The sequence below is a fragment of the Trachurus trachurus genome (genome assembly GCF_905171665.1).
Source record: "Trachurus trachurus genome assembly, chromosome: 21".
In the NCBI taxonomy this organism is placed as follows: Eukaryota; Metazoa; Chordata; class Actinopteri; order Carangiformes; family Carangidae; genus Trachurus; species Trachurus trachurus.
The window spans coordinates 12,178,193-12,250,281 of NC_139899.1; the positions used below are offsets into that span (position 1 = coordinate 12,178,193).

A 72,089-nucleotide genomic window follows, 5' to 3' on the forward strand; every position below is an offset into this window, starting at 1 on the left:
GTATAGACGATTGCCATCGGGAGCCTGATGATATGAAGCCCAGAAACGTCCCACTGTATGATTAGGTCTGTCATTTCCTGCCTTTAACTATACTGCCTCTTATTTACAGCGCACTTTCCCGGCTAAATGAATAAATATTGTTTAATTCTGTATGATGGTACTGTTGTGGGCTATTACTGCAAATCTTAAAAGGTTGTTGTGGGGGTCTGGATGGTGACATCAGTAGTCTGTGGGCTGGAGGCTCCTCTTTGTCTTAATACATACATGCTTTTTCGAAGACTTTTTATTTTACAAGCAGCTCCACACACAAAGACAAAATAATTCATGAGCAACATTTCTCCCAGAGGTGTAGCATCCTATGTTCAGTTTGTTCTCCAAAACCAGCTGAAGTTGTGTTGTCAGCAGTAAGGCAGCCAGGTATAGGACCAGGAGTGCTTACGTCTGCTGATGCAAGTCCACTCGGCTAAAAGCTCCCCTCTTGCACGAAACAAACGCTCCCCCACATCTCTGTACATCATCACAAATATCTCTCCATCACAAGAATGGGTGGCACATCATGGGCTGCTTGAGTTATGGCCTAACGGGTGTATAGAGAAGTGTGTACACTGCGATGGATATTCAGTGGAAAGAAATAATAAAGTGGAAACTATTTTGCTGACACATCTGCAGCGGGTTACTACAGCATGCTGCCAACTGGCAGCTATGACGATGAGGACATATTGACAGAGGCTCCACAGGGATACTCCCAGCTCCATCGCTTTGTGGGGTTGGGGGCAAGACATCTTTGCTATGGGGATTCGTCGGGGGAAATCTAGACGGGGTTGATGACGCCTGTGGGCCTTTTGGATGAGGATGGATGAGGACATTTGGCTGTCAGTGGTGAGGAGGCCTATCTGGCTCTGTCAGAAGTCCACAAGGGAATGAGAAGACACAAGGGGCTTGGTCTCAATAGGCAAATGCAGCCTTCCTTACATGCTTTGCTCATCATCCATCTTTCACAGACTGAAATTTGTGGTATTTGCGAATGCCTCTCTAATGCCAGGATGCCTTTATTTTTGAGAGAATGGATCTTTCTTCAGTCATCGATTGCTGCTTTAGTGCAGGAGGTGGTTTCCAACCCTCCCTGAACTCTAGTATCTTTAACAAATAATGCTATTTTTTCAGTGGAGGTAGGAGCCAAGGGAGCCACTTTAGATGATTGGGAAGAACCCAAAAGACCCCTGTGTGAGGCAATCATTGATTTCACTGTCTTTCTCTGCTCGTCCGTGTTGCATAGGGCCTTCAGGCGGCAGTCTGGTAACCCAGAAAAAAACATTCTATGGGGGCTGAGTAACCCACGGCCCAATCCACAGGGTGCTTTATCAATCAATATGACCTTCTCGAGCACGTACCCTTCTGTTTGCCTTCGCCCTCCAGCATCTTCAGGCTCTGCCGTGCCCACTGGGTAATGTAAACTTCTAGCACCTACACAGCTGATGCAGTCTGTGTTCATTACCTGAATGTTCATTAAAAAGATAACATAAAGTTAATGTAATGATGTGAGGGGCTTTGGCTTGTCAGCAGGATTGAGCGCAGCCAGGAGTACAGAACATTTCTAACTCAATGGCATGACATTGAATTGTTGAGTCACTCCTTGGTGAACCATTAAAATCAGGCCTAGAAAATCTCAGGAAGAGGGTGAAACAAGCGGTGGATTTAATAAATGAATACAGCCGTCTTGGGAGTTCGCGTCCGCAGTGTTTTCATTTTCTCCGACTGAGGACTGGTTCGTTAATTGGGTTACGTGGGTTCAGAAAGGAAGTTGTCAAGCTTCAGGGGTTTTTATTTGTGCCTGGCCGTCAAATCACAGCCCAGGGTAGTGACCCTTGGGGTGACGCCCCCGTGAGGGCCTTTAAGGTACAGCTGTCTGATGAGTCAGTCCACAAGCCTCCCTTTCCCAGAAAATCCCAGGTTCTGAGGTGATAGGTTGACAGAGGCAAGAGGCCACACAGCTTGGTATTACAACGGGGTTTTACTGCTCCTTAGGTCGGCTTAGTAGCTGCTGAGGAGGAGTAGCAGCACTTGGTACATCACTCTCAACTTTAAAGGACTAAAAAGCTACAAGCTGATGATAGTACTGTGGGTGATAAATACTTTCTGCACACATGTCGGTATAAACACACTCACACACACACACTAGGCAGCCATACACTTTAAAACTGACTGTAATGTGTTATTATAGCTCTAGGGCTAGAGCTCCTGAAAACACTCACAGTATTTTCATGTTTGTTCATTGAGAACAGAATTTAAAATCTCTGATGGTATTCAGTGGTACTTTCACTAAGCTGTTGTACCTCATCTAATTATGTTGCATTTGCTGTGTGGAAATGTTTGCGTATGAGCTCGAAAATTTAATGACTCAAAGTTAATAATATGGCCTGACATTGATTTTTCCTACCAATTGTGAACAAAGTCTCTAGGACAGCTATAATTACGAGGCCACCCTGCCGGCCCAGATGTTGGGATTTTACCAGATGTGGTCCACCTGCTGGGATGAGGACACTGACTTATGACCAGCAGGTCAGGGCAACTTTCTTCTTGTCCCCTGTTTTACAAAAACAGAACCACTAGGGTAGGAACAGACACAGACCACAGCTGCTAATGACATACATATGGCCAGACACTGATGACACAGGGGATAGTGTGTTGGCATCTGTGCCATATGATACATGACAAACTAGTTTGTTTTATTCAAGATGAGAGATTTGGAGTAAACACACCTTCTCCGCTCACTTCTTCCTGTAGCTGTCCTATGGCAACCTGCCCCTTATTTGGAACCATAATGGCAGCATTATTATATGTGCCAAATGAGTACAATATGCCCAGACAAAAGTCATCAATTTATGCAGTGTTGAATATTTCACAGCGTACGTGAAAATGCAAGACTGTGTCCTGAACAATATGCATTTATGCCTGTCAATGCATGTTTGTGTACCATATGTGTGTGTGTGTGTGTGTGGCTGTCTAAAGGCAGCTACGGTGGTGGTGGCTTCCTGGGGAATTGAAATTAATGAGTGTAATCAGAAGCAAACAGCGAGCCAAGCAAGGGCAATTAATACAAGCAAGGCGAGCAGAGCTGCTGGTTTGCTCGGCCAGGCATGGCTGGGGCAGAAGAGATGGAGGATTAAGATGCAACCACAGGCAAACTCCACAGCTTTTCCACACACAGCAGATGTCCACTGAGGGAAGGCACTGTGAGCCTGGCATCGACACGCATCCGCCAACCGGCCACTCGGTCAGCTTGGGCCCAATACGAGCTGACAACCTCCTGGCAGCGTTCAGATAACACCATCTTCTCTGTTTAGTTCAAGAGCCAAGGGAAGGCCCTCACCGGGGGCCCCTGCGCTGCATACGAAAGGGACGCGGGGCAAAGCTGCACAGTAGGGCTACTATATGTGAGAGAGACAGAGGAACGTAAAGAGATAAACAGAGAGAGATGGGGGGAGGGTATTGTGTGCTCAAGTACATCTCAATGTGAAGGACATTTTTGTAGCTCGTGTTCCCTCCATGTTTTTCTGATTGAAACATCTATGGAGCCATGCATTCCTTCAAGCATACATATTTGCTTCAGTATAAATAAACACATTGGACCCAGCTGCGTTCAGAAACGGCTCTGCTTGTTGTGTTCTTTAATTGATGCTAAACGAGAGTGTCACCGCCCAGGATCTTTTCACTCAGCCCTGGCTTTGTTGCTTTGAATGGCGTTCGTTCCCCCGGCGGTCTCGCATTTCCACTGTTTACGTGAGATAATGATGCATGTGTAAGGATACACCACCAGGCCAAGAGAGGGGCTGATATGAACTGTGACGGCTGCCTCGTCGGTCCAAACCAATTTGCACTGAAACGGAGCAATGATGTCAGCTCAGACATCGGGGGAAATAATACAGAGAGATGCTATAGGGGCGATCTGTGATGCACACAGATAATAAGAGCTTAGGCCCACTCCCAGTAGGGCATTAAAGGTCATGTAAGGTCAAACTAACATGAGTCCAAACCTGATTGTATACATAGCACAATGTTTGTGAACTCGTTCCCTTTGTGTAATGTCCTTAAAATGTAAATGTTAGTGCTTAACTTGCATTTAGAGTCTAAGTAGGCCTTTCCAGGAAATTGCTTTGTGGCAAGGAGTGACTGTTTGAGATGCTGTGATGTAATGTCTTTCCCCTCTTAGGTATTTAGGGGGGGTAGATGTTTTAACTCTCAAAACATCACAGTTTTTGTTCAGTTCGCCTTAACATGTAAGATAATTAAGTTGTTTATGTAGAAGTACAGCAGGGTTCAATTCAAATCCCAGTATGACAAAAACATTAACTAAATAGAGACCAAAAATTTAACCCCCACCCCTTCTCAGCAAGGGATAAAGTAAAAGGTTGGAGGATTGTGGATTGTGGCTTCAACACCAATGCCAAACACTGTTGACCTCATTCCCTCCACCACGAGTTATGTGGTTGTTTCAGCAAAGTTTTAGTGTGTACTGGTTTATGAAACACCACTGGGTTGGAGGGCAAGTCCAACAAAATGCCAAGACAACTCTGTCAAACTTTGATTGAATTCTCCACCTAACATGTTTTGTCAGTGGGAGAAATATCATTGCCTATTGATTGATTCTCTTCCCATTCATAAATCCTGCTCTTTATTGTCCGGAGAGTGCAGACTGCACAGAGTTGTGTTGAAGCGGTCTCTGACACCATCACAGGTACCAATAAATTACTGACACCTCAATAACTTGTGAAATACGTGCTCTTGTGCCTGTGAAAGGCAACAGTTTAACGTGTCTCTCTCTTAGAACCCCATTACTTTAATGGAGGACAATTCAAACTGAAAAAATTTACAGTTTTCCTCATGGCTGTGGCCAGATAGAAATTGCCCGTAACATCAGCTCACTCATATTGCTCTTAGGAATTGATGAGTTTCCTCACGTAATAGTGTTAAAAGCATTCCTTTTCCCTTCTTCTTTTCTTGGCTGGGGATCAAAGTCTTTCCCTTCTCTGGTGTAGCTTGTCTGCCCTCTTCTGGCCTGATGTTGTCATGAGGTCAAGTCTCATTGACTTTTCACCAACCAAATAGAAAGCATTAGCATTTTTATGTAATATAAATATGTGTCATTGTAAAATATCAAGATGAAATTATTCATCATCGCATCAAATGCCTGGAACCACTTCAAGGACTCCTTCAAATCCCAGAGAAACCCAAAGGTGTCCCAAAGACCCACTTTTAGAGTCCCTGCTAAGTAGAAAAAAAAAAAAAAATACAGTATGGCATTAATGGATCTGAAAAACCATCATATTGTCAGAGAGTGAAAAATGGCTGTAGCATGAAGCGTTTAATAAAGTAATCTTTGATAACTAATGAGGCTTTTTCACAGAGCAAAACTAACATCCAATCAGTCACAATCAAAGTAAGAGGTAGAAAAAAGGACTGATAATTAAAGCAGCAGTCTCCATGGTTCACCACCCATAAGCTATTTCAAAGAGCCATGGATTTAGGTTTTAGCATGTTTCTTTATGAGAAACACACTTCCCTATTAGAGGGGGGGAAGAAAGGAGAAAAAAAGGCTCTTCGGAGTCAAAACCATCACCAGACGCCACTGCAGCGGTATTCTTTAACCCGTGCGTCAGCGCTGCACCCGTGGCCAAACCGCTTATTAAAACACAGAGAAGCCAAGTGCCATAAAGACAGAAGGCGAGCAGCTTGTTATTATTCTTTCTGAGAGGTGAACAGGCTGAGATCAATGGCTGCAGTGGTTTCCTCTCACCACAACTATGGCCCAGTAAAGCACAAAGGGCCGTGCGGCTCCGACCCATACAGTCACAGATATTAACTATTCCAGGAGCCTTTGAAAGCGGCTGCCAAGAATAATTTCCCACATGTAACATTTCCCACCAAAGCCACAGAGTCATACTGGCATATTCTGTGCCCCACCAGACCCCATGTGCCCTGACTAGGATGACAGAGTAGAATCAATGGAAAACCAGAGCCATTTCATTAATAAGGAGTCCATTTGAAGCTTGTGGAGTGTATTGTAGATAAATGATTTAGTTTTGTCGCTTTAATAGGGCCATATAGCATATCAGTTAAAATGCTGTATTGTGCAGCTGAGATATAGCTAAAAATACCATCTAGCAAAGGAAGGTATAGGGTTGCTTTGGGGATAAATCTTGCACTTTCAAAACTAATGGAGTCAGTGGAGGCTTCTCTGTGATTATTGTTCAGCTGTGTTACAGCATGCTGAGGTTCTGGGTTAATGATGAAGCAGCAAGATCTTCCCCCGACTCCTGAATCTTACCCGCATCACCCTGAGATTTCTGAAAGTAGAGTAAATGAGCCTGGACCTCCTGTGCTGCACTGGACACTGAACTCTGCACTGAGGTGAGGAAACCTGCTGTTGTCTTCACTCTAAACAACAAGATGCACTCTGAAAGTGCATGGTGGAGAGGGATCCATACATGATAAGAAACAAAAATCTGATGGTTGCATCATATATTTTCCTTACCGCTACCAAACATGTTTATTTGTATACGAGATGTCTGAAGGCTGTCAGTCAGAATGACACCTGTAATAAAGCCTGTCTGAATGGAACGGCAATAACCAATGCATGGATATTGAAGACTGGCACAAAATAACAGCTGTTGCCCTGAGCAAGTGCAATCATATATTTTGAATATATGCGGGCTGGCAGGCCACTGTTCCCTGTGATAACTATACCTAATTCTAACCTATGTTTCTGTGAGTCCTGAAGATGGAGGAAATGTGGGACTGGGACATGTATAAAAAAACATATAAAAGATACAATTACTCAAAGAATACTCCAATAAGAGAGGTCAATTTTACATACACATGTAACAAAAATTGCGCAAGTTGAGCCCTTAAAATATACACTTTACACATGCATATACATGCCCCCATTTAAATATATAACAAAAACAAACAGGCACAGAGTGACTTCAGTTTAAGATACATAAAGGAAAGATGTACACAAGTGTTAATATAATCTTTATATTTATAAGATACTTATTTACAACAAGAGCATTACTGAATACAAAAAGGCACAGGCCACCAAAACAAATGTGTATTTCGTCAAGGTCCAGAATATTATGAGCAGAATGTTTCCCCAACAAGAAGCAGCAGAGGTTTAAATCATCTGTGTAATAATGAGGAAGCTTTTTTTTCTCCACATTTTATCATGCGTTTATATGAAATAACCAATAAACCGCCAAAGTGGATTTAAATGTAACAGTGTACAACAGTGCAAAACCAGTCATGGCTGCTATATACGTTGGGAGGGGGTTTGTGCAAGTAAAGCCACTAGTCCCAGTCTCTCAGAGCAAATGTCTTTGGGCATGTTAAATGGATGACGCAAAAAAGTAAAATAAAGAGTGTCATCAACTGCAAAGAAGCTGCAGTTCACTGGAGTTATAACTCAAAGAAGGTGCTGTCACATCTGTCCCGTCCAGAGCATCCTGCCCTCGGATCTTCAGATTAATAAATTTTATTTTCCAACTGTTATTTTCCATTGGGGAACGGATGAGGCCAAATATTTGCTCAAAGATGCCCAGACAGGCTGCATCTCTGTGGATGGTCCCGGCAACTGCCACCAGCACCAAGCCGTGAGGGGAGACAAGGGTCCTGAGGCCGTGGGGCTGCAGGTTGGGGCTGAGAAGGAGGCGTTCTTCCTTGGTCAATGCCAGGAGACGAAGGCTGACCAGCTCGGCACCCTGGAACTCTTCCATCTGTTCACAGCCAGCTCTGAGAAAGAGAGATGTCGTTTAAATGTAATTAAAATGAAAATGCAAAATTGCTTCAAATTAATACAATAAATACAAATCCTTCAGTTTTATACTTTTTATTATTGTACTCTTAATTCTCTCATTACCTACTGTATTTGTTCCTGTCTGTTTTTTTACTTGTCTGCTTGAGCTGCTGACACTTTCCCCATTGAGAGATGAATTAAAGTGTTATCTTATCTTGAAAGACATGCTTAAAAATCAAACAAAAGCCTATGCAGAAAATCTTTAACCTCAGTCAGTACTCTCTGCATATTTTAGAATTCAGCAGAGATCAAACATGTTGCTCTCTACAATCCAGACCTTCAAACTGATTTGTTATGAACAAAAACTGAGCTTAACTCCAACTCGGAGTACAAAAACCGAAACAGTGAAAGGCAGATAACACCCAGCCCAATCAGCAGCAGCCTCATTTTGATAGTAATTGGTGCATGTTATTCAAATCTTTATTCTAAGTCTTCTTCTCCTTCTTCTTCTTCTTCTTACATGCTATACTCTAACTACTCATTCACGTATCAAACCATTCAGCTTTTTCTAGAGATTATCAGATTCATACAACTTTTTGATATTATTGATACTTCATTTACTTTATTTTAGTACTTAAAATTCATTCAAATTTTTGACAAATTTTGATTTAATAACAGGTAAGGGTGGGAGCGGGAGAGGGTCTAAAAATCGTCATGACATGCAGTAAAGGGCCACCTGATGGAGGATTAGAACCGGGCCCGACTGCAGCTAGGATTGTAGCCTCTGCATACGGGGCGCCTGCTCAACCCACTGCGCCACACGGCACCCCCAATTGCTTCAGCTACTTCAGCACTGCTTCAGCAACAGTGTTCATGTTTCCATCTTACTGTTAATAATGTTCGTACTTAGCAAGGAGACGTAGCTTCCCATCTGGCCAGAAGTGTTGTGGTCCCCAGTCCTGAGGCTGTTGGCCCAGCGAAGGATTCTGACTGTTCAAGAGCTGGAAGAACCACTGGCAGAACTGCTGGCCAAGGGTCTGTGGGTCAAAGCCCACATTTAGGTCGATGGCACTGGACGGTGTGGACCCTCTCTGTCCAGTGTCGTCCTTCACATCTTTAACGCCTTCATCAACTGCCACCTTAATGACATGAAAGGGTAATCAAACAGACTGCCAATTTGTACCTTAAGTACCTTTTAGTAGACATGTTTCAATAATGCACCTATCATTACTTAAAATGCTACGTACCTGATTTAAGAAATCATGATTGCCATATCACTTCAACCAAGCCTTTAAGTTACCTCTCTTTCAACGAGTTTACTATGTGTGTTATGCTGTCCCTTCATCCAAGGCTAAAAGCCCCCACTTAACCTCTATATTTTCTCTATCAACCACGTCAGCGTGATAGGCCCGTGTTACTTGACCTCCTGCTCCTGTACCTTCTTTGATGACCAAAGCTCCAGTGTTCTCTTCACAAGCTGGTGTTTCTCGCTGTTTGGGGGCATCACCACCCCCTCTTTGGCCAGATACTTGAAAATGAGATCACGTTGAACCTTCTTCCTTCTCAAGAGTTCCTCTGCATTTTTAGTAAATGAAAGGATTGTTTCCATGGCCTCTGTATAAACAGATGAAGATTAGACACAAAATGATTCAATGGCATTATTTGAAAATAATAGCCTATCCTGTAGACTGAGGTGAAACAACACTAGAAATCTTGGTTTTGGTATCACCTCATGCCTAAATCGTTTTTGAGACTTGTGATGAAGGTTTAACGAACTTTCACTATAATCCTGAACACTGAGAGTTTTCAGTTGTAGAGCAAGCAGCAGATCTGTTGGACAGAGCAGGCGCTTCATTTTAATCCAGGGGAGTCATGCAAAAAAGGGGCTGCCGCTTCACCCGGCTGGTTCTTTGCTAAGGTGCTGGAGGCATCAAAAGTGTCCAAACTGAAGAAAGAGATCTCCGCACACTTAGATCTATGCCATCTCACTTTATTAAAAGCTAAGCTTTCGGTCTCAGACGACCTTCATCAGAGCATCAATCCAGGGGAGTCAGAAAAACTAATATACAACATTAATGCACGATTAGCCTATGTGCAGCAGTCAAAGATATTGAAACTGATCACACAGAAGTTTATACGTAAATCTATGATTGTTACCTGAGATTCTGATTCAGTATTCTTGATTTTTTGGGGGGATTTTTAGATGAAAAAGCATAAAGATTAAAGTTGAGAGTACATTTTCCAATGTCTAAACTGCATCAATGACTCTGAATACAAACTTGCAGTAGGCCTAAATCTATGTGCAACAGTAGCCTATTTAAAACAGATTCAGGTGATCTGCTGCATATATTCAAAACATCACCTTGAAAAGTAGTCCAGTTTTTAAAAGTATCTTCGACTGCACAAAAGTCATCTACAATCTATGATTCGACACATATGATAGAGCTGTTGTTCATCACTGTGACCATGAGAAATTATTATTAATACATCAGTTTGTGTCTAAAGCTTGACAGATTATTTACAGTGATAAATGCATATTAACTGTTTCAGTGCAGAGGAATTGAATGGCAATTTAAGAACCTTTCTTTACTGACACTTTGTATTTTATAATCTAAGTTAATGCGGTGACAGACGGTTTCCCGAAAGCTTCATCCTCAACTGAAATGAAAATCTTAGATCTCAGTGGCTATGTACTGAGGGTCAGTCAGTACTTATAGATTCATTCAGTGAATACGCCCTGATCTTCACTTGAACAGTATGAATGAGAAAATGACGCAGCAGTAGGGGAGGAGGTTGTAATGTAGATCAACTCAGTGGTTGTTGAAGCTAACCTGCTGGTTGACAGTTTAGCTTCACACTGCTGGTTACTGCGGCAACTGGCCCAGAGCTGAAGAGACCTCGGACTCCTCTTATGGATTAAAAACGGACTGTCCCTTTCCCCGGGAGTTAGAAACTCTGAGTTTTCACCAAGCCTGTTTCTTGGAACAGATCCCAGCTTTTTGCGCTCCGGTAAAGAATAAAAACATACCTTTAATATTTTCCACAGCTATCATCTTATTGGTGACTGTGTCACTCAGCGACAGCAGGTCTTCTTTTGACAAGAAGCCCATTATCGTGGTGAATCCAGCGCGCTCTGTTTCTGACAGCACTGACATGTTTGGCACCACAACAGATTTCAAGCTCCCTTCCTCGTCCATTCGTGTCCTTGCTAGAAAGTTGTTCGTACAGGAACAAATAACACTCAAAAAAGGTTCCGCATGAAGCCGCGGTTGCTACAACACTGCGGTGCATGAGCAAAGGAGGACCTTTATTTGTTGCCTTTAAAACTGTAGGAAATATCGATTTCGTAACAGTTGAAACCTATCTCATTCAAGTTTGTAAACGTTGCAAATAAAATTAAACCATCATAGACTTTTGGACAAAAGTCGCACATAAACACATGGCAATCGCCACAATGAAAGACACGTGCCTTAGTTTAACAACATACCAACACGATTAGGGCTAAACTATCTACGCATGTGGCAGAGGTCCAGGCCCGTCTGGGTCTGGGGCAGAGGCTCTGCAGCGGATCCAATTCGTGAAGACAAGGAGAGTTAGTGTGCGACATCCCCTGTTTTTTGATTTCAGGTAAATGCTCTACAGTTAAACAATGCTTTTATTAGAGTTTATAGGTGTGGGAATCTGCCAACAAGCCAAACATACGATGGGCGTTATGATTCATAGTCCACAGAGCTAGAGTATTACGTTTACGAGGAGCACCTGAACGCATCAAGACAATATAGCTAGCTCAAGCAGCAGCAGCCAGCGACCATGTAGCAGCTATTAGGGGTTAGCCTGCGCAGTGGTGATGTACTGTCAGAAGAGCCGCTGAATAATATACCGTACCACCAGCACAAGTGACCTTTTAGCGGACAGCAGAATCATTTATTGATTAGTATGTTTTAATTAACAGGACTAAGAGGATTAGCTGTGCTACTTAATACGGTCCTACCGTTTCAAGCAGGTGAGTAAACCGCTTAAAGATATTGTAGCGTTAATGTTGTTGTTGTGATGTGCAAATCCTAACGTTATTCACATTAGCAAACACTGCTCTACCATTTAGTGTCGGTAGCGCACGGTTAAAACGATATAGGGACGTATTAAAGTCCACGAGTCGTGTAATAATGTAATTATTGTTGATAGTTTGTTGGTTTTATTGTCAAATGCGGCTCCGTTGGGAACTAAATGTTAATCATGGGGAATTTAATACAGCCGCTCTGTTATTGAGCGTTTATAACTTCCTGTAAATTATACTAAAGACTTATTTTAAAACAATATACGCTATTCCATAAATCGGGGTTACTAACACGAAGTTTTTCCCATCTTATTTTAAAAAGTAGCGAGATTTAAAATGTAAAAATCTGAACAAATGAATCATTGTTTACATCATTCTATAAATATAACCAACCTGTAGACTTAGGTGAATGTGGTAATGTATGGGAGCTAAACTTGTTTAGCTGTGTCTGTATTATTTAACCATATAACTTCAGCAAAATAAGGGGAAAAAGTTATTCATTCAAAGCCAGGAACAAGGAAAAGAAATCCTTTGCCCTTGACCCACTTTTGCTTACTGACCTTATTATAAGGAAAGGAATCATCCAGCATTTTAAGACTATATTGACTGGCTTTTTGCCAGAGTTGTGTCAGAGTGAATGACAAACCGTTTTATTGGCCAATGCATCAAGAAGATCACATGATAACATGAAACACACAGTAGGTGGCTTTCAATACAAGGAAACGTTGAGGAAGAGGAAATTACCCCATCCATTTACTCAGTCAGGCAGAACAAAGAGATTATAAACTCCTTCCATTCAATTTTACAGATGGTAGAAATTGACTTTAAGAGTGGTATGAAGCCATGGATTGGGCAGCAGAATATCACACTAAACAAATATTGAAAAATCCATTATATAAATACAGAAAGCTGAGGACAAAACATGACTCTTCCCTCCATATTTTATTGTGTGAAAGCATTTTTCATACAGTTTGTGTGAAGATACCAGAAATTAATGCTTTGGCATGTTTAAGATAAATCTCAGATTTTCAGCCTCAGCTATTTGAACCTCCAAATCTCCCTTCGAAGAGAAGATCTAATCAACCAAAATTGCTACTCTGCTACCAACTCTCGTTGTTACACTAACTGTGGCAGTAAAATCTGAAACTACATGTTGCTGGAACCACTCCAGACCAGCAGCACCTTACTATTTGATCTTTATTTCCCAACCTTTCTGATGGTGTTGCCAATACCACAAAAAAGCTAACGCATGGAGGACAGCTATTGGTTGTTTTTACATAAATTAGTCTAATCTAAAAGAAAAAAAAAGAACAACCACATGGAGTTCAGCCAATTTCCTCCAGACAACTAACGCTTAGAACTCTTGGCTCTCTTGTCTCTCTTGTCTTACCATTTCTGCTACAGATGGAGGAGTTTGTGAGCAATGCTCTGGGTCGGGTGACGGTGTACTCCATCCAGGGATGCCCACACTGTGTGCAGGCTAAGGCCACCCTTGGGCGTTTGGAGATACCAGTGTGTGATGTGGATGTGGGTAAGCATCCAGAGCTGAGAGCCAGGGTGAAGGAGCTGACGGGACGAAGCTCAGTCCCTCAGATCTTCTTTAACAACATTCATGTTGGGGGCAATGATGACCTGCAGAAACTGGTAAGGAGGAGGAGAAAACCCCCGCTTAACTTAACTCTGCAATTTCAAAGTCTATCTACCATTATTCAAAAGTTTATTTGAACTTGTGTGTATGTGTTGATCTGTTTTACTTCGTCAGGCTCCCGAGGAGCTTCAAAGGCTGGTGAATCTGGTCAAGGAGCAGCCCCTTCCAGCAGATGCTCCGCCGCTACCGGAGGAGAACCAGTCAGAGGACACGGCTGGGGACACCGATGGAGGTGAGGGATTCATTATGCAGATTAGGTGCTGCATCCACATGTTACAGCAGACAGTTAGTTATGTTCCTGGTGAGGGATTTGCTATAGAGAAAGACTTGATCCTACTTTTCAAAATGTCAATAATGTACAGTAAATACGTTTCAGAGTGGTTTTGTGTGCTATGGAACTGGTGTAGCCCATAGTTAAATAGTAAAATGCACTGCTCTTTTGACATTAAACAATAAGAGTGAACCAGAGTTAGGAGAACTGGTTTTTCCCAGTCATCTCTGTAAGAGCTATGAGTGCTTGTGAAATAGTGTTGGCAAATGTGTATGTTTAGGTAATAGCAGGGTGTGTGTGTGCGTGCGTTGTGTGTTTATCTCATCTATTGCTAAAGCCACAGAGAGTTGATATGGGGAACTTGATACTTGTGGTATTGGCAACACCATCAGAACGGTTGGGAAATAAAGATCAAATAGTAAGGTGCTGCAGGTGTGGAGTGGTTCCACCAACATGTAGTTTCAGTTTCTACTGCCACAGTTAGTGTAACAAGTAACAACGAGAATTGGTAGCAGAGTAGCAGAGTAGCAGATATCTTTTGGTATTGAGGCGTGGTGCCTATAAATAGGTATGTATCCTGTCACAAAAGATATTGCTAGGTTAAAGCTTCTAAAGTTTTCAGGCCATGCAGTCTAATCGAAGCGAGCTTCAGTTGATGCAGATTGATTGATTTTACATGGAGTCTGTTTCATGTACAACTAAGAACGTATTGCAATTTATTTGTCAGATTTTGCAAGTTTAGATCAAATTCTGGTTTTTGCAGTTTATTTTGACTGAAGAAAAAATGATGATGATGATGATAATGATGGGATTTTTGTTGTAGAAAATATGTTCCTAGTCTGGAGAACATGGAGATTTGTAACATTATTTGTCCTATGGTGTAAAATGCAAAACAATGTGACACATTTTACAGTTTATCCACAAAGATTGCAGCATCTGTGACCTACATGTCATCAAATGGAGGAACTATGTACTGAAAAATTATGTTTCTCTCAAAAAGCACAACTTGTTTTCATTTATCCTGAAAGACAGGTGTAAATCAGGCAGCTATTACCTGATCCTTTCTCACTCACCCGATACACTGGACTATATAGTTGCATATTCTTTCATTCATGTGGCTATGAACATGTGTATTTCTGTCTGTAAATGTGCGGTTTTGGCATATTCCTTCCCTCATAAGAGTTTCAGTGTGAGAGAGATGAGTGGGCCGGCCTGGTAGAGGACCTCAAACATGGCAGTGTGATTGGCTGTCAAAGGAGGGGGCTGACTTTATACCAAAAGAGCTTCTCAGCCAATCAGCTGGTTGACTGGCTGCAGAAAGAGAAGGGCATGGGTAAGTAAGGCTGCAGTAAATCAGGCTCTCTCTCTGTTGTGGTAGTTTTTTGTCCTTATCATTTGAACAAACTGGAAACTTATCGAAAGATCTCAGAATGTCCCGATTTATTCAAAGCAGAGTGTGATCTGTACAGCACTGACTGTGGCCATGTGTGTGCTAGCCAGGGCCGAGGCCTGTAACACTGGCCAGGTATTGTTGCAGAAGAAGTACATGGTGAGTGTGCGTGGCAATGGGCAGCAGGATGGCAGTTTTGGAGAAGGGAAAGACGCCATGGAGACACTGTACAGGCTGCTGGAGGATGACCCTCACTCAGCCCTCAACGCAGGACAGACTGCAACTTGCACACCCATCCAGGGTAGGTCTGGACTGGACCAGGCTTTGAGCACACAACTCAGTAGCTTCCTGCTCTTTAACACCTGTCCATGTTCTTGGCTGCTGGCTTTTGGGTTTGCTTGGGTTTGTGTATTATGGCAGAGAAATTTATGGTGGCTGGTGGTGGTGGTGATGGTGATGGTGGTTTTAGTGCTAGTAGTATTTTCAACTCAAAAACTTGTAGTCCCTTTGGTACCCTTTTGCAAGCAGCATTTTCAAAAGTTTGTTTCCCACTATCTCAATGTTGTTCCCCTATGTTTATTTATTTTTTTATAATTGTCAAATGAATTTGTTTACATAATAAGGTTATATAAGAGTTATCTTAAGTTTAGAATTATGATATATCTAGCTTTTAATTTGTTCTCAAAGTCTTTCCTTCTGCAGTGGTGGTGGTGGGTGCTGAGGAACATTGCCTGGCTTTGTATTGTTGTATTAACTGACCTTGCTCCTCTCCAGAGGCTAATTAACAAGCTCCTCTCTTTAAAATCACTGCTTTTTCTAAGTTTGTTAGTGTTGTCGTGATGCTTGGCTGTATTGCACTTGAATTTAAGCTCATTTCTTTCTCACAGGTAAAGTTTACTAATAATGATGATATTGATTGTGCTATTTCAAGGTTAGCTTGAGCCTTGTTGCAGTTCCCATTAAAATCATGGTTTTGGTTTGTTACAGCATCATAAGCCATCGAGCATATGAAACATTAACCATCTTTGTCCCTCTCTCTCTTCCTCTCTCAGCGGCTGAGCTCTCTTTGCTTTTACGAGAGATGATTCTAAAATTGTTCTCTGAGCATCTCTCTGCTGATGGCAAGGTAATGTCCTCATTACTCACTGTGTTTTTCATCTGTACACAAGTCCGTTTTGTAGCATGTACTGATGCACAGGACAGGTACTTTGTTCCAGTGAAGTTTCATGTGCACCAACAAAATGACTGTGACTGTGTGATGACTTTTTTTTAGTATGTTTTCACATTGTTTGCATTTATGACCTTGAGATTGACATGGCTTTACATTGTACATCTAAAACAATGGCACAGGTGTTTATGTGGTTAGGGTTATTTTACTCCTGTATATTTGGAAAACAAATGGGTGTGTGAATAATATGTTCTCCTCACTCCCACAGTCTGTGGACTACAAAGGCATGTCATCGAACCCTGCGTTTGAGCGTTACTGTGACTTAGCCATCCAGCTGCAGAGGCTGGAGCTGCTTTCTCTGAGCCGGGAAGAGAAGCTGGCCTTCTTCATCAACATCTACAACGCCTTGGTCATCCATGGGTACTTGCGTCTCGGGCCCCCCACCAACATGTGGTCAAGATACAGAGTAGGGTCACACAGCTCCACTCATCCCTCATATATGTGCAAATGTAAAAGAAAAGCAAGAAAAACAATTTGCCTTATCATTGATATAGATGACAGCATATATTACTCTATATATTCAAAAAATGTGTGTGTATGTGAGTGTTACCATTTCAAGATATTCTTCAAAATAATTGATTCAATTTACAGGAAATGATTCCATCTCATCAAAACCTTTTGTTTTTTTTAGTTCTTCAACTACGTGAGCTACCTGATTGGAGGAGAAGTGTTCACATTACAGGACATAGAGAACGGCATTCTAAGAGGGAACAGAAAAGGCGTCGCTCAGCTTCGAAAGCCCTTCTCCAAAACAGACCCACGGCTCAGAGTATTCAGACTTTCTGTCGAATTACACCTCAACATTTCATTCAGTGTCATTAAGAGTAACTTAATGACACTTCTCTTCTTGTCCACCAGGTGGCTCTCCCAGATGCTGAGCCCCTCATTCACTTCGCATTGAACTGTGGTGCAAAAGGCTGCCCACCCATTAAAACATACAGCCCACAAGTGAGTTGATTTCTGTTTTGTATTTTATTTCTGTTTTGTATTAAAAAAATACAAGGGTTTATTTATAAAATAAATAAATAATCTTAAGTAATGGTAATATAGACTGGGCACTGGGCAGTGGTTTGTACTCATTGTAACTGTTAATTCTAAGAGAGTAAATGGTCTGAAATTGAGTGTGATCTATTCAACCCTATCAGGACATTGACAGCCAGCTCCGCACCGCAGCTGAAGCCTTCCTGGAGAATGACGATGGCTGTATGGTGGATTCTGGAAAAAAAGAAGTGCGACTGAGCCAGATATTTAAATGGTACAAAGCTGATTTTGGAGGCACAGACGAGAAGGTATGTGCAATGATGTCTATTTTTTCCTCTAGTGGTTGTATACTATAGCATGTTTACTGAGCAACTGTCAACACAACTGTTGGTGTTGTGGAAATCACAAAGGCCTGCTTTTGGGTTTTAAACAACTATAACATTTGCAAATGGTCTCATTACTTTTACAGAGATCAATGGTCCCCTCAAAATGAGAGCCTTGAAATGAGAACAATCAGTTCAGTCTCTTATATTATAGAGAACAAAGATGTGGGAGTGTCCTCCCCACACTGGCAGCTGGTGCCCTCAGGATGCACAAGTGGGTTGCTCCAAGTTCTCAGGAGTCCAAACCCAACATGTGGGGAAAGATGGCAGATGAAGAAAGATGGCTACTTATTTTCCACGGTCAAAGGCCGTTCAGCTTTAACTGGAATATTTTGTAAACTAAAAACAGTTCCAAATGAGGTCAAATGAAAACATGATGGATTAAGAAGACAGGTTAAAAAAGCAGTCACACTAAAAATGTTCAAACAAACCTCACTCTTGTCTCTCTTCTCTTGAAGCTGCTGAATTGGGTGATGGAGCACATGAGTGAGTCGCCGAAGAAGACCAGCCTGCAGGGCGTCCTCTCTGCTGGGAAGACCAAAGTCATCTTCCTCCCTTACGACTGGACCTCCAACAGCAGTCACTGAGCATGACCACTCAACCGCATACAGGCCCAGCTACACACTATGTCTCTTTGCGTCTTTCCACTTTCTCCTAAGCTGAATCTATTTACAAACCAGAACGGTGATGGCATGTTCGCCATATACAGTCCACTGATCCCCAACCTCATGCAAATGTTTTTTATGCAAAACAGGTGATGAAAGGGACGTATTTGTTGCACTGTACCCTTAAGTTTATCTTATAGGCTTATTCTACTCATAAGGTCTTATCATAAGCATAAGCCATACCCCATATATGTATGTCATATATACTATATATACACACACAAGTTTTTCATTCAAGACTTATTAGCTTCACATAATGACTACAGAGAGCCTATTTTAGAAAACAAGTTGCACAAAGATGTTTTGTACTGCTGCAGCATATTTAATGAGATAAAATGCACATCAAGTTATTGACTTTGCTTATCCATGTTTACAATGTAAAATGCCAAATCCTTACACAGCATATCTATCACAAATTATTTTAGATTAAATTATCATAGAAAATGCTAAACCACCAACATCAATATGATATCCGCGTTTTCCCAGTCTTTGAACAACATGGCAGTAACTCAGGACTCAGATGATCGTGATCTTCTAACTTCAGCTCAACAGTTTATTTGAGCTACCGCAGCAGAGCACTCGATAACTTTGCTGAACCAAACACACTGCCTTGACAAGCCATATTAAAACATTTCAAACCTACAAACCCACAGCACCGTTGGAGGTAGCAAAGGCTCTGAGGGAGGCTCTATCATCTGAAATTCCTAACTATGTGGACTGTGTCCTTTGTAGAATCCAGCCCGGGTTCAAACAATAGCTACTGTCCTTAATCAACGAACAGACGGATGCAGTGTTCAGACTTTTGCATATGTCGGTCAGGTTTTATTCCTGCTGATATAATTTTGTTTCTCCTCCTCTCATGTCAGCCTACATCTTTGTCCACCCCTCCTTTTGATCCAGGTCTTCCATCTGAAATTGCTACTGTTCTGTTTTTTAAACACATAATTCAATTAAAAACTATGTAATATTATACAACTATACAAACATTTATCAAAACGACACCCATGTGGGATGCACTCTGACACTTTGCATGTGAAACTCTGAATGCTGTTGAGTTATTTGTACTTTTTCTTTTTCACAAAGAAAATGGTCTATATGAGAATAGTGTGCTGTGTTTATTCAGCACAGCTAATTCCAGCATGTGGACAGTAATAGAAAAAAAATATTTTTAATTGCCCAAGTCAATAGTCATGAATACAGTTAAATGTAGCACTGTTAGTCTTAATTTAATGTAGACTTTGTAGTTTTGTTGGTGTGTTTAGTTTCCACCTGAACAGGCCTATGGAAGTGTACAGCCCACTTTCCATATTTTCAATAACACTGACATTTAGCTTCATTGGTTTATACCTTCTTCCTGGCCTTACACATTTCTAAGATACATTTTTGTAATTTCCCACACATTCGGTGAGTATAAGTACATTAATAAGGAAGTGTGAGACTTGGAAAAACTTCTAGTAAAGGGACTTTCTCTTCCCATAATGTGGGACTCTCTTATCTCAGGTCAAATGAAATAAAAAGTGGAAACAATATTTGAGTTGTTTGATACCATCACTGCACTGTGTCTACATTTGTTTGCAGTGACAGGGTGTAATGCATTTCCCAGATCCAGCCAGAAATAGACTCAAATGTGCAGTAGATTCTTAACAACCAACTACAGTACACTTTTTCATGGAATAAATGCCCTCAGTGACGATGCACCTTTGTCATTAAACATAACTCAGCATTTTTGAATGACTTGGATTACAACAAAAAGGGAAGAAACTTAGTGGACTGAAGTGGAACAGAAGGGTTGTGTTTACATTATCCCTGCATTTCTTTTTTTGTTTCTCCCAAAAGGACCTCGTATATCAGGAAAATGTGATGCAAAAAACATTTTTAAACAAGCAATTCTAATATAATCATTCTATTTTCCTCTTTCCTGGGGCTAATAAAGCAATACGTTTCTGTAAGTAAATATGCAATGCTCTACTACAATAAAGTATATATTGAGTCATTACGCTTTCTTGCATCATTTCACTGCATATAATATGGCTTCAAAACCGTACAAGGATAATAAACTATCATCCATGACAATAGACTTTTAGATTCATAATTTGTTTATTCAAACAAATTAAATCAACTTTTCTTTAAGAAAAATAGATGAAGGGTCATCACCTTTACAAATCCAGTCTATTAACATTTGTACATATAAATAAGCAAGTTGAAGTGCACAGTTGCATAAAAACATTACATTAAAAAGTTATCAAACAGATCAACCATCTCAGAAGTATATACATAACAAAAGGACCAATGTATCATATTCTACATGGTAAAATACAATTTCATCGAGTTAAACTCAGTGACATGATAAAACTGAAATTTAAATGAAAGCAAACAGGTATAACTGATCTTAAATGTTTCTCTTTACCTAGAGTCTAACACTGTTTTAGTCGTGGCACTAATAAAATTGTGAATAATTCAAATGCTGTACAGAGAATTAGTGTGACAGTATGAAGGCAGATTTACATCGGTTTAGACATTTTGGTCATGGCTTTAATGAGTCAAGTGATTTGTGTTGCCATACCATGACCAGAGGACTAGCGACCCAGACAAGACAGAGCCAAGTCCTGCCCAATTACAAAAAACAACAGCATAAACGCATTAAGCTGCAACCGCCTCCTCTTACAGTTTTGCTGTACTGTATGTAACAAAGATTTGGAGAATTTACCCCAAATTAAAATCAACTGAAACAGTTTAGAGATGTGGAGAGAAGACAACAGTCACGTATTCTCTGTTGTCTAATAAACCTGTTTTATACATCCTCTACAAATAAAGCTCAGTAGCACATGATTAATTTGGAAGACTATACATTCTGAACAGAGAGCAACACACACTGGGCTCAACTTTCCATCAGTTATTGTCATTTTTCACAATAGTTTATCAAGTGGAAAACACTGATTATGTTGCACTGCAGGTAACGTCCTCATTCTAAGGACAGAAGGGTAATACTATGAAATCATAAAGGTGTAGCAATGAATCACGATCATTTCCAACACCACAGCCTTGAGTCACCAGAGACTTGTGCCATAATTTTATCTTCAAAAAAAATTAATTGAGTATTTCCAAAAAGGCAGAGTGAAGCCCAAAAAATGAAACCCATGGTATGTTAAAAATTCAAGTGTCGTGAAAAACATAGCAATCATTCAGGCTCAATTTAACTAAATGTTAAAGGCTTCAAAATTACATGTACCTTGTAGTTTCACCAAGTTTAACTGAAAGATGAGCAGAGAGGAACAAATAATTGCATTAGCATTTCAAGGACATGTCATATCCTGTCCCCTTATACCCTTCTCAATAGGATGCACTCTGCCAAAAGCATTTTATCCTTCATTGCTGGGAAGGCCGAGTCTATAAAATCATAGGTGTGACCACACCCAATAAAAGCAGTTTGCATCTAATGTGTGGAGTGACTGACAGCCGGTTCTGTAGGCAAGTGTTTATCGGACTATGCAGCAGCACCTTATAAAAATAACAGGTATTTCAGTCAGCCATACATACTCTGACACCTCCTACCTTTTCAGGGAAAATTAAAGACTGACTTTCACTTGTTTGCACCTGCTGTAGAATAAGCATGACGGTAAGGTGGCAACTGAAAATAGTTATAACAACTTCAATGCAAGCCCATAATTTGTGTTAAATTATTTCTCAGTTCAGGTTCCTCAGTTCCCAAACATTATTCCAAGTTACTTTTAGATATCCTCATAAAACTAAATATAATTTTATAACATTGTTGCTTGTAATGTTCAATAAATACTGACCTGATCACAAACATTTTTTTTTTCATTCTTTTTTAAATTTGTCATGTCAAATGTCAAAATTATTGCTTGAGAAGTTTTATCAAATCGATAAAATCCTCCTGTTGACTATTTTGGCACACTTCCTGCATTTGTTAATGAACTGGTACTATCCACAGTTTGAATAAGCACTGTATCCAAATATTGAGGAAAAGTTCCAGTTTTCATTTCTCTCCGCAGCTTGCCCTGAGCCAGGTGACAGAAAACCGGTCATTTCAGCTGCAGCTCCTCTTCATGCACTAACCTAAAAACAAAAACAGAACAAAAAACAATTATAGGGTGGTTTAGAGGGGTCAGAAATATTCATATTTCTGAATTAAGAATCATAATCAGTAAATTAAGTGCATTTACTTTCATCGTCTGAATCAAAGCCAAAGAGTGCAGAGCAGGTGTTAAGGGCTTGGTGTTTCTGTAATTCTTGTAAGCTGCTGAAGGACGACAGACATTTGTCACAGCGCTGTCTTGTCTTCTGCTCAGGGGCCACGTCTTGCACCTGCTGCTCCTGCTCTGGAGCCGGTTCCTTCTTTTTCTTATTGTTCCAGTAAATGTTCTTCTTCACGGCGGTCTCGTCAGTGGCCCTCCTCTTACGCATTGAGAGCAGAGACTCATCCAGGTAGGTGGAGGGCGGCGGCCGGATGAAGGGGGCTTTGACAAAAGTCGCGTAGGCAGGATCTTCGGGTTTGAAGGTTTTGTGCTCCGTGATGTGAGGCTCCCCCAGTTTCTGCTGGACTCCCTCAGACAAAGTAGACAAATCCTCTACGTCTTTGACATTCAAAGGATCCAACTCGACTGGTGTTTTCTTTCTCTTTTTACTTGGAGTGTTTGCGGCAGCACCAGTATGGGAAGAGGAGTTTGACTCTTCCAACTCATTTTTATCCTCAAATCCGTTGATGTTGGGTTTGGCGACGTCTGGAGGCTCATCACTGACTGTTTTCTCTGAATGATTTTCACCACCGTCTGCAACGTTTTCTTCACATTCCTCCTCCTCAGTCTTGATGTCGCTGTGATGTTGAAGGTAAGAGGCCTCAACCTGATCAGGGGTGAGACCTTCGCTCTGCCCCTTTTTATTCTGCAGCCATAATTCCTCCACCTTCACTCTCTGCTTCCACGGAGCTTCAGCGCTTTGCTTTTTCTGTCTGTTGGGGCCCACCTCTAGCTCCTCTCTTTGAGGTGCTGGGATGTAGTGTCTCCATTCATGGTCGTAGAGACCCTGGAGGCTGGAGAAGAGCTTCTCACAGTCTGAGAAAGGACACTGTGGTCTGAAGGGTTGGTGGGTGCTGACATGATCCTTCAGTTCCTGGTGCGTCAAGAAATGTTCGTTACAATCCAGGTGGTAGCAGAAGTATTGAAGAGGGCCATCGTGGAGCTTCATGTGATCTTTGTATTGCTGGAGAAACTGCATCTGCCTGTTGAAGGGAAGCACAGTGAGCACAAGCTGTAGTAGTAAAGAACATTTAGCAGCACGATGCTGCAGGTATAAAGCAACGAAAACATCGAGAAAGGTGCAGCTTGAATCTTTACTGATGTGTCATCATCGCCCACGCTGTCTATCACCTGTCCCACACAGAGCTGATAATTGATTTATAATTGATGTAGAACTGGGAATCTGTATTAATGCTCAGCTTTACCAGAAATCAATACTCAGATACATGTACTAATTATCAGTTAGAGTGCCGAAGCGGAAGCAGGAAGTAACGGCGCCATGGGTCCTTAAAGGGACAACGAGGAGTTTTGGAAAAGCGAAGCGTTTTCACACTACATTTATGAGCCTCCGCGCGCACCGTACCTTTCTTTGACCGGGCGCAAGACGGACTCATGTTTTCATTCATCAAAAATTAAAGTCAGAGGTTCAAAGAGGTTCACATACCACCGTAGTTCTGACCATAAACGGCGATTCGGCGGCGTTATTCTCATGACTCGCCACAAAGGAAACGCTGGTCGGCTCGACCAGCATTTCCACCACCACTAATAATAACAAAATAACGATAGAGACAGAACGATATATTTATCGAAAATGGGCCCATTAACAAGTGTGGGTAGCGGAGATTCATCCACATTAACGTGAGACTTTTTTATAACCGAATAGAAACTCCTCGTTGTCCCTTTAAATCGGAAAAAGTCTCCATACAAGTGAACGGGAGTCCAAGTTTTATTTATTAACATCACATTTCATGCCGAGAAATCAGCAGTTTGTTGTAAACCTATTGTAAAATAAAATTCTGAAGAATCAGTAAACAGAAAGACTACAGGTCGCGTAGGTGACGTCACACACCAAATGCCGCCCTTTCCCGTGTCAGTTGGTGACGTATTTTTTGTGGGACACCAGATTTGTAGTCCGTAGAGCGTCGTCACACAAAATACATTCTTCCATTGCCGTTTTACGATAAACTGCTGATTTCTCGGCATGAAACGTGATGTTTTAAACAGGTAGAGGACATCTTTTTTTCTCATGGCACAATTCAATCAGATCACGAAATAAAACTTGGACTCCCGTTCACTTGCATGGAGAGTTTTTCTGAATTAAGGACCCATGGCGCCGTTACTTCCTGCTTCCGCTTCGGCACTCTATGTAAAGATAAAGTCTTGGTTAGTAAGTCATCATCTTACCTGAGGCAGAGTGAGCACTTGTGCTTGGCCCAGATAAAAGTCTTCTCCAGCACTTTCTCCTCATTAATGTGGCATTTGATGGCATGCTTCGTTAGTGTGGTGCTGATCCTCAAGAATACTCTATCACAGGACTCCGAAGGGCATAGGTGGTATTTGATGTCCACGCCATAACCGTTTTCTCCTACTGGGTTCTCCTTCCCCTCTTCTTCCCCCTCCTTCTCCACCACACATGGATGTCTGATAATCACCAGGCCATCTTGAATGACCACCTGATCATCCTTGAAATCGACCTGCTTGAAAATATTTGCATCCGGGTTCTTGCACTTTTTGTGAAGCACAGATGTCTTCTTAATGAGGGTGCGGAGGTTTCTGATGATTCGGTCTTCCCTCTTGAGGCTGGAAACCTTCATTTTACTGCCAGGTTTCTGTTCAGGGGTTTCCTCGTCAGAAATGGAAGTCGGATTTTCATCCTGAGGCCTGTTCTGATTTTCCACATTATCTGCTATCCCGTTGGCAGCTGGAGTGTCCTCGGTGCATGGCTGCTTTTCAGGGGGTCTTTGCTTGGACATTTCATCAATGTGGTCCAGAACATGCTTTTTGGCAAAGGTAAGCTGTTTAAAGCGTTTACCACAGAGTATACATCTTAGTTTGCTACTCTTGAGGTGCGACAGAGCGTGTCTCATAACGTTTAGGCCTTTATAGTCTTTGCGGCAGAAGTTGCAGTGGTACGACAAATGGGCATACTGTTGAGTACGGAGCACTCTGTCCTTCCACGTTTTCTTGGCCTTCACCTAGAAATGAGACAACAACCACAGGAATAAGTGCTACAAGTTAAAAACAAATCCATCACATAAATAAATGACACTAGAATTGCTTCGTCTTTCTCTCGTCCTTACTAATACACAGGTTGCATTCGTGTTTTAGTATTATTTTAAAAACACAAATTTTCACTTTCACTTTCTATTAAATACTCGACTTACTATGTGTGTGGACATATTTAAGACTCTTAAAGACAAAATCATATTATCCAACATAAACCAACCATCAAATTCCTGGGATGTACATTACAGACAAATAACTGACCTCAGCATTTGAGACTTTTGTTTCCTCTGTGGGCTGGGGCTCGTCTTCTGCATCACCATTGAGTTCATCTGGTGCCGAGGACTCTTCAGGTTGCAGTTTCTCACCATCAGCCTTTTTGGATTTAAGTGAGTAATTGTGTAACAGTTCTATTGGACAATCCAGTAACTCTAATGGAGGTCCATCCAGCTCAGGATCACCTTCCACAGCAAGAACAGCAGCTTGAGGCTCACTGTGGAGATCTTCACTAATCTTGGCACAAAGCGGTATTTGAGATTCCTCTTGGGTTTGTTCACAAAGACTGCTAAGACTGACCAAGTCAGCAGGTCCCCCAAGTTCATTTTCTGCCTCGAGTTCATTCATCTGGTCTAGTGGATAATCTTTGTGTTCACTTTTATGCTCAAGTTCATTCTCCAAATGAGGCATTTCCGGCTCTTTCTCTTCTGTGTCACTTTTCTCCTCAAAACCAGATTCATCCTCAGTAAGGAGTATTTCATTATCGGGGTAAGATAGTTCCATTCTAGCCAAGGGCTTCCTGCCCCGCTTTTTCCCTTTAACTTTGACCATGACCATGACCTTCTTCTCCTTAACTGTCTGTACCGGCTCCAGCCTTGGAAGACCCTGCAGCCATCTCTTCTTCCGACCTTTTCTTTTCAGAATTTGGCTCTTCACACATCTAGACAAGTACTCTCTCTTGCGGTTTAGTGGGAGCTTTGCAGAAGCAGAGTTTTCAATGCTAGTGTGATTGCGTCTTAGTGAGTACACAGGCTTATTACCTGAAGAGGTGGATTTGAAATTGTATTTGAACTCTGGATCATCATTTGGGTCTACCTCATCATCAGATGCAGAGTGTTTTTTTCTTCGTAGCCGTCTTCTCCATTTTCGCTTCTTCAAGACGACATTTTTTGATTGAGAAACACTCTTTGCTGCCTCTCCATCTACTATCTTCTCTTCTGGAGGGCATTGGTTCACAGATGCATCTTCGGTGCACTGGCACAAACTGAGACCTTGAGAGCAGGAATCATTTATACAAATATTTGTAAAAATCTCTTCACTGTATTCCTTTTCTTCTTCTTCCATCTCATTTAGAACAGCAGCCTTCATCACCTTGTCACTTATCAACTCCAAGCAGTGGGTCCTAATGGTCAGGAGATTCCAAAACTCAGGGTCAAAGCACAAGCGCTCCTTAAGTATCTGGAAAGCAATAACGAGAGAATGTTAAGCACAAACCCAAATGCTACAGTATATCTAATATATCAAATAGTGCACAAGATGTTCCCATCTTCCCCCTCTCCGACCTGCAGAACAAGGAAGCGAACATTGGTCCGGACAGGGCTGCTGTGGGGCTGCTGCTCCTGGTCAGGGTGCATGTACAGCAGGCACACAGTTCTGTAAGCCTGTAGGCTCCGTTCCTGGCAGAAGACCAGCAGGGCACAAGCTCGGCAGATCTCTAGGTCCTTAGGCAGCAGGAAGGCGATGGTCTTGCAGACCAACGACCGTGTTACAGAGTCTGACGGCATGTCACAGAGTTGCAAGGCCCTGGCACAAAGCTCCACGCAGACCTGGATTCCTTCACCACCCAACTGTTGAAAAATTGTAATATTTGTGATTTGAATGTGGTAAAATGGAAAAAAACACATTCAACAACTTTTTTTTTTTTCTTCTTATCTGGTGGTTCGCGAACAGCTGGAGTTCCACCGCACACAAAGTGGTCGTTTTAAAGGGATAGTTCACCCAAAATTCAAATTCCACTCGTTATCTACTCACCCTCATGTCGACTAAGGGCTGGGAGAAGTTTCAGAGTCCTCCGTGCCTTCTCTGAGTTACAGCGGGGCTCCGTGCAGCACTGCATGTCCATATGACGGTTGCGAACAGAGCTCACTTTTCTTCGTTTTAAGCTTGTTTGTAGCGGAAGCTCCCGGCACTGCTCTTCCTGGTCCGTCCAAATCTCGTGTGATTTGCATTGACACCTGGTTCATGGCTCTGCAAATCGCACGAGATTCCGACAGAGCAACATTGGGAGCTTCCGCTACAAACAAGCTTAAAACATATACTTGTTTAATTTTTTTCAGAACAATTTCTCATGTTGGGGCTTCAATACAAGAGGGACATTACAGACGAACACTATGGAGGTATTTGGATGTTTTTTGGTGTGTCTTTTTGGACGAAGAAAAGTGAGCTCTGTTCGCCACCGTCATATGGACATGCAGTGCTGCACGGAGCCCCGCTGTAATTCAGAGAAGGCACGGAGGACTCTGAAACTTCTCCCAACCCTTAGTCAACATGAGGGTGAGTAGATAATGAGTGAAATTTGAATTTTGGATGAACTATCCCTTTAACACCGATTTATTGTTAAAAAGTCAAGCAGCAACGCGTTTCACCCTGTGGGCTTCATCAAGCCTTCATCAAGCCTGATGAAGCCCACAGGGTGAAAAGCGTTGCTGCTTGACTTTTTAACAATAAATCAGTGTTAAAACGACCACTTTGTGTGCGGTGGATAGGCAGGGTTTCCCGCAGCGCTTTCCTGTTAAGGCGGCCGCCTTAACATCAAAGAGCTGCCGCCTAAACTAACGTCTTAAAAAAATAAAAATGTAGCGATATTCCCCGCCGCCGCGACCCCCGATGTTTGATTTAAACAGTGAAGTTCTGTTCAAACCTTTGTCTTCCTCATGTATGTGAGGTTTAAGATGTGCCTAATCATTTCTCATCATTTACCCTGAGAAGGACAACATGGAAAAAACCATTGCCGTGACATCACATCTCACCTCTGTTGTGACTAGTTTGATGAAAGGGAAGATGGCTCTGACATTGGTAGCAGAAGAGGCCAACTGTAGGCACTCATCCAGGAAGCCTTGTCTGGAGGGATGGGCCCGAAGATGCAACCGACTCCAGATGAACACCAGATCCCTGCAGGAAGGCAGCAGTTAACAAGTCAGTGATATCTAGTTGTGTTATATTTCCATTCAACAACCGATCTTAAATTCTTCAGCCAATAAACAGAAGTGGACTGGACTAATTTGAGAAATGTATGCAGCACCCTTGTCAACATCTCAAGTTATGGAAATAAAATAAGTATATACACATAGTGTGAAGATCATACTTACCAAATGTAATACATGTCCCCATTGTGTAGATGTTGGGTAAGGAAAGCTTTACACAGTGATAACAAGAGCTCATCTTTTTCAACGCTCTCTGTGTTGCAGATTATCTCCACGGCATCCCGACCATCTATCTCTGCCATCTGAGGAAGAACACATAAACAAAAATACACAAAAAGTAAATCAAATACATTTTAATTAATGTGGGATACCAAGAAAAGAGGAAACAATTTTAATTTCTTAATTAATTTAATTTCTAATTAGATTATAACAATTTTCATTATGTATTGTGTACACAACACCCCCTTTCTTTAATCACATTGGTATTCCTTTCTGTCACTTCTTACCTCCTTCTGAAGATTTTCATACAGTGAGGCTTTGTAGAGGCAGGTGAGGTAGGCCTGATGGAAGTACAGATGCTTTCCAGTCTCATGATTTTCCAGGCAGCTCTTAGCCAGGGCCATAGCCTCCTTCATTCGTTCACAGGCTTGGAGATAACGAACACGCAGCTCCAAGAATAGCGGCAACTCTGAGCTCAAGTAGTCCTCGACTGCATGGGAGAGAATCACAGATGATATGGCAGTAAGGTCATAGAAGTCTATGAGGTGATTTGAATCACAGCGTGATGTTGGTGTCATTGGAAGCCAGTGAGTTTTGGCAATCTGAAATAAACAAGCTGGAAGTTTTGTAAAAGTTTAGGTGGGTAAAAATACACCTAAATTCTGATCTGAACCAAAAATGGTACTCTGAGACCTGCAAGAGGGACACTGGGTCAATGAGCTCTGGGGAGTTTATTAAACTAGTGTGGAACAAAACAAACGGACAACAGGAAAAAAAGAAAATCCTGAAACTGTGTAATGGTGCAGTCAACCACAGCTTCCAGTGAACTACATCAGCCTGCCACTTGGGAGTCTGATGCTGGAGTGTTGTTCATGGACTAGATCTGTATTCAGCTCAGAAATTCAAGCCAATCAATAGAACACAACAATAGCTGAACTTATCCTTCTACCAGTGTTGGCTGACAGTGTGACAGTGATTAGGGATTAGTGAGTGACATTAGTGAGACTAGAACATGACCTGTCAAGCTCTCTATTAATCAGCATTGCTGCTACAGAGCTGTGTGCTTTCATCTCTTCCCTGAGAACAATGGATCCAATCAGCCGAGTTTGCTGACACAAGTCAAGTGCCCCACTTGTAAATGCAGTGCTCTCTGTGTTTCTAACAAGTCAGCTAATAACTCACTCAATAAAAAAAAAAAAAATTGTGGTCATGACTCTACCGTCTTTCGGTGGCAAGTTTGCCTCCTTCAGGATTCCTTGAAGAACTGGATTCTCCCATGGTCCTCCTGCTTTGATGGTCTGCTTCACATGCTGAAGGTAACCATTCCTGTGCCTCAGGAGCCGAGTGTGACACTCCTGCAAAGAGCAGCATAAAAGCATAAAACACACACTTTTCCTTTCAAACTAACATCTGTCTGTAACATCACAACATTGAGTATTAGGATACTTAGGTTCATAATGGCATTTTAAACTGTCAAAATTAAAACATAATACTAGTAGCGAAAATTCAGTGGTATGGATTCATTGTGTATAGACAAATTTACAATGACAGCATAATGAATAGATGACTGACACAGGTCACCGCAGCAATGGCACCGCCACGATCTGGCGGCGTACACAAATCGCTCGCCGAATTCGTCTATAGAATGATACGGCTGAATGTTGTAGTGTTTTCAGTGTTGGTATCTGCCATTTAACACTGAGCACAGTTTATTGATGGCATGTGGGGCAGCTGGGTCTAATATAAGTATGTGGTGTGAATGTGAAAACAGAGGACAAAGACAGTGGGTCAATTTTTGTCACCTGAAAGGAATCAAGGATGTCTTTTAAAGGGTCTTCCACAAATTCTTCTTTGCTAAAAAACAGCATCAGTTCAAAAAAGCTCCTGCAAGACAGTGAGAGAAAACAAAGTTACTTATTGTCGTTTAGATGTCAAATTTTTAGTTTTTGTATAGTTTTCATATTCTCTACTTTTTCAAACCTGTTTTTATTTTACATCTAAGAAACCTAAGAGAATTGCGGTGTGATCCATGCATAAACAGTTCAACAAATACTTTTGTTTCTGAGTAAACTACTTACAAGGCCAGACTACTGAGAACATAGTGGATGTGCTGACAGTCATCAGGGAAGGCAGCAGTGGCTTTGGTGAAACTGCAGAGTGCTGTCCGCAGCACTTTAAGTTGTGGGAGAGGAACTTGCCATTGCCCAGTGTACTCCTCAACCAGCTGTGAAGCAGAACATAGAAAAACAAAACTTGGTGATCAATTTTTAAGTCACAGTTCACTTCACAGATTTAAAATTGTGCAGCTTTTATACAGTCATATGTTAGATGCGCTACATTCCATCATGTAAAAGTGAAAACATCCATCGTCTATACTGCTTATCCATGCAGGGTTGCAGGGGGGCTGGGGCCAAACACTCATATAACTTGCCTAACAGGCAATTAATAGTCACCCAGTCAACCTACTGGGCATGTCTCTGGACTGCAGGAGGAAGCCTGGGTACCTGGAGAGAACCCATGCAGGGGAGAGGGAGGGGAAAGGCAAGGCCGCTAACCACCGTACCGCTGAGCCACCCAAAGGTGAGAACATGTCTTTTTTACATTTGAAATCTCTTTATTTACAAAAGTATTTTTTACCCTTGTTTTACGACTGATAAGAAACTTCTAAAGCTCGGAGTCTCTGAGTTAGTCTCAACAAGTTTTGCACACCTAAATTTAAGCATTTTAAGCAGGAAATCCTCTCAAGATCTGTCTGATTGAATTGGAAGAGCATGGGAGAGAAAAGTCGCTCTTCAGGCCTCTCTACAGAGATGCTATCAGGTTTAAGTCTGGGCCACCCAAGGACAATCAATCAGAGACATGTAGCCAGAGACATTGTCATGCTGAAAGGTGGACTCTCACTGCATGCATGAACTGAGGCAGGTGTTTGATCTCCATGTTTCTGCAGGTGAACCCCCTTGACCCCTGTGATGGGGAGCTGTACCTTGCTTGCTTGACAGAGTATTTAGACTTCAATTGCCTAAGTCACTCCTGGTGGTCACACACTATTTTGCCTACATTTTATAATGATAGATCCCAAGATCTCCTGAACGCTTGAAGCTTCAGAGGTGGTTTAACACCTGCCCTGATGTGTGCCTTCCCACAATTTTAGGTCCTGGGACTTCATGCACCTGACCACAATATGGAGCTAGGTCTGAGTAGTTTTCCAAATCAGAGAGTTCAGTTTTTGGTCTTTAACAAAAGTAATTTTATCATAAAATAAGAAAACATAGTTACTATCTTAAGGTACTATAAATGTCATTTACTGTAACGTAATACTCCCTGTGCACAAATCAGTTACCAAAATATCACAGAGACTCATCTTACAAACCAGTTTGTGCTGCCATACAGTCTCATTAGCAAATGGTGAAGAGCTTCTCTGTGTATACTGTGGGGAAACATCTCGTCATGTTGCACTGTCCATCATGTTACTGTATAACTCTTGTGACTGACATGTCCATGGTAGCAGACCTCTCCAAAAGGTTTCACAAGGACTAGTCTAACTAACGATGCTCTAACAACACTAATCACAGAAGACTGAAACCAGACTGGTGTGACAGTGGCGCATGCAGTGATTTCAGGCTTGTGGCTTAACTTACATTATGTGCGCCATGTACTCTTTAGACAAAATTTGCTAACGTTACTGTAGGTAACGCCATTGTATATAATGGCTAAAAATAAAGTTTCACAAAGATGGCTGTAAATCGCTTCGTATTTATGGTAAATGTGCTGCCACATACCGTCCGCTCATGAAATTTATGTACTTATTCACTCATTTATCAATAAAATGTCACTAATGGCGATGTTAGTTACACAGGTCGGTAGAAGAACTCGTTATGTTAATTCGCTTAGCTTAACGAACTTGCTGTAAAGCCAAGCATTAAGAAATCTAAGAGATCTCTAAAAGCAGAGATGCTACATGTGGGTTTCTGGCCGGGGATCTGGTTTATATACAAGCATATTCTGTTCACCATCTCTGTTGTGTTTCTGGTGGGCAAAGGCACAGGCTCGGCTAGCTAAACAACTGTGTTTGTAAAGCTAGCCTGGAGGCTAATGTTAGCCAGCTAAGCTAGTAGCGTTAGCAATAAACAGATACCGAGTCGGTAGACTCCTCAACAAAATGGAGCCCAACATACCTGACAAAACTCAGAGCAATAGTCCTTGCTCTTCAGAGACGATTCGTCGCTGCAGTGTGTACTACATAACATGTCCAGGGCTGATTCAAGCCCGTCTGTTTCCAAATCACTTTCGCTGTCCGCCATGCTGGCTGCTATATCCAGCGCATAGCCCAAGTTGCCAGGTTTGTAAAGCAGTATCCTCCTATTTCACACGATTAAAGCTTTTTTAAATGCAGTCTATGAACAAAACACACCCAACCTGGCAACAACACAATCACAAATGTGTTAATAAAGTTGTTGTTTTTTTAAATTCTAATTAACAACAAAACAAAAAGGTTGAAAAAAAGAAGCAAATCCAACCTTTTGAATGCCCCCTTACGATTAAAAACGCACAGACTGGTTGTTCATTATTGAATACTGGTTATCTTGATTGGCAGAAGAAAATTAAGTTTGGATGACATTTTAACCCTTGTAGGAGGGCGTAACGCATTTGGTTGGTTAGGCCTATTCAATTAATATGAAGAAAGGCTTACATTTAAGAAACTATTCAAACCTAGTAAAATTAGCCTACAAACTCAAGGGAGTCCACAAGTTTGGCCAAAACCATCCCTTTGAGTCCTGTTGCCAAAATAAGAGGATGCTAAAATAATGGTTTTTGACATGAAATCAGGGATAAAAAACAACAACAACATGTGTGCGAAAATACAATTTATAGCCTATAATAATCTCCTTGCAATAATGAAATAATGAAATTCATATGCATATAAGAGGCTTTCTACAGAGTTGTCATAGAAAAGCATAGGGATTACAAATAACATGAACAGTCTCTGATGGGCTACATGCAGGTCTGCTACTCAGACAGTATCAGACCTACAATACCAAGACCTCGAAACCAAAGAAAAAAGGCCTCTTGTCTGTATTTTCCAAAGCTTTCAGCCAGGGGTCCTTGAACCTAGGCTATATCTGGTAAACTGCAGTCAGTTGAGATGTATCTAATCAACGGGTGGTTGTGCACACATCCAATGCCTATTTTAGGCCAGGTGCCGGACAGTCAGGATAATTGCAAAGAAAAAAGGGAATATCCGCACACTGATTTAAGCTCCCATTTATTGGATAGCCTACTTGCTTACAACGTTTCGACCGATGTGGTCTTCCTCAGGCAAATGGTGTGACAAGTGGCAGGCATATACATATAGGCTGAAGGCCTGATGACACCACACCTCTGCCATTAGTTGGATGGGCTTCAGGTGAGCCAATTATAGGCCACTTAGTGTGCCCAGAGGTCAAGACCCAGCACAGCATGCATTCTAGACTTGGCTCATATTGCCCTCAGCAATAACTACTTCAGGTTTGACAATGACTTCTACTTACAATCCAAGGGCACTGCTATGGGCACCAAGATGGCACCAAATTATGCCAGCCTGTACATGGGTTATTTTGAGAACCAATATGTCTTTAATACATCAAACCCTTTTTTGTCCAAGATTTTATTATACCGAAGGTTCATTGATGATATCTTTATTATTGCTGATTGTACTGTGGAAGAACTAAATTGTTTTCACCAATATCTGAACTCATGTAATGATCACCTGCGTTTTACGCTTGAGTATGACAGAGAAAAGATCGGTTTTTTGGATGTTCTGGTTCGAAAGAGTGGGAATTATTTACACACAGAACTCTTTCGTAAACCCACAGATCGCAACACCATGTTAAGGGGGGACAGTTTTCACCCACAACCCCTCATCAAAAGTTTACCCATCAGCCAGTTTCATAGGATTTGTAGGGTATGTAGTGATGACAGTATATATGCAACACAGGCCTCAGACCTCTCTAACAGGTTTCTCAACAGGGGTTACAGACAGGAGTGGGTGGCCGCAGCCAGAGGGCGCTATGACCAGGTGACACAAGGAGAGTGCCTCCAGCCTAGGAAAAAGGTACCCACCAAAAACTCTACCATGTGCTGTGTCAGATATTCTCCCCTTGGTGCTCAGTTCAGGGCAACACGTTCTCACCCCCAGTGCGTCAACAGCCTGACGAACGGTCACTGTCCCTCCTCGTCACATGCCTGACTCATTAGGTGCCCGTTTTTCGTCAGGTTTTGACGCGCTCGGCTTTCAGTTGATTCCAATGCAGTCCCCTTCGCGGCGATATGTGACGCTCAGAGCAGTGATCCAGCGGAGCCGGCTGCGGCACTGACAGACGCTGTGAGCAGAGGAAAACTTTTTTTTTTTTTTTTTTTTTTCTTTAACTTTTCCTTAAATCTTTATTGAACCTGATGCTGCTGTGTCTGACGTAGCTTTCGGCAAGGACGTCCTTTCGGTTATTTATTTATTTATTTATTTAGTGATCATGGTGTTTGGTGCAGAATAATCAATCAATAAATAAATAAATTACGTCCTTGTCGGAAGCTGCGTCAGACCAGGAGGGGGGGGGGGTTGTGGATTCTATAGGTGAAGACCACTTCCGCGTTCAAAAAGCTGCTCTGTTTAATCAATATTCTGAAGAAAGATCTGATTATTAGCCATAACGCTGTAACCATCCAAGGAAGACTGTGTAACAATATTATGTGCTTCTGCTGAGTCCAAAAGCCCTGTGTAATATCAACTTTATTTTAAGAAAACACGCTTTGTTTCCAATGTCATATCACAGAGAAGCACTACATTACCCATAATCCTCATATTTATCAGCGACGTGTCTGATTGGTTGAGCTTGCTGTTACCAGCAAATGAAAAAATAAAACAAATTGAGCTTATATTATTTTCTTAGTAACTAAAAGGTCTTAACATCTTTTTTGTTTTCAACATTGAATAAAAAAAGGGTGCTATATTGTTAAAATTCAACAATAAAGTGCATAAAAGTTGGCTTGCCTTCTTTCTTTTTTTCTTTTTTTTCATAATTTTCACCAGCATCTTTCTGGTCCACATCACATCACATTTATTGTAATTTTTAATTCAATGAGTGACATTTTATTTTTGATCTGAAAAACATTATTATGAATTCAAGGGTCAGAGGTCACTGATTAGTGTTAAATTTAACCTTTTTGACCCTGTTTCCTTGAATAAATCACTAAGACTTTGATGCGGGAAGCTGAGATTTTGATTTGATTTTGTTCAGAGCACTAGGGACAAAGTTTCTGTAGAATTTCAGACCTGTCGGACGTCCAGAAGGGTCACAGCTGACCGTCCAGGCTCGTTTCTCGGCCTTCAAAGCCTAGATTTAGAAGCCTTTTGTCTAATAACGTCTACATCCTTGGGGTTATAAGGCTGAAAGTTTCATGCATTTGTCCGGGGCCTAAGGCCATCCACCATGTGCAATTTCAAACCCGTGCGACCTTCACAAGTGTCAAAGGTCGCTGATCTGTGACCTTTTTGACCCCGTTTCCTTGAATAAAACACCAAGACTTTGATGCAGGAAGATGAGCTTTTAATATGTGGTCCAGAATGTCTAGTAGATTGTGTGTGCAAAAGATTCAGAGCTCTGTGACATTCAGAAGGGTCACAAATAGCCAAAAAGCAATGCTCCTTTCTCTGACCTTATATTAAAGGAGAAATGCAATTCTTTAATAGCTTCCAGATGCTTTGGCCTATCAGGCTGAATTTTTAGCTAAAGGAGCTGGTGTACGATCAGGAAGTAGGGGAGCTGTGCATAAAGCCAATTGGTAAGTGTCAAAGGTCACAGGGGTCAAACATCAAAGTGAATCCAGCCATTCCTGCTTTTTCTCAACAAAAAATACACGCTTTAAGTTATCATCATGAAATATTAATAGGTTGTATATCAGAGAGTCCTCTATCAGAATATTTTGGTCCCGTTGCTCTAGGGGCCCCAGGGGGCCCCGGGGGGCCACTTGGCTTTCCCATGCTCCCACAGAGTTGGGTGTCGGGTTGATGGATAAGGGCCTCACCATGAGTCCACAGGCCAAGTTTCAAGTGATTTGGTCGGTTTCTATGGAAACGGCGGCCTCAAGGATACAGAGGAATGCGGCTGTTTGAAGCCCCGCCTCTCGAAAAGTAATGGCTCAATCAGGACCAAACACACATCTACGCGTTCGTCTTGGGCCCCCGAACCATATATTACGAAATCAGAACTGTACGACTTTTGGAAATGTGTTTTGTCTATTTCGGCTTTTCTGACTCAGAGTCTGTCAGACTTAAAGCGTGAGAGACCCTCTTTCTCATATCCGATTTTTAGGGCTGACTGTCCACACTGTTTTAGCAAGTGTCCAAATCGCATTTGGCTCTGTTCAGACTGGGCCACATTATTGACCCATCTGACAGGTTGCTGTAGCAACGACGTCGGAGCGGAGGCTCCGCCGTATGTGACAGGCGATGCCTCGCGGACGCGGCGGCTGCAGCACCGGACAGATCAGCTGCAGCACGGTGATCTGCCCGGTGCTGCAGCCGCACTACCCCGCTAGTTTCAACCTCAGCCCGCCCGGTGTGTGTGTACGTGTACCAGAGACTGGTGTGTGTGTGTGTGCGTGTGTGTGTGTGTGCGTGTGCACTGTGCAGCCACAGAGACGGGAAACTCCAGCACCCCAGAGCTGGGAACGCCCAGTCGCCGTCACTCCTGTCGCCGACAACACGGTAGTTTGCATAAAATAAAAGTAATAAGAAGGAAATTGATGTTTAACTGGAGCTCACGGGACCATACGGGACCTGTAACACCGTGACAGCGCCGCGGAGAGTGACGTCACGGACAGTCAAAACCGATCTGAGTGTTTGGAGCTGTTCAGACTGAGACGCATCTGTCCAAATGCGATCTGAAACTACCTCCTGGAGGTGGTTTCGATCCGTTTTGCAAAAATCGGATTTCATGTGATTTGGGACTGTTCAGACTTAAAAAGAGCCATCCAGTTCCAATCTGGATGGGCTAAAAATCGGATTTTGGCTGGCAGTCTGAACGCAGCCTTAGGCCCCGGACAAATGCATGAAACTTTCAGCCTTATAACCCCAAGGATGTAGACGTTATTAGACAAAAGGCTTCTAAATCTAGGCTTTGAAGGCCGAGAAACGAGCCTGGACGGTCAGCTGTGACCCTTCTGGACGTCCGACAGGTCTGAAATTCTACAGAAACTTTGTCCCTAGTGCTCTGAACAAAATCAAATCAAAATCTCAGCTTTCCGCATCAAAGTCTTAGTGATTTATTCAAGGAAACAGGGTCAAAAAGGTTAAATTTAACACTAATCAGTGACCTCTGACCCTTGAATTCATAATAATGTTTTTCAGATAAAAAATAAAATGTCACTCATTGAATTAAAAATTACAATAAATGTGATGTGATGTGGACCAGAAAGATGCTGGTGAAAATTATGAAAAAAAAGAAAAAAAGAAAGAAGGCAAGCCAACTTTTATGCACTTTATTGTTGAATTTTAACAATATAGCACCCTTTTTTTATTCAATGTTGAAAACAAAAAAGATGTTAAGACCTTTTAGTTACTAAGAAAATAATATAAGCTCAATTTGTTTTATTTTTTCATTTGCTGGTAACAGCAAGCTCAACCAATCAGACACGTCGCTGATAAATATGAGGATTATGGGTAATGTAGTGCTTCTCTGTGATATGACATTGGAAACAAAGCGTGTTTTCTTAAAATAAAGTTGATATTACACAGGGCTTTTGGACTCAGCAGAAGCACATAATAAATTTGTTACACAGTCTTCCTTGGATGGTTACAGCGTTATGGCTAATAATCAGATCTTTCTTCAGAATATTGATTAAACAGAGCAGCTTTTTGAACGCGGAAGTGGTCTTCACCTGTAGAATCCACAACCCCCCCCCCCCTCCTGGTCTGACGCAGCTTCCGACAAGGACGTAATTTATTTATTTATTGATTGATTATTCTGCACCAAACACCATGATCACTAAATAAATAAATAAATAAATAAATAACCGAAAGGACGTCCTTGCCGAAAGCTACGTCAGACACAGCAGCATCAGGTTCAATAAAGATTTAAGGAAAAGTTAAAGAAAAAAAAAAAAAAAAAAAAAAGTTTTCCTCTGCTCACAGCGTCTGTCAGTGCCGCAGCCGGCTCCGCTGGATCACTTGCTCTGAGCGTCACATATCGCCGCGAAGGGGACTGCATTGGAATCAACTGAAAGCCGAGCGCGTCAAAACCTGACGAAAAACGGGCACCTAATGAGTCAGGCATGTGACGAGGAGGGACAGTGACCGTTCGTCAGGCTGTTGACGCACTGGGGGTGAGAACGTGTTGTTCAGGGAGACGATCCAGAAACATTGGCACATTGTAAATTCTGACCCCAAACTAAAAAACGTGTTCACTGAGCCACCAAAATTGGTGTTTAAACGCCCCAACAACATCAGAGACAGCCTGGTCAGATCTGACTTCAACCCCCATGGCACATCTAGCCCCCTTAACCTGCCGGATGGCAATTACAAATGTGGGGGCTGTACCCAATGTGTTTACACACAGCGATGTAAAACCTTCACCCACCCACATCCGGTCGACTCGCAACATCTCTATCCAGGGGGCCATCCCATGCAGACACATGTGATTTATATGATCCGGTGTCCATGTGGCCTTTCTTACATTGGAAAAACATCGAGGGAATTGCGTACCAGGATCAGTGAACACAGACGCAAGATCAGATCAGGTGACGAGCGCAGTCCTGTGGCCGCCCATTTTAAACAGGCAGGCCACAGTGTCAGCGCACTGCGTTACCTGGGAATAGAGAGGATCCAAAAACAGCGTAGAGGTGGTGACATTGAAAGAAAACTCCTTCAAAGGGAGACCTACTGGATCTACTCCCTCAATACCATGTCACCTAATGGCCTTAATGAGGACTTAGACATTAGGCCCTTTTAGTGAACTGGTATTTGGTGTCTAAAAATCTCCATATTAGTGTTCTTTAGACTTTGTGTATTTATTTTATTGCTGATTATTGACTATAATCTCATGTTTCTTGTGTACATCTTTTTAACACTTGACCTATGTGTCTGTGTATATTGTGTATTGTGTTTGTTAAGATTTATTGTACTTTCTTGACCTCTGGGCACACTAAGTGGCCTATAATTGGCTCACCTGAAGCCCATCCAACTAATGACAGAGGTGTGGTGTCATCAGGCCTTCAGCCTATATATGTATATGCCTGCCACTTGTCACACCATTTGCCTGAGGAAGACCACATCGGTCGAAACGTTGTAAGCAAGTAGGCTATCCAATAAATGGGAGCTTAAATCAGTGTGCGGATATTCCCTTTTTATTTATCAACTCAGCAAGATGCTGGAGAACAAGAGAAGGCTGTAACTCCTCTGTCCCTGATACTGCTGTGATGTGTCCACACAGCTAAGATGCATCAGTTATGCCTCAGAATAGGTATCAGGGCCTTTTCGTAACAGAGTCCTTTCAAGCCTTCCCTGTAAATAGAAATGGGCACTCTTATGTCAAGCTCTGTTTGACATAATGAGGACTGTTGGCAGTACACCACACGTTTCTGTTTCAGGTTAAACACTTTGTTGTCTGCACCTGCTCCACAAGACTGGAGTGTGGAGCTGGAATTTCTCCTGTTATAGGTTGGAACAAAAGCATACAGTAATAGCGGCCATTGCCTCTCCTTATCAAAATGGACAACAGCATTCCAACACCATTATCCTTCAAGTGTGGTAAAAAAAAAAAAATAATAATAATAAAATAAAAATGCTTTAATGGTCAGACTGTGATTGAACTTTGGCATCAGTGAGGCAAAATTAGTGATACTTTATTTCTTTATCCAGAAATCTCTTAATAGTAGCTGAGTGCAGTTAATCAGTCGGTTAGAAACTCTGCAGTCTTTCTGCTGGCCACAAGGTGGTGCCATTAAATCATAATATGGTAACTAACTATCATGTCTGTTCAAATTTAACAGCAGTATCATGTTATATAATTATGGAATTCCAATATATCAAGTCAAATAGACACAGATTATCTGTGACCTATCATTTACCGTATTTCCTCTTCAACTCCCTCTGTACAACTCGTAATTCTAGTCACCCCACACACCAACTCATCACACAGGAAATTATTATTTACTCAGACAAGAACAAGAGGTCATGATTCAGTTATGGACAATTTATTATTGTTCATTGAGACAGAGAAACAAAGAAAGAATCAGTAGACAAAAACAGGTCGTACTGCCAGAGATGTATGTAAATATATGACACACCATGTATTACCTCCCTGGTGTACAGTACAACCTCTCTCTTGACTCATCCTTGAAATTTTCATCAGCATATCATGTGCCCTCTCAGAGGCAGTAAAGAAATAGTAGTTCTATACCAGGTACTTGAGTGGGAGTAACGTAATGAGGGTCTCTCCACTAGTGGGTCTCAGTCATTAACCTGGCTATGATGTGGGATAGAGATGGGAGGGGCACTGAAAGGGTTTCAGGATGAACAAATAAATAATACTTAAATAAATTAACGACATTTGTGCAAAAATATCAATTAAAGTGGCAATATTTTAAAGATCCTGTAAACCCAACACCTTAATATGTCTCTAAATGTTACCCCTATGTACTAAAAATCATATCATGTATATATATTTCTTGAACTTTATGTTTCTATATGAGTTCTTAATGATATGATTTGGTCCCAGATCATAAAACATTTTCTTTACACTTAAGGCATTCTTAGCTGTTTATCTAAGACATTTAATACATGGTATGTTCAGACTCATAAAGTTTATGAAAAGCAAGCAATAACTTCCCATTCTCAGATTGTCAAATAAATTAATTGAGCATTGTTACCATTATTTAACATGGACCTTTAACAATCTATAAATTCACGTTTTATATTTCCTGGAATCTTTTGTGAGGCTGAATAGAAACCACATTCAACAACTACTTCTGTTAACAATTACTGTGACAGTCAGGTAAAAGTCATCCAACCACTCCCAATAACATGATGGCCACAGAAAGTCACAACTTGGTATGCTGTGGTATTTTACACATGTTCTGTATTTCAGCTAGCAGCTTGGACTAGATATGAGGGAGGTCATTTGATGGAACAGACGTAATGGTCAGCTATTTCGAGACCTTTAAATGGGGTTGATCATTAATGCTCAGAGCCTTGGATCTCAAAAAGGTCAGTGATGGCCCATTTTCTAAAAACCAACATGTCACCGTCCCTTCACACTCACCAATTAACATCGAGGAGATCTCAGGCTGTTCTATTAATAGCAGGACTTGGGATTCAATGTGGAACTTTGCAGCGAAGCTCTTTGCTGAGCTGGTGCCATTCAGGCTGTTGAAGTGCCTGATGGAGTGTCTGGAAATGGGTGTCAATCTTTTCCTCTTGGAGATAATTCTCTCTCAGTCAGTGTTCTCCGACCTCCTCCAGCTATTAGTTTGGCCCCTGCCTTTTATTTGTACTGTAGGCCTATATGTGAGATGGTGTACTGGCATGATCATGTACCATTGTAACCATCAGAGGTACTGATTGCACCTAATAAGATTTTGAAAAGCTTTTTTGAAGTCTTCATTGAAGATAGTGTAGATGAGGGGGTTGATCAGCGAGTTGAGATAGCCCAACCACGTCAGAAAGTCAGCCATCTCCACTGAAGTGCTGCAAGAATTGCACGTGTTGACGATCACCTCCTTGACAAAAAATGGCAGCCAACAGATGACGAAAGCCCCGATTATCAACCCTAAAGTGGATGCCGCTTTGCGCTCCCGTGAGCCGGAGATCCGTGGCCCTTGGTAAAATTGGCTCCGGCGTGACTCGCTACGTGACTCACTACGTGACTCGTAGCGACGCGACTTGCTCTTGAGAGGCTTCGCGGAGACACGTACACGCTCGCGCAGAGGTTCCTCAGTTGAGGGGTCAGAGAAAGACTTCTCCGGTGGGCTTACGGGCTCTGGACTTCGAGGCCCCTCGTCAGCATCACCGTCTCCAGCAGGGCAGGATGAGGGGATCATGCTCCCATTGGTCATGCATGAGTGACGGCTGGCTCGGCTGGCCTCCCTCCGCATGTAGAGGGTCTGAGCAGCCCGGTAGATTTTGTAGTAGAGGATGAGGATGAGTAGCAGGGGGATGTAAAATGCTCCAAAGGTGGCATACAGGGTGAAGGCCAAGTGATGGTGGATGATGATACACTGGTCTTCCTGGTCTGCATCCCCACTGTAGTGCCGCAACAGTAGAGGAGGAAGTGAGACGAGAATGGACAGAAGCCACACCACTGCCACCATGGCACCGGCCCTGGCCCCCGTACGTTTACGAGAGTACTCTACTGCATCAGTAATAGCCCTGTAACGGTCGATGGCGATTGCAGCAAGATGCAGGATTGAGCATGTGCAACAAGTGATATCCACACTTAACCAGATGGTGCACACCACCTTGCCCATGACCCAGCTCTCTTTCTGGATGTAGATGATACTGAAGGGCATGACCAGCACAGCCACCAGTAGGTCAGTCACTGCTAATGAGCAGATGAGGTAGTTGGCTGGATGGTGCAGCTTGCGGGTCACTGCGATAGCTGTGATCACCAGGCAGTTGAAGAATGTAGTCAGGATAGCCACCACAGACAGGGTCAGTGTAAGCAGGATCTTGCTGGGAGGGCGTTTAGTGGTCTCCAGTGAGTCATAATCACCGCTGCTTGTAGAAAACACCCCTTCAGTGCAATTGGGGAAATCCATTCTGCAGCTGAAGTGGAAAAACAGTTGTGCATTAGATATGGGATTCCTTTACAGGAGTGCATGAAATAATGAGTCAGCATCTTTCTTTTGGCTGCTGCATTGTTTTTGTTTTATTGTTGTTCTTTAATCTATTCATAATCTGTCTGGGGATTTAAACCATCAACATTTTAAAGTACGGCAAAATTCGCTCTTCTCACCAATGATCATTCTTTTATATATAGGGCTTTTTTTTGCCTTTATTTGATTGTTCAGTTGAGAGGGACAGGAAATGGGAAGACAGAGAGGAGGGGGATGACATGCAGTAAGGGGGTGCCCGATGCAGGATTCAAACCGGGGCCAACTGCAGCGAGGACTGTAGCCTCTGCATACAGTATGGGGCACCAACTCAACCCACTGCACCACACAGTGGCCCAATTAATATTCTTTTCCCTTTTCTTTTAAACATCTTCCTCTCTGACTGACATACATAAAACATGCCAAAGTGGATGAAAGAAAGCTTTTCATTCAAAGTGTACTTTCAAATATAATGGACTTGTTCAAGGTCCTAAAACATTGCATGGTTGGCAAAGATTTGACAATTCTTATTTAAACTCTCATGCCCATAAAAGCATGTGGAAATGTACAAATCTAACAACCCAGTCCTACCTGACTAGTCTCTAATGTGTTGCATCCAGTTGTTTTAGTGTGCAGCAGAGAGTCTGCCCTTATCTGCCCGGCATGCCAACTCTGCCATCACATCACCTCCGTCACTTAACACCTGGAAAAGAGACAGACAGAGAAGATGAGAAAGGAAAAGGGAGGTATGGAAGATTGAAGACAGAAAAAAAAACATATAAAAGCAACAAAGGCAAGGACAAGTACACTTACACAACAGTACAAACTGAGTTAACATTTGTTATCTATTTGCATTTACGTAAGTGTAGGCTACTTAAAGTGCTTGCAATGAGCATGGGTCTGTGGATCTTCTTTTAAGATGATTAGTTGAGTATTTGATGAATGTGACCCTCCTACCCTACCCCACATTTAGCAACATGTACAACAACTAAATGAAGCTGCTCAGGTATGACTGTCAGTGCAGATCTCCTTCACTGGCCGCATTGCTCAGTATCCTGAAGACGTGAGTGGGAACTGTTGCTATAGAAACACAAGAAGTACAGTAGTTTTACTTAATGTGGTGATGGAGCAGAGGCAGACAAACTCTGACTGCCAGGTCTCTACTGAGACCATTTGATTCCCAGGGTGTAGGTCCGGGCGTGGGTGGATGGGTGAACGGGTTGGCTAGGCCACATGAATGAGATCAGAGATTTCAATTTCACATAGGCTACCTTTCGCACACAGCAAAATGCCTTCTTATACAATTCAACATGAAAGCTTCCTGTTTCTACCATCAGCCACCAAGTCAAGTAGCATTAGATGTAAAATCTAGGTGGAGTTGTAGCATTATGAGAGTAAGGGTTATCTTCTTATCTCAAATCTTATATAATACAGTATGCAGGTGAAATTCACCAAAGCACTGCAGAGGTATATGATGATGAGTGTTGTTTGACTATACCTAAGTCAAGATGTGGGCACTGGCCATCCCTTTGGCAGACTGAGTCATCTCTTCTTACTGTTCCAAATCACAGGGTTCTACCCAGTGCTTAATTTGTAAATCATAAGGTGCCGGAACGCAAAGTACACATGACAGCTCGGGGATGACGAGACGGGCAGAGGTCCCGGAACGTATGCGGCGGGGGGGGGGGACATGCCATGCTGTGGGACACAAGCCTCAATTTCAAATAATAGGCTATCCATGTTATGACGTTTACTTGAAATTATTTTACGCACAGGCAAATGCCCACATCACCACAGGCGGTGCTTTACAGTCAGGAATTTTCTCAACGGGTCTAACTTGTAAAAAAAAAAAACTGAGCTGCTGTCCAAACAGTTGTGCATCTCATCCCTGCCTGTCGCTGGACGTCCCACACTACTCTCCACTGCGCCCTCCTCTTCTTCTCAATCTCCCTGCTGTAAGCGGGCTGAGGCCAGGGTCCCCGCCTGTTGCTCCGGCCAGTGTTGCCCACAGTTTCAAATAAATTACGTCCGCCACGAATACATTTTTCGGCAATATCGTTCCGTTCATTCATCTCCGCGCTTTCACCGTTATTGGCACGCACGCACGCACGCACGCGCACGCGCACACACACACACACACACACACACACACACACACACACACACACACACACACACACACACACACACACACACACACACACACACACACACACACACACACACACACACACACACGCACACAGACAGAGAGGGGGGAGAGAGGAAAGGACGAGTGCAGCAGTGCGCGCGCGGTAAAAGCGAAACAGTGCGTCAACTTCATCTCCGACTCTTTCAAATGACTTTAAATCTTAATAAACAACATGGATTTATGGGGATTTGTTCTGTAAATTAATATATACATATTATATTTTTTAAAAACAGTTTTAAAACATTTTTTTTAATGAGAGGTACCGGATCTGCCCAAATAAGTACCGGAACACAGGGAGGCCAAAATTAAGAGGTGCCGGATCTTGTTCCGGCAGGATCCGGCTCAAATTAACCCCTGGTTCTACCACATACTGACATTATTTATGTATTTAATAATGTTTAACTTAAGTTTCCCTAACTACAGATGTATAGTAAGTTTTCCTTCTGTGTTCACAATTTGTATAAGATAGCTGTATGCTTTTGTTGACTGTGTCAGACTTTATGTTGGAAACAGCAGCTTTAAGATGTTGGTTTTGAAATCAGTCTAAGAAAATGACCACCTAAAGTGAAGTTTCACCAAGCACTTTATTAAAGCTGACTGTTTGCTGAGTGTGTCAGGTACAATTCATTATGCCACAATGGTCACAAAATACAATTAAAACACAAATGGTTTCAGCGGATCCAGAACAAATTGCTTTGTCACTGTGAAATGAACCAGTGAAGTGTAGTTGTTTATTTATACCTGTGATTCATGTCTGTAAAGTCAATAGAATTTGCTTCTTTTATGTTCTGATGCAGTTCTACTTCATATTTACAATTGGATGGTTGTTAAAGAAAATAAGACTTAATATGCAGATTACTTTTGCACAGATAGATGATAATCACTGCTGCACTTCTGTTGCCCCCTGTATTGCTGTGCACTGGTGTATTCTCAGACGTGCAGCTGAAAACAGTTATTTCTGTCAGTGTTTTGCACAAATGTATCCTGAGATATGGCGCAGTGCATCTATACATGCAGATGCAGTATTTGACAGTATGTGTTTAAACAGTGTCAGCCTGTCATTATATGCAACAAAGAAATAATTTGCTTTTGTCTTGAAATGTTCTAAAACACAGACTGCTCAAGGCCATCTGAAGATAAGCTCCAGTGAGCCGGTGTGAATCTGCTCTCTGTTCAGAATAAAAACCCAGTGGCCTTGCATAAATACAGTGAACAAGGGAAACAGCTTCATTGCACTTACCACAAAATTATAAAATGACTTTCATGTATTTTTGTGTGCTTTTTTAGTGTTGCTATAGGCTATTGTTTTCTTTGCAAAGTATCTACTAATTATGGCTAAGTTGTGATAACAGACAACCAACACGTCTTGATAGTGTTCAGTAACATTAAAAGAACTCCATGACCCACAATATTTACATATCTATTCAGCATTCAAATGACATTTACAAAATTTAAATGCAAAGTTGTTATGTGGGTGTACTAATAAGCTGCACCAGTGTTGTATGATGCAGTCTGAAAGGAACAGATCCAGGTTGTGCAGATAAGAAGGAGGCTGACAAAGCAGAAACATGGTAACAATATTTAAATATTTACTTTCAGTGATGAAGATATAGAGATTAGTTTAATCCAGCCTCAACTCACTCACAGATCAAACACGCCAACGTGAAAGCACCCACAAACTAGCACACATCCACAGTGTGCACACACAAGCAAACACCAGCTTCAGCTCTAATTTCCACAAGGTTTGCAGTCCCCAAACAAAGGAAAAGTGTCAATCCCCTGACACACAATCTCTAGTTCTCTACCTGTACAACAAAAGAGGAACTGTACCTGTCATGTAGTGCACAAGTTTGAAAGACAGTTTGGCGCAGGAACGACATCAGGCTGCCAAGTGTTGCTGTGAAGGAGGCGAGTTGTGAAAAAGCTGATTGTGTGAGTGACAGATCTAGCAGAATGTGCAATAAATGAGTAACTGTAGCAACATTATAGAGCGCAGCGGTGAGTCTGCTTGTCTTTTAAAAATAATATGTTTTCATCTTCGGTGTTGATTTAATTTGGTGGACAGACAAACAAAATGCTGCAAAAGTGAAAGTAAATATTAAATGTAGCTTTCTTAGACAGAAAACCACAAAACACACACACACACACACACACACACACACACACACACACACACACACACACACACACACACACACACACACACACACACACACACACACACAAAAAAAATATATTTTTTTAACGTACACTGCACTTTTAGAGAGTGATAAATATGTGGGATGAGACAAATATATAAAGGGCTCAGTATAGAACGAACTGCTTGTAGCTACTAAACATTACCATTGTCCTTCTTTAATTCAGCTGGTATAAATATTTAATCACATTTTGACAGATTCATGAAGACCAGAGACCACAGGGAAGAAATATAGCTTCATATCAAAAATGAATAAAATAAAAAAAAGCAAAGAAAACTATGTTGGAAAATAATATCAAGTGACTAAAATGTTGCAATGAGTATAATTTTCTGGTGGCTCTGTTGCATTGAGCTGCGTTTTACCAAAACATGACATCACCCCCACTGCACTGCACTGGGCTAAATGACTGCCATGTTCACTTTGCAGCAGTTACTGTTCTCACTCATTGACCTGTGTCCTCATTTCAAGCTTGACTGGGTCACTTCATGTGTGTCGCAGCTGGGGTTGCGTTGCATGAGCGGGTGCACACCATGTTACTGTCAACTCTCGCTACCTGCTTCATAGAGATAGAAGTCTTAGCTGGTGACATGACCCCCGAGGACTCAATTTTCACAGAACTTGTTCAAGGATGCAACGAGTCCAAATGTGGCGAGAAATGGAACAGCTTTGGTTTGGTTGTTTTTCATTCATCCTACAGACTTGAGTCACTTGACAGTGGGTATTGTACCGTTGGTGACACAAAGTGGATAGATAGATAGCTTTTTTACTGCGCATTCATCTGAAAAAAACATTGGGTTTGTGCAAAAGGAAAAAATGGACAGGAGTTGGTTGTAACACCATCACTGATTGGTTTTTAGTTGTGTAACCAGCTTGCTGTTTGCTGCATACACTAGTTTTTATTTGCATATCGTGTCAGCAATATTACATTCCGTGAAATCTAGTGATGAATGAAATGGCGTTGAGGCACTTTGTGGCATGCTGTGTGGTAATGCTTTGTGTTTAAACTGTTTTAAGACACAGATAGACAAAATACTTTTGAATAATAGTGCTTGCTGTGCTTTCTCTCCATGAAGTGCCAGTGCATAAGCCAAGCACTATTATTTTTACTTTCAGTTTTAAAGTGCACTGGAAAGACAACCTCCCAAGGTGTATGCACTGGGGGATGCAATTTTCAACCCAACTCATACATGCATGACTTACACTCTGACTGTGATTTTGACTCGTTATACATGGCCACTTTTAGCATCAAAAGCTGTTTCATACCAGTCTAGAAGTAATATTGCTTCAACATCTAACTTCCTTTATTCGACATGATCTCTGTCTAGTGGTGGAGAGTACCCATCTGGTTCACTGTTACTTTACTGTCCAAGCTGCCCTGAAGAGGCAGCGCAGCACGCTGGGAGTATCATAACCTCTTTTCTTGTGAAAGCAACAATGGCTGAAGCTCTTGTCGATACTTGCAAGCTGCAAGGAATTTAATGCACTCTAGACTTCAACTGCGCCACATAGAGGCTATAATTCCTGGACCTCAGCTTGACCAGGCTTATATGACAAAAAAAGGGCAGACATTACAAATATCTGTTACCATTGCCGTTGCCTCTGAAAAGCATGGGGCACAAGGGTGGTTATGTACAGGAAGTAATTGTTGGCTTGTTCCCACCTCTGTTGCCAGTAAGGATAGAGAAGGTAAATAACAAATTAACAGAGGATAATTGGGTGACACAATTGTTTGATTTTTATACATTAATTCCACCAGTAAATGTAAGTAGATGATCCCAGGTCAGAGTCACCTGTTTACAAGAAAAAACACTGACACAGGCACACAGCAATGTCAAAGCATTTGTAGCAGAAGCATGCAAAGCCTTGTCTGATGGCTGGGAGGCCAGTAGAGGAGGTCATATTTTGCATGGTCACAGTATGTAATTATAAACTATAATGGCTTCAAGAAAGTAATCTAAATCCCGAGATTGATCCATTCCCAGTACAATATTTTAATCTCAGTACAATTTTAATTTTATTAATAGTAATACCTAAAGTAACATCCATCACAGCTCAAATCTTGGTGAGTTCCCACATTACACGATGTGTTCTTCACACACAAAAAGGAGAAACATCTTCTCAAGCTTTATCAGGTGAGCAGAGAATTAGAGATTCTCTCACCAGAACACATAATTGGATCCACATCATCAATACGACTTTGATGCGATTACGGCAACAAATGCCATCAGCAGTCTGTGCCGAATTTAAACGGGTAACTGTTAAGAAGTGTCTGGCATCAACAGTTTTGTTTGGACTGCATGAAGGCATTCACTTTGATTTGCAGTCTTTAATGTTGAAGCACAGCATCAAAGCACATTATCATTCAACATACTGATGCACACTTTACCTTGATTAAAGCCCCTACAGGATTTGAACATTTTTGACTCCCTGGCATACCACATTTAAATCAACACAATGCAAAACAACCACACAAACCTTTGTGCAGATGGGAGATGGTGACATTGTGGAAAGGCACTGGGGACACACAGTTGCATGAAAAATTACTTTCCTCACTCAGCATCCTGACAACACAAGATCCCAGCCCTATAAATCCTTTCTCTGTGTCCTCATTCAAATCACCAGGAGGGAAACAGCCGAGTCTCTTAATATACGGTATATTAGTATAGAATACGTCTGCATATCAACTGACCACAGACCTGCAGCCACAGAGAGAGATGAACCAACCGGTCACAGTACAGTATGACAAGGATTTAAAAAGGCATTCTGATGTTAGAAGACAGATGTTTAAGGATAGCCCCCAAAACTTTAATTCATACTTCACACACTTACATAAGTCTATTCATTTTTTTTTTTTTTTTTTTAGCTCTGCGGAGGAGTTTATGTTTTCCCCTGTTTATGTTGAATAGATACAATTTGTTTTATTTATGCAAGAAGAACTGAACACTGAGACATTATTTGAGGTATTAAATTTAGGTGCAGATTGAATTAAAGGTTCAGACCAGCACCAAATTGACAACTACACTAGTGGTTAAAGCAGAAGTAAGCGATCCGGTCGTTTTGGCTAATGCTGCGTTCCAGGCAGGCTTTTGAAACCGTAAGTTACGGCTTCAAGTCACGACTTACGACTTTGTAGCGTTCCAGGCAACCCGCAACTCGCGTTTCTCCGACCTGTTGCCTGTGAAAGTCACTATAACGGCCACTCGTAACTTCCGACCCGTGAATTCGCACCAGATCGAACTGGTATGACTTCACCAGGTCGGAAAAACACGAGTAACGGGCTGCCCTGACGCACCATAACTTCTTGTCAGCCGACGGAGTTAGCAGCCCCCGCCCTCGTCATGGCTCTATTGGTCCTCATCCCTACGTCACCACATTCACGCGCATCCCTTGGCTGCACACACAGCCCGTCATGCCGTTCTCTCTCCTCATTGGATAAAAATTGTAGGATACAAGAAAAGTTTTCTCCTCGGCTCAGAGCAGAGCAGAGGGACTGAGAGACCCGTGTTTCGGTCCAAACACTCTATGTAAGTGATTGCTGTCGGAAGATATAACTATTTAAGACTTATATTAACACAAAAATATCGCTTACTTCTGCTTTAAATAGCTGGGGCTCCAGCATTTAGAACTTAAGAAACTTTTCAGATGGGTAAAACATCTTCAAATCCAGTTGAATTTCACTCAGTCACTTGAGACAGATCAGAAATTCTTTCATCACTTTACTTAAATTAAACTCAAATTTCACTCATTATCTACTCACCCTCATGTCGACTAAGCATTGCATGTCCATATGACGGTTGCGAATGGAGCTCACTTTTCTTTGTTTGTAGCGAAAGCGCCCAGCACGGCTATTCCTGGTCCGTCCAAATCTTGCGCGATTTGCATTGACACCCAATTCATGGCTCCGCAAATCGCGCGAGATTCCGGCAGAGCAACACTGGGAACTTCCACTACAAACAAGCTTAAAACATAGACTTATTTAATTGTTTTTGGAACAATTTCTCATGTTGGGGCTTCAATACAAGAGGGACATTACAGACGAGCACTATGGAGGTATTTGGATGTTTTTTGGTGTGTCTTTTTGGACTCTGAAACTTCTCCCAGCCCTTAGTCGACATGAGGGTGAGTAGATAATGAGTGAAATTTGAATTTTGGGTGAACTATCCCTTTAACATATAGCCTAGCATGACATGTTCATTTGGCTTTGGAGGTATAGGCTGTGAATGTTTTATAATGTGAACACACAATTGTCACTGTATATTTTCTACAAAGCTGCAGGAGCTTGACTTCTTGTGACTTAGCATCACCCAGTTCTTTATTGCTTAGCTTGCAGCATATTGTATGTATGGCAACAAAAAGCTGGTGCACTTGGGTGCATTCTCATTGTCCTGAACACAGTAGCTATGTGTTCAAGGACAAAAACAAGAATGCATTTTTTGTAGAGCTCAATAGATGTCTTAAATAATTTGACAATACATCGGTACATTTATATTCATATTTGTTTCTCTGTTTATTCATACTGAGAGAAGCATATGATGTGTCATCTATTCAGTTTTAGCCCACACCAGTTTTAGTCATTTATAATCCTTTAAAATGCATTTTGACAACAGCCAGTTATTCCATAATCGAAAGACATCATTAATTATTGTGAGCACCCAGAGCTGGAGCAGAAATGTATTTGCAGAAAAATCAACAACTGGAAATTGGGCAGCTTGTGAAGTGAACCCACAAGAGATGAGTGTGCCATGCACACATAGTTTTGCTTTAATTGCATCATGCAGCTTGGAGGTGTATTATTTCATTTAGTATCTTTAGAAAAATGGTGATGATCTTTCCCACATCCCACACATCGTCATTGAGGGATGTGAATCTTCACACAAACAACACACAGTGGAGCCTTGTCACAAAGAAAGGAAATGAATCCATATATTAAATGTGTTACATCAGGTGAGCATGACAGGACATGACTTTCTCCGGGAATAGTCTTCTAATTTGTTTTGTTATAACAGAACAGTTTCTAAATTGAAGATCATTTTGAGGTAGAAATGTGAGCTGTCAGAGGACTTGACGTGTCAGAAGTCTTACAGATCTGTGACATTTCCTTCACAGAAACCTGTTTGATTACAGTAATTGCCAGGAGAGAGCAGAAGCTTTTACTTCTCTTCAAATTAGGGTTAAAGAGCTGCTGAGGTATTTGCAGTTAATGAGACAATTTATTTAAATATTTAACATGGTGAGCATGTAGTTTGATATAATTAATGTCCACCAAAACTGTTGCAGCTATTAGAGTTGCTAATCATGCCGTTTAAGTGGAAAGGTAAGGTCCTAATGAACTGAAGCTAACTCATTCAACACATTCAACTGGGAAATAGTTTGCCTCTTTAAATTGGACGACCCCCTCCTCACTGAGAATCATCAACACATGCTGATGGATATGCAGCTGCCACACACAGCATCACCACTTATTACAGCTGTTTTGGCAAGTGTGTCAGCAAAATATGCCCATAATCCAAAATCCAGCAGGCAGAGACATATTATCATCATTTGGAGCTGTGTTTCTTGCAAAGGGATGTTATATGTCCTGGATTCAAGTCAACATTGCCGGAGAATGTAATCCAGGAAGCAATTACATTTGCTTGAAAATGCACTTAGCAAAGCAAATTAATTGCATTTAGAGATTTTGTGGTAGATTCCCTAGGGTTAAATGAGAGCCTGAAACTCTCCCATAGAAACTGTACGAAAACAAAACGATGAACAAAAAGGGACTTAAATGATCCATAGAGCTGCGGCACTGACTTATAATTCTCTGTGATCTCAGCAGCACATGATCTCAGCAACCGCTTTGACATTGCACTATGGTGGGATAAAAGAGGAAGCACCATGAAATGACTATGAATATTGCATCTCTGTATGAACAATGTTTTTTTTTTCTTTTTTGCATGAACCTTTCATCAGTTACGCACCCCAAGACACAGTTTATTTGTCTTTTATTAATGCAAAGAACTCCTTCCAGTATCACAATGACGTATGCAAAGGTTTTCACTTCAAACCCGACAACAGCTGGGTGTATGTTAACACAGTCATGTGACAGGTATAGCAGTTTACTCAACTGAAACTCATACACTGTACTCTCTCTCACACACAAACACACAGGGTTGTATGGAAACAGCAGTTTTGACTGTCTGTTTACTACATGAGGAATACTTTATGAATTATTGAATTACACACACACACACACACACACACACACACACACACACACACACACACACACACACACACACACACACACACACACACACACACACACACACACACACACACACACACACACATACACACCTCCCCGGGCAATAAGGCATGGTTCCTCAAACCTATGGGAGCTAATATCCTCTATCCAATGTAATGAGGACACCTTATTGTAAATCAACTGAGTGGATGCAATGAGACTCATGGTGCTGCATGTGGAAAAAATCTAATCAAATTAAGGAAGCACAAACACAACTCTTGGGATCATCTCAATGTTTCTTGAAATGGAATTGCCTTTCAAATGTTTTTGGCAGAAAGATATGCATCCCAACAACCTAATTGTAATTTCACAATAGAAATATGTCACAAAAATAAAGCCTGTTAAACTACATCAGAGTTTGCTTGGAAACACATCCATCATTTCAGTGAGTCTCCTTGGAGCTGTTTGGTGCAGATCAAGGTTGATGCAGAAATCACACCCTCACTCACAGAATTAATGGATGTTGAAAAATGCACAGAAAAGAACAAAAATTCATGAAGGGACGTGGGTGATAAAAACAGAAAATAGTTCCCTGACCTAGTTTCTGTCGATCAATTTGTGTGAGGGAGCATGTGGAGAACTTGGATGATTGGCGCTTTGTAGTATAGCTGTATTAAAGGGATAGTTCACTCAAAATTGAAATTTCACTCATTATCTACTCACCCTCATGTCGACTAAGGGTTGGGAAAAGTTTCAGAGTCCTCCGTGCCTTCTCGGAGTTACAGGGGGGCTCGATGCAGCACTGCACTGCCATATGACGGTAGCGAACGGGGCTCACTTTTCTTCGTCCAAAAAGACACACCAAAAAACATCCAAATACCTCCATAGTGCTCGTCTGTAATGTCCCTCTTGTATTGAAGCCCCAACATGAGAAATTGTTCTGAAAAAAATTAAATAAGTCTATATTTTAAGCTTGTTTGTAGCGGAAGCTCCCAGTGTTGCTCTGCCGGAATCTCGCGCGATTTGCAGAGCCGTGAACTGGGTGTCAATGCAAATCGCGCGAGATTTGCACTGACACAGGTAGAGCAGGGAACTGAGACACTGGGAGCTTCCGCTACAAACAAGCTTAAAATATAGACTTATTTAATTTTTTTCGGAACAATTTCTCATGTTGGGGCTTCAATACAAAAGGGACATTACAGACGAGCACTATGGAGGTATTTGGATGTTTTTTGGTGTGTCTTTTTGGACGAAGAAAAGTGAGCCCCATTCGCTACCGTCATATGGACATGCAGTGCTGCACTGAGCCCCCCTGTAACTCAGAGAAGGCACGGAGGACTCTGAAACTTCTCCCAACCCTTAGTCGACATGAGAGTGAGTAGATAATGAGTGAAATTTCAATTTTGAGTGAACTATCCCTTTAACCACATGTTCATTGGAAAAAGTGATAAAACCTTCTGATAACATGAATTAAATTACTGAATATTCTTATGATATGCTGCTGAGTCAAGTCGCAAGCTCCTCACTGTTGGAAGCAGATGGATGATTAGAGCCTGCAAGGTGAGTGAAATGGCTTTGAGTGCAGCAGCCTGCAGCTTTACAACTGAATATACTGAAAATGGTTATTAGAGAGGCAGGAGACTACATACATATGGATTAGCCTTAGACTTGCACTTTTAATGGTATCCCTATGAAACATTCAATGCTGCAAAACTGTGAACACAAAACTCAAAAGGCAACTACAACCTGTGATCTCTAACCTAGTGTTTGTTGCTTTCATCAGTTTATCAGCAAAAAGGTGAACAGTTCTGAGTTCTTACAACACTGGTCTATGACCAGAAATGAAGTGTAGCTGGCAACAGGAGTCTCAAGGGCTAGGCTGCAATGACTAGGAGGGCTGCCAACATGAGCAAGGAAAACTAGGGTACTGGCACGGGGCTCTACCTCAGGGCTAGGGGCTAGCGACAGCTAGCAGGTCTCGCACCAGAGGCGAATTGGCCCTGGTGGCTTTGCGGCTTGGCTAGCCCTGCAGCAGCTCTGTGGCTCGGCCAGGGTAGAGCCCCGTGGCTTGACTACTTGGCCCGGGTGGTTTGGTGGTTTGGGTAGTACCACTAGCCCCGCAGTGGCCCGTCGGGTAGGGATGGGTATTGTTTTTGATGCGGCTCGGCCTGGGTGGAGCACTGTGGACTCCTTCACATCTGTTGCTGTTGCCGGCGACAGTCAGGTATGGTCCTGATGCTCCAGCGCCTCCCTCGGGCAGTACTTTCCTTTTCTTCGCTGCTAAGTGTTCTGCTGCAATTTTTCCCGGTTTGACTGCGTCAAATCGCTATCTTGGTGGTAAAAGCTAATAAAGTGGAGAAGGGTTCCATGTGAACACCAGTTGAACATTGGTGAGTCCTGAAAACTGCTGTCAGGGCCAGAGGGCGTGAGCTGCTGAGCCGAGAGGAGGGAACCAAATTGAATGTTCAGTTTACAAAACTACAGACTGTGTTTAGAGTTTTACAGAAAAAGTTTCGCCAAAATAGATGTATTGATTGATTGGTTGATTCAAATAAAGGGCCTACACTGAGGATTTTGTTCAGACAATGGAATTTAGTGCTTTCACAATTCACATAAACTGTAAAATCCACAAGTAGATTTCTGTATGCATGTGAACAAGGCCTCCAGAAAATGAAATGGGAGTGTGACAAGAATCATCATAAGGACAATACTTGAGTCTTTATAGATATTTTGAACATAATTCTGTTGTCTTTTGTCTCTACATCTTTTGTCTGTATTCATTATGTCTTTCTTTTTTATCATCTCCTGTCTGTTCCTGTGGCTGGTTGCCACCAGAGCATGATGTGTATTGGTTGGCGTTGGCGTGGTGCAGACACCAAAATCAGAGAGGCTGTTCAGAACCCATGATAATTTTAACAGAACCCATAAATCTTGGATTAGAAGCTTATTTCAGTCTCTCAGACAAAATCAAGAGAAGAGAAGAGAAGAGAAGAGAAGAGAAGAGAAGAGAAGAGAAGAGAAGAGAAGAGAAGAGAAGAGAAAAAGATTATTGATTCCCAGCAGGTAAATTCACATCATTGCCTTGCAGTACAGTACCTTTTGCCTATGGGATTACATTGCGTCTGCTTGTAAAAGTAATGCGATTTATAGCTTTCTCTGCAAAGAAATCCCCCACAAGTCATTAGGTGCTGACGAATGTTATGTTGCCTGAAATGAATTTTATATACTGTAGGCTAACATTTGCATGCACTGCACGCCCATTTACATCCTCTACACTATTCCAGTCTTCATTTCTTATGCAACAATAACTGTTTTTCTTGGTGTCTGTATGGCAATAACAATGTCATTATTGGAATATGACTGTGTGACACAAGTTCACCACTCTGGTAAGTGCAAGTATTTCTAGACTCAGACTGAATTTCTGTAGGGTCCAAATGGGAGGAGGATAGTGTGTCCTGCAGAGTGCAGGTACAGGTGGATAGACTATTATTGAGCTAGTCAGCAACCTAGCCAGATAGTGAGCATTCTAGATATCTGGTACATGTATGTGGCATACATGACAGGTTTGCGAGCCTCAATCATCATGACTTCAGACATATCGAGTGGTGTCAACCATCAATTTTCCTCTAAATGGGGGCTCAAGCCAGTTTGACTGGCATAATGTGAGAAGAACGTTCTCCTGTCCTGACATATGCTCCATAACAGTTGTAAGTGGTGATAAAAAAGTGCAATTCTCACAAAAGCAGATAGGCTAAGAAACAGTATTTCTTTTAGACAGCTTATATGAAATTAATTATATTTTTAAAAAAACATCTAAGCAAAAAAAAAAAAAACATTTTTATAGCCTCCCTGTCATTCGGTGACCTCCCTTAATGTTTAAGTGTATGAAATTCTACTTTGAACATTATGTATGTATGTTAGCCTATTGCTACTGGGCTTCCATACTTTGATGGCAAATTTACAGTGTAAATTTGCCATCAAAGTATGGAAGCCCATACGGGTTGCCAACTCTCACGCATCTGGCGTGTGTCACACGCTTTTAGGTCCTGTCTCACGCTCTCACGCCACTCAAACAATTCTCACGCCAAAATCAAGCGATTTGGAAAAAAAAAAAAAAAAAAAAAAATTAAGCAAGCTTTGGCACTCATCAATAGGCTCTCTGATTGGTGTGCGCGATGCTTATCCGCGTGTCGATTGGACGGCTGCTCAAGCCTGTGATCACAGCACAGTAGGACGGGGAGTTGTCGATCCGCCCCCCCCCCCACCAACAGCGGCACGGTGCTGAAGCCTGGACCCGACTTGGTCCGAATCCGATGGCCAAAAAAAAGAGGGAGAGAGCGAAGCCCGAGACACAACCTGACCTGACCGAGTTATGTTTTCGGACTGAACGCGGCTCGAACTGACGCCTGCGGTCGGGCTGGTTGGGCCAGTCCGTTGAAAACTATAAAATCAAGATGCAGACTTGGTAGCACAAAAGTAGAGCCAGGCAGCTCAGTCCAGAGAGCAGAGGAGAGAGAGAGACAGCGCAGCAACAGGTGTGTGTGTGTGTGTGTGTGTGTGTACGTCTGTGTGTGTACGTCCGTGTGTACGTGTGTGCGCAACTGCGCATGCATGCACGTGGGCCATACCTGCAAACTCCGAATGGGTATGTAGAATGTTTATTACAGAAGAGAAACATACATTTCAGGACCTGACTTGTATCATCAGGCTGTAGTAGAATACTGAAAATCACAGGACGTGTCTGTTCTGTCCTTTCATATATTAATAGGCTCAATAGGCTCAATAGGCTGGTCCAGGCCAAAAGCCACAGCTCCCCACTAGACCAGTTTCATACACTCCAGCCATACAATGATAGGAACCACAGATCTGCTTTTTTCCCCTGTTATCTGAAGCAAATGTTGTGTTTTCCCTTTATTTTCTTCTCAGAGTACACCAGAATGCTTCAAATACATGTTAAAATCACTATTTTTTCCTGGGGGGGTGCCCCCAGACCCCCCTAGAGGGATATACGTATTTTGTCACCGATTACACCTCTAGCCTACTCAGTTTGCAGGTATAGTGTGTGTGTGTGTGTGTGTGTGTGTGTGTGTGTGAGAGAGAGAGAGAGACAGAGAGAAAAACTACAATAAACATAACTATTATTATTATTATAGACAAACCCCCCCCCCCCCCCCCCCCCCCCCCCCCCCCCCCGCCAACAGAATCTCACTCCAGCCCAGGACCAAAAGTTGGCAACCCTGATTTACACTAAGATTATATCATGATATCCACTGCACGCTGAGTCACAATCTAAAACCAGTTATGGATTCCTCTGAAAAGATTGTGGAAATGACATTAGATTAATATAACCGTAAATAAGAGAAAGAGGATGCCAGTTAATGGACACTTCCCATAAACCCAACATTGATTGACCCAACCGTGACCGTCTGTGATCAGAAGTTACATTTACTAATTATTGAATTACGTCACACAGCAAACATACTGATTTATTTAGATAGGGAAAGTCTCATTCCCTAATGCTATCTAATGCATAATTTATATTATCCATTATCTCAACCACAATCAAGCCTTTATTGGTTCGCCAAATTCCTGGAAATCAGATGCAATGCAGTGTTCCTTGGGTTTTCTGTTGATGGGTTTTGAGTAACAGTGGGTTTTTTTTATACTTCAAACTGTCTCAGAGTTCAAAACAGCAGGCATAAAACAGATTTCAGACCAGTGCACCTCTCTGTGCTGGCTCAATATTGACATTAGCTTGAGGGAATAACATCTTCCCAGCATAGATTCAGAGAGCAGTAACTCTGCATAAAAGTGGAAAAAACTAAGTGAGATTATTAGAGACAACAAAAAGGCAACTCTTTAGACACCAAAGTATCACTGGATGGGAGTGCCAAATCTACATCTAGGTATACCAATGAGAAGTTGGAGGAGAGGAGAGAGTTGTGGCACACACAAGGGAAATCATAAAATTCACAGCTATGGCATCATTCACAAATACACTGTCACTTACAAACATCTACAACCCTCCTACACATAGTCAACAGCTATGATGACAGTGATGGGATGTCACTGAAAATGAGATGAGATGAGTAATGGACAAATATTTCCGTCAAATATATCTAGGCTATCACCCTATCAGTTGAGGTGTTAAAATCGGGCACATCACTTTTGCAATATCAGATCAAGCACTTCTCAATTTAAAGCATTTGGAATTTATTCAGCTGTTTTTTTTACTCAACAGTACTGACGAACTCTTGAACTGACACAAAGAAACCTGCACCTTGGTTGGGACTCAGTTGAAAAGGATCTCGAAGCAGAGGGAATTACTAGACCTTTTAATTGGAAGCTGTATCCACCCAAACTGCAAAGAGCCTCTGGGAAAAGCTAGTATGAACTTTGCATTCAGACTCGTTGGCCTTTTAATAAGACCGCACAGGACTTCTTTTCAGTATCTACCACTCAAGGATGAGCTTGCTAAAACATACTCCTGAGTCCTCACACAATCCTCTATTCAGCAAGTGATAACCTAACAAATTACTGTAGCTTTGATCCTTGACCTCGTCCACACATTGACAACTCAAGCTTTTAGTCAGCTTGTCCATGTGTTGATGTGGCAGAAAAATCACTATTTGAAGATGTAAGGTTTGCAACGATGGTATATGTGCTTGGTGAGAAATTATTTAATCGCTGTCTTATAAACACAATATGTACACAGAGCAATATGACTAATGTTGTCTGGCCTGTCCTGAGTGGGTTTCGAACTCGGGTCTCGCGCATCGCAGGCGATGATGCAAACCGTTTCGCCAAGAGGTCAATGACCACTTGGCCAGTGGGTTTGCGCGTCCTTTATGGGCGAGTGAGTTTAACTCTAGTACTGCTAACCGCCACACACCGCCACTTCTCCTCACTGGTACCTCGTGACTGTGACTATACCCGCAGACCTCCGTTACATACACAACATTACCCTGACAAACTGATTCCATCTTTATAAGTTGGTTTAAATAATGGGGATGTTGGTTAATCAGGGTCTTTCCTTCAAATTCTGCAGAGACACAGCCTCGAAGACGAAACCATTGTGTCCTGAGCAGCATTCAGTATCCACAAGCCTCTTGGGTGCATTCAGACAGACCAGGCTCTGGTTCTGTTCTGGGGTCTCAGAACCAATTGGTGCTTTCTGGTGAACCAGCCCGCAGTCACACCAGTTTAAGTGGAACCAAAGTGGGAGCACGTTACTCAGCATTACTCAAAATCTTTTGCTGTCTCTGTAATCATTCTTCAGTTTTTTAAAGTTCAGAATTATTTGGTCTGGTGTTGGAGTGAACCCAGCCTTAGCCATCTCTTCCCAGAGTTCAAAGATAAGAATGTATTTACTTTATTTAAGCCCCAAGGGGAAATTGATACAACTTGTTCTTTCTTGTTCTGCTTTCTAGCTTTTCTTGAAATTCTGTCGATGCTCAAATTGCCACCAAACATTTAGTTTCCTCACCAGACCACGAAAAATTATTTTTCTCCCTTGTCCTTCTTCCTGCTCGTCTTCACTGGCTAGAATACGACACGCCCATTAATGATGTCATGGTTCCCAGGAAAGTACCAACTATTTTTTTGGTTCCTTTGAGAACCAACTTTTCTGGTTCCAAACCCATTATTTTTTTTCGGTCTGAATGCGCCGGCCGGTTCAAAATTGGGTTCGGAAACCGGAACTGGCACGGAGCCCTGCTAGTGTGAAACCCCTGTCAGTGCTTTTTGTTGGTTCTGATGGTGATCTATTATTGATAGATAATAACACAATCAGAGCTTTACAAATGGAATAGCTTGACATAAACCCCTATGTTTGTTCGCATTAGCAGTGTAATATGTAATGGATTGTAATTGAGTGCTATGAAGAGAAACACCTTGTTGATAAAGTGGAGAGTAAACGTCCTCATCCACATGAGGCCGGGGTAGTTTAGTTGTTCATCATTTCCAACTGACAGTCCATGTTGTTGTTTTTTAATTTACCATTACCATTTACTATAATACAAACTTTACATAGTAGTAGCTATAGTATTTTTATAGCAGTGATTTGTTTTGGAAGGTACAACCTAACTCTCAAATTTCTGTGTGTTGTTCAAGAGAGGAATGTCAAACAGTTTGTCGGCCATGTAAAAAAAGAATTTCCAACCATCCATTGTACTGCTTATCCATGCAGGGTCAGAAGGGCTGGAACCAAACCCAGCTGACATTATATTAGGCGAGGAAGGGGTACAACCTGGACAGGTCACTAGGACAGGTCACCAGCCTATTACAGGTCGAACATATGGAGACAGACAACCTCACACGCTCACATTCACACCAACGGACAGTTTACTGTCACCATTCAACCTGGTGTCCATTTCTTAAGCTGGAGAACCTGGAGAGAACCCACACAGACTTATGGAGAACATGCACACTTCTCACAGAGAGGATTGGAAGAATTAAGGCCAGACAACAAGTAAAACCACTGTAACACTGCACCATTGAATTTTGAGATCTTGTTGACCTTTACGTTGAGGAGTGTCTAATCACACTAATAGTCTTGAGGAATGTTTTTGGTTTGTCACTAATGGCACTTTTCCACTACACGGTCACAGCACGGGACAGCTTGGCACGGCCCGGTTGAGGTGCTTTTCCATTACAGCTAAGTTCTTCACAGTTCCTCCTCAGCGGGGTCGTCATATCACGGCAGTAACTTTTTAAATTGCCCCTTGGGGACAAATAAAGTGTTTGACTGCAGCATCATCTCTCTATCTTTTTTCAATCCTCTCATCAGCTCCAAACTCACTCGTCTGCACCTCAGTTACGGACCACAGCATGGTTTTCCTCACAGCAGTAATTTAACTCACATGAAAGAATAATAACAATCTCAGCACAGATCAGTGGGCGCTGTTTTGTGGTTTTTAAATTTAGCGGGTTTGATTTTCGTGTCAGAAGTCATGCTCGTGACTCTTCCAGCAGTGACGACGATCTGGCCAATCAGACAGTGGAAGGCAGTCGGCTGATGCCACGTTTAGTATCGCTTCGGCTCGCTTGGAACCAGGGCTGAGGTGTTACCAAAAAAGTACCAGGTACCAGGTACTAGTGGAAAGGCAAAAAAAACTAGTAGAGCTGTGCCGTGCCGTGCCGTACCACGCTAGTGGAAAAGCACCATTAAAAGAGTTTGCAGGACCAGGAGAGGAACACTTGAGCAGACAAAGGTGAAAATAATTTGCTCATTCAAACAAAATTAATATTAGGCTAATAGAAAACCACTGGCCTGTTGTAAGAGCCCTAGGTTAGCAAGTTATATTATGATATTATATGCTAAATATGAAATGGGGAAGCCTTTTGTGATACTTTAACTTTCAAAACATGATGACTTGGTTGATAAGATTTAATGAACTTTTCATGCTTGAGGGAGATAAGCTTTAATATTTCAAAGAGTTCACGTGACCAGAAAAAGGAAGTTTTACAAACGATTTCCTTTGGGAAGAATGTGATGTGCCTTACCCTTGGGTCTCTGAAGGACACAATCTCTGTGTTATGGTGCAATCCCTCAACTAGGACATACAGTAGCTCATAATTTCAGATAACCTCTGCATCTGTAGCCCTTCTACAGGTGAAGCTCTATGAGCAAAATGCAGTATGTTGTTCATCCCATACAACAGTTATTTCATGCAACGTAAGGAACATTGGAGCCTCTAGGCGCCGCTGTTGGAGCTTTAGGCTTTTACTCTTGTTCCATTAGGAGTCAATTTCATAAAAGGGCCATGGGGAGAGAGCATCACTCAGACATGGACCACTCTATTAGATGTGTCCAGTTGATGGATTGTCTCTTCTGGTCTACTTCAGCCCCAACAGGTAATCCAGAGCTAGGTACTGGTTACAACAATTACAAATTTAGCTGATGAATAATCCGAGAACTAATTTCTGCTGGCAAGTCAACAGCCAGCAAATAGGTGCTCACTTCATCTGTCATATTCTGCTGTGTGTACTGTCTCTGTCTCTCTCTTTTCACACACAAACAAACAAACAAAACCCCTATGGTAGCACTGGTGTTTCCTTAATGCTGCCCTGGGTTTGAAGACCCTTCAAATGTCTTCAAAGATCCATGAAAAAACAATGAAAGCTGTTTAGCATTTGCTTTCTATTGGCAGCTATAGCACTGGCTTAAAATCCTCTCATTTGAATTCTCATCTGTCATGGACTGGTGACAAGTAATTAAACATTGATTCCTGAAGACTATGGGCTTTTTAACGTGGCAGAGAGTGGCATTTATGCACTTCTGCTCATATTAATGACAATGCTTGCAGACAAGAGAAACAGAGTGTTCAGAAAGGCATTTTCTCATTGTCTAACATGAGTAGGTGAGATGTGACATGTCAATGAAAGGCTACATCAGACATGTGTCTGGGATATACTGTATTACGCAATCGCCAAGGGGAAAAAAGAAAGACTTCAAGTTTAAATTTAGTCAAAAGGTCTCTCTTAGAAACTACAGAAGTTGGTTCATTTCTCATCAATCTGATGTACATGGTAGGAGGAGAGGATTTTTTTCAGATGAATGATGATGAAATTATGTAATGTAGAAATTGCACAGCAAAGGACAAACTAAAATATAATAGTAAACACAAACACTCCCATCCCACTGAGGAAGATAAGGCTCTGTGATTTTAAGGTAGTAGAATTATGTGATACTATCAGGAGTGCACATAGCTTCCAGATTCATCACTAAACTAGTGTTATGACAACACAAACGGGGGACCCCTAATTGAACTTTGTGGGCTGTCTGTGCATCAGAAACTGTTATTTCCTATCATCAAACTCTCAGTTGATGACTTAAATCCATCTGGCAATACACAAAGCAAATCTACCTGAGCACATAAGTCTAGTCAACAGAAGGGATACGTTGTTGAAGGCAAATATGTCTTCCACATTTTCACACTGTCTGATCTACAGCATTTCCTTTGTGACTTGGCTGCCACAGGTTGTAATTCAACAAATTAGGTTTATAAAATATTGACTGCATGATTGTCACAATAGGCTGCTGCTGATTTGGTGGAGATGTACTGCTTCTCCCACTCCCTCTTTCCCCTGTGGAGTATTTCTGTATAAAGCCCACAGTCTTAACATTACTCACATCATGCTTCAGAACTTTTGTCCACCTACCCTTCACTTCTGGGGTCAATGATGTGGAAATATTGATGGAAAAATGCACATTAAAAGTTGTAAGGATGCTTTTATGTTTTCTCACCTTGGCTACCATAATGCACTCTGGGAGAATTAGTGGAGAGCTTTTTTTGAGTGCTTGACCTCTGTTTTGAATGCTTTCAATTTGATGTCAGTAGATGGTCCCCCTCGTGTTTCATGATGTGACTGTAGCGGCTTCTCTTTGCTTTTGCTTTCATTTTTATTACCTGATCTGCATGTCTTCCCTGTAAAGTAGATTTCAGTCTTGTTAGGGGATAAAGCTGTAAAGGTGGTACAGATCTGTAAGATTGCTCATTTCCCATCTAGCCTATATCCCTGTATAAAATGGAGAATTATATTGTAACCAAGTGTGTAATCTTCGGCCAAATCAAGGTTTACTAATCTCCTAAGGGGAAATGGGCAAATTGGGTGCATTTACCGTGATAGGGTTATTGATACATATATCCTGTCTCCAAATATATCCTGAATATAAATAATGGATTTTGTGACTCACTCTCACTGTATACATGTGATATGTAGATTTTGAACTGAAAAGCGAAATACACACAACACTTCAAGCATCCGTATCATCATCAGCAAGGAAATAGCGGAACCGCAGCATCCCTATATAAAAGCCCACTTGGCTGAGTGCAGGATGAGCTACACTATGCTTGCTGCTCCATGGCCTCATATCATCATCAGCTGCAGTGTGTCCTTGGTTTGACTCTGCCACTCATCAATGGCGTCCATTATTTTTGTCTGAGATAACTCCTCCACTGTAATTAAGTACCATAAGTAAATGTGTCTCCTTTGCCAAAAATGAGCCTAGGAGACCCCCTTTAATATTTCAGGTCGTTAAATGGAAGTGTTCTCAATTCTGCCCTCCACTGCAAGGGAATTGTCGGCTTTATAATGCATGGACCAGCCCAGTATCTTTAGAATATTAAGATCCAGCACCTGTGCAGGATGTGGTATAACCCTTATGCAGTAAGGTCAGAAATAAGGTGGAGGATGTGTGTGTAGCGTGCCTAACTTTCAGTTTGTACTGTTGGCAAACTTAACCTGAAGGGCTTTTCTTGCCTAATTGTATCAGAATTTTTCACATCATAGATTTTTGTCTAAACTTATGCCACAGCGTAGTTGCTGCTTAAGAGAGCAAGGCATTCGAAAAAAAGAAAAGAAGGATGATTGGGATTTTACAGAATCATTCTACGTTACCAGTATTGATGTCCTTGTTGCATGATGAACACACACATACTCAGACAGATGTAAGCAAATGGCAATGCTCATGAAGACGCCTGCAAAACCCTCACTGCGTCTTCTTGCACGTATCTTTGTACCAGCTCAGTCTGACAATTAAACAAAAACCCTGCACAGATGCTGCAACACACACACACACACCCTTCAGAAGCAGTGTTCTCCTTTTCACCTATTATCTCTACCGCACATATGCTTCGTCTTCATAATCTCGACTCTCGTTGTGGGTCTGATCTGCCATGTCTTGGTCCAGGAGAGCTCCCTAAGTGGATCTGCTGCTCAAAGAACCTTTTTGCAGCTGAAACTGGATTCCAGCAGGTCTCTGAGGAGCATGCTGTGTACTTTTAGTCAAGTCCACCCACATATGGAAAGTTCATTCTAAGCAGATACAGAATATGGAGACATATTCAACCCTTTACTCTCAAATAAACCCTCCAGGAGTGGAGGAATCTCCTCATCATTACTCTCACTCGTGGTGAGCCAGGTCTGATTAAGATCCAGGCAACAGCTATAGTCTGTAAAAATTAACTCTACACAAGGTCAGCAGTCCTTAACCAGTTAGATCTAAAAATAGACATCAGTTAGAACTACACTGAAGTGGAAGTGATATCTCTCCTTTCATCACAGGACAGCCTTCTTCTCCCCTCTGTGGTTCTCAAACCCCTAAAGTGACAGACATTAGACCCCCAGATGATAAGATTTATTTATGACAAAATGTTGAAATTATAAAAGTTGTCGTGCTGCTTACGGATGATGATTCTCCTTTATTTACGGGAACCCCCTGAAGGACCCCAGAAGATCCCTGAACCTATACTTTTTCAAACCACTGCCATTCATGATCTAATTTTTGCCTGTTTGTATTCATCTTGTAATTGACTTCCCTCTCGTGGCAACAGCCAGTTACTGTCTCTGAAAGCTAGCTTGATTTCCAGTCATTGCAGCTAATATTTCTGCCATTTTTATGGGAGTGGCTGTGTTCTGTTGACAAAGGCATGTCGCTTGTCAAGCAGCAATATTTCTAAGTTTGCACATGAGCACTCCAAATTATCCTGGGATCTTTGATGGTTGACTAGCTGTAGCCAAAGTGTGCCAGGCTGCCTCTTGACTCTGCTTCCACTGTTCTGAGGTCAGTTATGAAATTGAACATATAGCAACTGTAACTGTATTAAAATCACTTCACCAATATTTTCTTCAAAATTGTTAAGAGAGAGCAGCAGCAGGTAAATTAGCAAATTACTGTGATTTATCTCTTCATAAGGGTGCAAGGTGTCTCCCTAATCACCTCAATCAACATGTGTGACATCTTTTCCTTTCTGTCAACCAGAGAGGCAGCTTCTTGCAAGATCTGCTCCAAGTTTAAGAAGTTTCAGGGCAGCAAATAAAGGCAGGGGAATGCGGGATTCTGCATTGTCACTGGAGTGCTACCCTGTCAGTCACATTAGAAGTGGTTTCAGATATTTAAATTTACCACTGCATTTACTATTAAGGCTGCTGTTGCACATTTGATACGTTCAGTGTGAAAGGAATCCCCCTAAAACTTCTTCAACCAGACAGGTGACAATGTCGAGGTATGGGAACAGCATGATCCAGGAGAGAGAAAGAAGAGAATAGAGAGGAAAGATGCAACACATAGAAGACAGGCGGCACACAAAATCATGAAACGGGTCAAGCCCTAAATTTCTACAGTTGCTTCTTCTGTTATCATGAAAAGGTATGTTTAGTCTGCTCCGTGGGGGTGCATTTGGCTTTTCAGCTCTGCTTTGCTGTTAAAGTCACCACATGCCACAGCTCTACACCAGCAGCAGGTGCATTGTTTTCTTTCTTCCCATCTCTCTCTCCCTCTCTTACATAATTAAAACCATCCATTAATTACAGTGCACAGTAGTCTAGTCACTGTCTTGGATCTGAAATTGGAAAACATGTAGAAAACTGTTCTTTGATCCAACTCCACACACATTCAAAAAAGGGCTGCAGAGGGCTGAAAATGCATAATAATGCTGAAGTCTGTGGGATCATTCAGCTCTGTCTTAATCATGGTATATTCATGAAAATAGTTATGCTCAGCAAAAAGGCTGAGGCAAAGCTCTCTGCATTAACGCTCAGTCAACGTTCATAGGTGCAATGTTTTCAAGAACCAATTAAGATGACAGCAGTATAATTATTCCATATCAATTAAACCTAATGTGCACAAAAAACTACTTCCCAATTTCAGTCCATCAATTCAGAAACTGCACAGCAGCCTTACTAAATCTCTCCATAAATGTACTAAAACCTGCAGAAAAGGAACTTACCCGGCTTCCGTTGCGCACATTTACGACAGAAGTAAGCATGCAGTGACAGAAGAATATAACAGTCCCCATTAATGTCCATTCGCGGCACAGCGACGTTCGCGCCGACACCCGTTTACAGTGTCGAGGGAGGGAGTACGCGCAGTCGGGAGCGCGCTTCTTGGCCATAGACAGGGCTCAGAGAGGTGCGTCAGTAAGGAGGAGGTGTGAAGACAAGAGTAATAACAGCCGCCAGCAACGGCGGATAATAGGAGACAATAGTTTTCTCCAGCATGTCATTATGATATTTCTAAAAAAAAAAAAAAAAAAACTTCCTCAGATCACAGGTCGCATAGATCTCTTTGGTTCACTGTGCCAAAGCCTAATCTCACTTCATATTTTATTCATTCAGCCTAATGTTGGATAACACATTTAATTTAACATTGACTTATATCTGAGGTAAATGATTTACATTATTTTAAAAACAACTTATACAACAGTGATTTTCCTTATTTTCCAGAGGTTCCTAAATATATCTTGGTCATAAATCATGCTATTATTTAAAAATTAAAGTTTAACTCCTCAATAATTGTGGTCACAGAAGGCTGATACAAATTCTTTTAGATCTTTTAGGATTACTCAGAGGTTGTTTCTAAGGGAAATTAAATAGCCTTGTCCAAAACCTTCACCAACAAGTCCACTGAATACAACAGGATCCTTGAGGGTTTGACATATTTTCTTTTTTTATTGTGAAGATTTAGACCAACATTTGAAATTCCCTATCGCACACACTGAATGAATCTACAGAAAAAAACACATTAACGAGTGAGTTCACAGTGTGACAATAACACATTCCTTCATTTTACAGAGTACATGTGAAATCTCGGCAGCTTTCATGCAGAGGCGATTAATGTTTCGAGTTGGAACAAAAATGAAACCAACCACCAGCATTTATTTTATTGTGTAGCTGAACAGTTGGTGCAGTTTTGGTAAAAAAAAAAAAAAATAGGGGTTTGGATGATGGTCATAGTTAGGCACTTGGAAACACTGGTTATAAAATGAGCTGGCTCCTGATGTCTAGTTGGAGGTGTTGTGTTACATGCTCCACCCTCATGAGCACTGCAGCTCTCTTCTGTTTATGGTGTTATATAAATGTGTGGTCACTTTGTTTCGTGCAAGAAATCACTGATTGATGTACAAATTCCCTTTTAGGATGTAGATTGGCTCTGTGGTGTGCTGTGAAGATACTGTAACACACAGTGAGTCGGATGTGATGTGTGGGCAGATGTGCATTGAGGATTGACGAGAGAGAGGCCAACAGACAATAAATGATTCACTGTGGGGTTGATAAATGGATGGTAAACATTTTCTCATCGTATTATTTTTCCTTGACATTACTTGAAACATTAGCAGTATGGCCCTGGTTGGAAAAGTGTTGGATTTTCCCACCTATCGAACACTGTTTTATTATTATTATTATTATTATTATTATTATGAATCATCTCAAGGCTTAAAAATAAAATACATTGTTTTTTAGGCTTCACCTTTCCTGCAGTGCAGTCACTTGTCTTGGCTACAGAGGTAACATGGTATGATGGCTCCTGCCTACAACTACGCTGAAGATCAAGCTCGTATTAGTCACTGGGAACAAAATGTCTGCTGCTAAAAGATACAAAACCTCCTTTAATCAAGTATTGACAACATAAGAGATTATGCCAGGAGATGGAGTGACTCTTGGGCAAATGTTCAATTTCCTCAGAGATAAGTCTTCATATGAAACTACGCAGTGAGTATCTGTGTGCAGGACTTTGGGTGAACACTCGAAACAAACTCATCAGCCATTGGAATTATTTCAAGGATTAGGCTTGATTGTCACTCAAAACAAATGCAGACAGCTATACTGCAAAATAAAGTGCATCAGCTTAAAAAAAAAAAAACAGCAACAAAAAGATGGAGTCTTACTTCCTTAAATACATCTGCTATAGTTGCTCTCGGGCTCTTTATCTAGTGGCTGTACAGTGGGCGGTAAGAGCTCTCATGAACTGCGCTTGAGTAACTGTGGGAAGTCACCACACACTTAACACATTTTCCTCCATCTTTATGAAATGCTAGGAACCCCTCTAAAATTAATTTCACTGTTAAAAAAACCAACAACCCCACAAAAAAATAAATAAATAAACTCTCTAAATAATCCTGTGTGGAATGTATGAAATGTGCTCTAATGCTTTAACATGAGGACATTTATTTTGGCTTTAATAATGGCGCCTGCCTGCTTTTAAATGACTATGTTTTTGTTGTAAATGATTAGACTCATTGATAGAATATGTTTATAATATATATATATACAGCCTATTTGAAGTGCATTCAAAAGCTTTTTGATTTGCAGTCTCTGCCAGGAAATAATCCCTCAAAAACGTGTTGTCTTTCCAACTTTTCATTCGCAGAACTGTGTCTTCTTATCAGGAGAAATTCCTTTTTATGATGGAAGTAATTATTTCCGGCTAGAGTTGTGTAGGTGTAGGTTTACTCCATTAATGTAATTTTTCAAATGTGCCAACAAAGCAAGTACTCACAACAACATTAGATGCTGTGTATTTAAGTTTTAATGACTCCCTTGCCAATAATTCAGCACTGAGTTTCATTAAAGAATGTTGGAATAAAGAAATACATCTTTAATTTATATTAAAAGCCGGTAGGCTACAATACTTAATATACATTTGACAGGAGCATTATGTGATGCACCTTTCTTACATTCCTGAGGCTTTGGCAAACAGCACAACAACTATAGCAATAAAAATGTAAATGATTTCAGCTTTAACTGCAGTTTAGTTGCAGTGC

General features: G+C 41.7%; 4 protein-coding genes across 4 annotated transcripts; 1 reads left to right on the plus strand and 3 right to left on the minus strand.

Annotated features, from left to right (window-relative positions):
• Positions 1 to 7,084: 7,084 nt before the first annotated feature.
• cUnh3orf38 (chromosome Un C3orf38 homolog) lies at positions 7,085 to 10,983 on the minus strand. The gene is made up of 4 exons (XM_083996163.1): positions 10,818 to 10,983; positions 9,228 to 9,403; positions 8,696 to 8,928; positions 7,085 to 7,785 (listed from the first exon to the last, which is right to left on the minus strand). Exons 1-4 carry the CDS (start codon positions 10,942 to 10,944, stop codon positions 7,422 to 7,424), a joined length of 900 nt encoding a protein of 299 aa, XP_083852289.1. The 5' UTR covers positions 10,945 to 10,983; the 3' UTR covers positions 7,085 to 7,421.
• Positions 10,984 to 11,577: 594 nt separating this feature from the next.
• On the plus strand, positions 11,578 to 20,402 carry LOC311004842 (uncharacterized protein). Its single transcript, XM_083997022.1, has 11 exons — positions 11,578 to 11,792; positions 13,248 to 13,487; positions 13,606 to 13,723; positions 14,943 to 15,095; positions 15,259 to 15,453; positions 16,205 to 16,278; positions 16,589 to 16,786; positions 17,012 to 17,149; positions 17,239 to 17,328; positions 17,526 to 17,669; positions 18,203 to 20,402. The coding sequence occupies exons 2-11, from the start codon at positions 13,248 to 13,250 to the stop codon at positions 18,329 to 18,331; spliced, it is 1,479 nt and encodes a 492-aa protein (XP_083853148.1). The 5' UTR covers positions 11,578 to 11,792; the 3' UTR covers positions 18,332 to 20,402.
• Positions 20,403 to 20,604: 202 nt separating this feature from the next.
• Positions 20,605 to 33,424, minus strand: znf654 (zinc finger protein 654). Its single transcript, XM_083996530.1, has 12 exons — positions 33,263 to 33,424; positions 31,166 to 31,311; positions 30,890 to 30,971; positions 30,307 to 30,442; positions 29,375 to 29,577; positions 29,034 to 29,170; positions 28,695 to 28,836; positions 27,228 to 27,512; positions 25,933 to 27,123; positions 24,850 to 25,640; positions 22,594 to 23,648; positions 20,605 to 22,486 (listed from the first exon to the last, which is right to left on the minus strand). The coding sequence occupies exons 1-12, from the start codon at positions 33,386 to 33,388 to the stop codon at positions 22,482 to 22,484; spliced, it is 4,299 nt and encodes a 1,432-aa protein (XP_083852656.1). The 5' UTR covers positions 33,389 to 33,424; the 3' UTR covers positions 20,605 to 22,481.
• Positions 33,425 to 42,665: 9,241 nt separating this feature from the next.
• On the minus strand, positions 42,666 to 43,874 carry htr1fa (5-hydroxytryptamine (serotonin) receptor 1Fa; the record flags this gene model as incomplete). Its single annotated transcript, XM_083996542.1, has 1 exon — positions 42,666 to 43,874. The coding sequence occupies one exon, from the start codon at positions 43,872 to 43,874 to the stop codon at positions 42,666 to 42,668; it is 1,209 nt and encodes a 402-aa protein (XP_083852668.1).
• Between the last annotated feature and the right edge of the window lie 28,215 nt (positions 43,875 to 72,089).

Coding starts and splice junctions, on each gene's coding strand:
- cUnh3orf38 (XM_083996163.1), bottom strand. CDS start 10,944: ATGTCAGTGCTGTCAGAAACAGAGCGCGCTGGATTCACCACGATAATG. Junction 8,929..9,227: donor AGCTTTGGTCATCAAAGAAG/GTACAGGAGCAG, acceptor CATGTCATTAAG/GTGGCAGTTGATGAAGGCGT. Junction 7,786..8,695: donor AAGCTACGTCTCCTTGCTAA/GTACGAACATTA, acceptor TCTCTTTCTCAG/AGCTGGCTGTGAACAGATGG.
- LOC311004842 (XM_083997022.1), top strand. CDS start 13,248: ATGGAGGAGTTTGTGAGCAATGCTCTGGGTCGGGTGACGGTGTACTCC. Junction 15,096..15,258: donor GCAGAAAGAGAAGGGCATGG/GTAAGTAAGGCT, acceptor TGTGTGTGCTAG/CCAGGGCCGAGGCCTGTAAC. Junction 16,279..16,588: donor ATCTCTCTGCTGATGGCAAG/GTAATGTCCTCA, acceptor TCACTCCCACAG/TCTGTGGACTACAAAGGCAT.
- znf654 (XM_083996530.1), bottom strand. CDS start 33,388: ATGGCGGACAGCGAAAGTGATTTGGAAACAGACGGGCTTGAATCAGCC. Junction 31,312..33,262: donor ATTGCTCTGAGTTTTGTCAG/GTATGTTGGGCT, acceptor TCTGCTTCACAG/CTGGTTGAGGAGTACACTGG. Junction 29,171..29,374: donor ATGAAAATCTTCAGAAGGAG/GTAAGAAGTGAC, acceptor GTTCTTCCTCAG/ATGGCAGAGATAGATGGTCG.